A 72089-nucleotide genomic window follows, 5' to 3' on the forward strand; every position below is an offset into this window, starting at 1 on the left:
AACCGACGGCGGAGTTTTAGCGAGTTGTTATGGGGGGTAATAGCTCCCACAGCCTGCGCTGCACCGAGCAGCTGCCCACACTTCCCTCACGCGCCCTGCTCCTTTTGGGCTGGTCGCTGCTGCACGGGGTTTCCGCGCTTGCTCGGGTCATGCGCAGGGGCGTGTCCGGTCTGTGATTGAAAAGAGCTTTCCCAACCCCCCCCTCCCCCCCCCCCTACCAGCGGCAAGGGTTCGCGTTTCTACCGCTATCTTACGTACTCTTCCTTGCACTAAAATCTCCATTAAAGTCCGTCTTTGTCGTCGCTGGGCTCCGACGAAACATCCTCGGGCGCACTATGAAGCGCTCCGAACGAAGAGGACGACATATTAGGCGTTGAACAGCGGCCACCGAACGGCAGATACCAGGCGCTTCTGGTGCCATTAATAATTATTGTGTCCCGGAGGTTTTTTTTTCTCTCCGACTTTGCTCGTTTCTCAAACAAGGTAAATGGCGTTTTTACACGTTGTTGTGCGCGTTTGTTTGCCTGCGGGATAGAAAATGAAGCTGTGAGCTTTGTGATGCGCTGCCGCCGGCGAGTGAAACGCACTCAGGTCAGCCGTTAGAGGTCTGTAATTAATATGCGTTGGGGGTCGCTTGTTGTGGAAATAGTCGCCATCTTGTTCTACAGTAAATTCTCTCCGTCCAACCGAACCTGGGAGTTGTAGGTCCCGCCCTCGCGCTATGCTGATTGGTCATTGGAGAGCAGCTCCTTTCTTGATTTGTGCCAAGTGAATGTCATCGCTGGCGTCCATTGGCTGCTGCTGTTGTCGATCATCCATGTGCTGATATACATCCGTTAGCAAGATAGGTAGAGCCGGCACTTATAAGGGGGAGAGAGAGGGGGGGTTTGGAGAGAAAAATTCTGGAAAATTCCTCTGAAGGGGTTGGTGTTGGAATGGAGAGGGGTTGTGAATCATGGTTTCAGGTCGGATATTTTGATAATTCTAGTGGGAAAGAGGGGGGGAGGGAAGCTTGGGTTTTTATTGTGGCCTGGGTGGGTGCCTGTGCCGATGGGAGGTAAATTCAAATGCGCCCGGGAAAATTATTTGCTGCAGTGACGTCAGCCACCTTTTGACCCTCGATGTCTTCTACGTCATCGAACAGCTGAGCTCGCGGTGATATCGATGCAAAATAGAAACAGACGCGAGTTTATTGGTGTCAGAAACCGATGAAGTGAAATAGCAGACAAAGGACTGAGCCTCAGGCCACGTCAACAATGTACCGCACTTAGTAATATGATAACGAGTCCAACTTTTAGAATAAAGTACATGTTGATATCTAATATATTTTCACAGGACGTGGATATTGGTGAACTGAACGGTTGATTTAAGTCTGATGCCCGGTTTCCTTATTGTTTTACTACTAAGTACTTGTATTTTGCGACTCTTTTTTTTTGAACACTGTAACATTGGCCGATTTTGTTTTAGGCTAGCCCTACATTTTTTTTTTGATCGCACGTTTGTACAAGAGGTAAACAACATGTTAATGAAAAACTCGTAAATAATAACATGCACAACGCTCGCATCTAATATGAAGGTAGTCTGGGTAACTTACTATGAATTAACCACGTTTATATGGTATTGGATCGAAATAATTTGTTGAGTCACAAAGCGAGTTACTCTTTGGGAAAAAAAAGTCCGCATATTACAAATATCACGTAAAATTGGATTTTGCTTTACTGGTGGTTTACATTGACAAGAATGATAATATATTGTACAAGACATTTCAAATAATATAAACACATTGCAAACAGTATTTAAATGGAAGCCTTCCCTTGTGCCTGTTGTCCTTAATAAAAACATCTATATGATAAATGTCATGGTGCCATTACATTTTCAGATTTAAATTTCATGGAATTTTCCTCAAGTAAAATTTATTTTGATCTGATTAAAATTGGAGTGCCTTGGACTTAGTAAATGTTGATATGTTACCTTTATAAATTTGTAAATGTACTATAATAAATAATTGAATTATGTAGATATTCTGTATGTGTCATGGCCATATAGCAGGGTATGTTTTTCAAATTTGAAGTGGGGATCCAGTGATGAAAATTCTAGAGTAAGGAGTGTGAGCTGAGATGTAGATTATTTTTTATAACTGGGGAAGTAACACTAATATCCCATATAGTATGAGGATCTGTTGCCTACGTTCTTTTAAATGTAACACTGAATATTAAATGTAACACTGAATATTTATGTACCTCACAGATATGTAAGGTATAAACAGACTTTCTGACTTGGGAGAGACCATTTACAATAAAACAAATTATGTAATCCAATTGCCCTTTGGGTTTGTGTGCTGCATTTTTCCAACATCCGCAAATTATCTCTAGTATTCCAGATCTCCCTGTCAGTTCTATATTTTAAAAAATGAGAAATATCTGTAAATAAAGGTATAGAAATTTAGAATCCAATGAATGGATGATGGTATTAAATATATAGATGGATTTTACTGTGTTTTTGTCAGATCACAAATGATAGTACAGGTATATAGTTGTGCAACAACAAAAACATTCCCCTCTTTCCTTCCAACTCCCAGGGTATCCTTTGGTTCCTATTATTAGAAATGTAAAAATACAGTGGGAATTTCCCTGCCTCTCGGTCTGATCATTACCGTACTCATGATGTGTTTCATTTCAACTATTGCTTTTTTTCGGATGGGGAGGAGAAAGATTTAATTAAAATTAGTTATATAATGAGCTATGTGTAAAACAGGATCAATTAATTGGCTGGTAGCTGCTTGTGATCATATGCATGATAGAGGAGAGAAAACAATTATTTAATGTAGAAATTTCATTTTAAACCAGAGAAAAGTGATTATAATTTTATTGTATTCATAGGCTAAATCACTAACTATAATATTATGAATTTTACGTTTCAATACCAAATACTGTATCCAAAAACTTAAGTGAGTGGTAACAAGTCATTTAATACTGTACCACCTGGTATGTTACAATTTTTTTTTAATGGGTTGGGAGCTGGGTAGAGATAAAGCCATTGCATGTTGCAATTCTGTAATTATTTCTCATTCTCAAACTGGTAAAAATCTTCTTGGAAAGAAATGAGTGTGAAGACATTTTATTTTTAAATATAGATATTGGTCAAATAAACAGAAAGGAGAAAGTTCTAAAGCAGCATTATTATCCAATGCTGTATACTGAAGTTAAGACTTTATTTACAGCTTTAGAAGCCACAAGGTGGGTTAAGGATTGTACATACCAATACAGTATACTAGTTGTTAATTAGATGAACGTTTTCTGCTTTACAGTTTTTTAAGCAGAAATAACTACTTTCTTTTACTAACTTTTATGGTGAGTTGTTTTCTTATCTTAAGCATTTCATTTCATTCTCTTCTGTTGTTACGTGGGTCTATAGTGCTCCCCTTTTTATTTCTATCTTGTTTCATTGCAACCTGTACCTTGTAAAGTTCTGGCCTGATGGAGGACAGGCAATGTCTGTAACCATCCTTGTGTATGTTTTGAAAAAGTTTCAGATCAGTGCTTTATTATGTCTGTATGTGGTATATAAATTTTACAATTTTGTGTAACAGTGAAGACTGTTTTGTGCTCCATAAAATATCTAGAATTGGACAAATGTGAAAGCACTGATAGTGTATGCTGCAGTCAGTTTGAGTGTTTGTGTGTGTGTGTAGGCTTAGTGAGTTTATCCAATGAGTAGCTAAGTTACAAAGATAAGGAAAGTCTGAGGTTCGATCCCCAGTCTGTGCTGAATTACCTGATCTCAAGGTTTAGGTACATTACAGTTGACCTCAGTGCCCCAGGTTAGCAAGGGGAAAATCGGTCAGGATTCTATTTGCTGTGGATGCTGAATGAAGATCGGGCCTAGCTTAGTTGTGGAATTCCTTGTGGTTGAATAGCCTATTGACGCTCACTGTTGATGTTCACACACAAATAATGGGTTTTCAGACAACGAACAAGGGGGTGCTGGCATCATTGGACCAATCAATGCCAGCAGAGAGGGGACAAAATTGGCAAGAAAAGGAAAAAAAACTTCAATATTAAAGTATTTTTATTACAACTATTTATGAATTTTTAATTTTGGGACATGAAAAAGAATGTAGGTTTGGAAGTGATATGTGTAGGCGTACATCAATAGAACAACAGAACTTTCCTGGCATTTTCGTACTAAATATCTTACTAACTTAAATCACAACTGCAGTTGTGACTGAATACTCCACAGTTAATGTATTGTAAGCAGATTTAATTAAAGCACATGACTAAAAAGATATTGCTTTACTAGCTTCTGGCCTGAGATTTTCATTATTGACTGGCTCTCTGGCAGGCTAAAATTGAGTGCATGCATTGTGATGCTGAACCAAACACTAATATCACAACAATAAAGCTACCCAATGGCAGAAGTAGCTTTATTACTTTAATAACTCTATCTGAAATAATTTTTAAATTCTTGAATTTTGTTCTCCATACCTTCTGCCCCCCATTCTGTTTTATTTTAATTTTAACTTTGTTGCTTTTATTTAATATATCTTTTCCTTTTGTTTTTTTTCTTAACAAATGCGAGAAACTTTTAAAAAGCTGAATTTTGATTGGCTTGAAACAGACTCCATAGGTCATATTGAAAGCCAGAATAGTAAAGATTGCATCACAGATTAAAACCAGGTCAATATGATGCATTTTTATAGATTGAAACAGAAAGGGGATGTTGATGGGACATATCAGCATGTTAGAAGATTAAATGAGTGAATTAATTATTTATTTGATGCATCCTCAAGTTAAGTAGATATTTATTATCCTTATCCATACTCTCCAATTTTTTTCAACACCTCTCCTGAAGTTGTTGACTACAGCTAGGATAGTTCCACAGGCCTTGGCTTCATATGAATCTAGATCATGGTGGCCACATTTTTTTTCCCTCATGGGCTGATAGGTCCATACATTGGAGTTATAAGGGCCACCAATGTAGTATAAATCCATATCCCTATTCATTTACATATTTTAAATTGTTCATATTATTAGATCATGGTATTTTGATTTAGGACTTATCAGCAGTGAGGTGACTGTGCTAAAAACAGCCCTTTCCAAGCCTCTGAGCCCACACAATTCAAACAGGAAAAACCAGCGAATAATAAATGTAAGTGAAAATAGAACACAGGGACTTTGAGGACAGATTAGCAGGGCATGGAGGCTGCAGTTTGGACACCCTCGGTCTAGACCAAAGGTTTTCTCACGTTCCTGAGGTCATCAGATCTCTGATTTGCTGACTTGCTAGCACCTTATTTCTTTAGCTATATATTAAAAATATTTTTTGTGATGAAAGCACTGTTTTCCTTTAGGGAGCTGACACTGTTTTGGAAGTTAGGATGGGTACCCAGGATTGTCAATATTTGTAGAGGGTGTTCAGAGAAAAGTTTGAAACCATTGATCTAGACAGTAAATAGTGGCAGGTTGTTTGACCATTGGGCGTATCGCAGGAACCTGATCAGAGTTCTGTGCAAACTTTCCATCAGGGGTTGCTGGATACTAGATGAGAGCACTGGCTGGTTTTTCTTCTTTGTTTCTCCCTTCCCCAGATTGGGCACCTGTAGCACACTGCTCTGGGTAAGATCACCTGGCTCAGCATATACTGGGCATTGAACCTGGGATCATCTGGTTAATGTGGCACATTTGCACAATGGTCAGTTAATTTACCAACTGGAGGTTTCTTCTACCCTTTCAAATATTTTTTCCTGACATAGTCTTTAATACTTTTTAATGTTTTTTTAATTTCCTATTTGTATAATTTTTAAAAACAATTTATTCACTGTTCTTCTATCTCTAGTGTTTATAAGCATTCTCTACCTCCCCCCTCCCCCACTAACTACCTATCAGTAACAAATGGATTGTCAATAAAGTTCTGGTACAATTTACTTTTGATACATATTTCTGTGCAGAAGCAAATCGCTGGGGGAGGGAGAATGGAAATCTTGGGATGTCTGACATCATATTGCAAACTATTTCCTTCACGAGTCATTAGTGGTTTTTACTGGTGATTAGGAGGTGGAAGAGGATGATGGTAAGGTGTAGAAAAACACTTCAAGGCACTTCAGAGGCAGGAGGGGCTCGTGCCTCACCTCCCTACCCATGCATATGATTGAGCATCCAGTCTTTCATTTGACTGCCATTCCAGTGCCCTGGGTTTAGCACTTTGTCCCAGAGAGCTCAGAATTTAGCAGAGACCTAATTATAGATTAGCTGGATTTATCCACTTCACATGCCTTCTGAAGTCACTCTGGACAAGGACTGTATGAGAGAGCTTGAATCAGGTTACACCATTTTTGTCCAGACTGGATATATTATACACACTTGCCTTAACTGTTCAGCATAATTAGTTTATACAGTCTGTACCTAACTTCCTTGTTGCTTTTTAAATACAATCACAAGGCACTTTTGTGCTGATAGTGTGCCAATCAGTCACTGGCATACAGTTCTCCTGCCTTCGATGGCACTGCATTATATGGCGAGGGAACGCTGGAGGCATAACTGCAATGGAGACTCACATTTTTATAGGTCTCAAGAGCTGCCATCGAGCCTCCATTTAAATCTAAAGATGGAGAACCTGATTCCTCCCCATCTACCCATCAGTCATGGGGTTCCGATCTCCAATAAGAGTGGATTTGAAACTGTGGGAGGAAGAAATATTAATAGGGGTACTGGCGCACAGTTGTTTTCCTGGCTGCCCAGCTCTCATTGCATGAATGAGCTGTTAGTTTGTGCCATATGCAATACAATGAAAAACAGTTCTATCCTAAAAAGGAACTTTTCAAAACAAGTGCTGTCTGGTAACAGAGATGGCTTCCTACCAAACACATTCAGAAAGCTTGTTCATAAACAAGATGTTCAGACAAGTGATTAGTGGAACACACTGAAGTGCAAACAAGGCATTGCTTACGGTAATGTTAAATTATCCAGACACCTAAACTTCATCAGTATGTCAAGGACACCCTTGACTGTAGCCCAGGGTATGCTTGGCTAATAATCAAAGACTTTCCAATAAACCTATAAAGTAAACTGGAATTTTTTTAAGGGGATTGTCTCTTTTTCGGAGTAAATAGAAAATAATTAGAAAACTTCTAGAATTGGTAATAAACTAAAAAGCATCCCAGCATAGTTCCAAAGCATCAGTTTCACCAAACTCAGCATGAGGTCTGTGCTGCTGCCTTTTAAAAATAAAAACTTCCTCTCGGGACTTCCTTGAAGGCCAGGAGAAGCTTTTGTGCCAAGTATGAAAAAGCTCCAGCCAACGAATTAGGACAGAAACGCCCCCTACTGCCACTGCCTCCTCCCTAGTATTCCTAATACTGGTGGAAATTTCAGACATAGGAATGAGGAATTTATTGCCCCAAATTCAAAGAGGCAATTTTTTTTTTAGGAAAGACAGAAAGTAATCAATACATTTGATTGTAAGCCACTATATAAGAAAGACTTGCACTTATATAGCGCCTTTCATGACCTCCACACGTTCCAAAGCACTTTACAGCCAGTACTTTTGAAGTGTAGTCACTTTTGTAATGTAGGAAATGTGGCAGCCAATTTGTGCGCAGCAAGGTCCCACAAACAGCGATGTGATAACCACTTAATCTGTTTTTTAGGTGCTAGTTGAGAGATAAATATTGACCAGGACACTGGGGAGAGCTCCCCCGCTTTTCTTCGAAATAGTGCCATTTGATCTTTTACATCCACCTGAGAAGGCAGACGGGGCCTCTGTTTAATGCTTCATCCAAAAGAGTGCAGCACTCCCTCAGTACTGCACTGAAGTGTCAGCCTAGATTTTATGCTCAAGTCTCTTGACCCACACCCTTCTGACTCAAGCGAGAGTGCTACCCGCTGAGCCACGACTGACACCTGATGATCGCTTGGCTTCTAACAGTCACCAATTTAAGTTAACTATAACTCCCAAGTACATTGAATAGGCTAGGTTTCAATGATAATATATGCTGGAAGTGTAAAGAAGAGGTGGGACACCTTGGCCTGTATTTATTTGAGATTATGGGGTGACAGTGAAATTGTAGAGGAGTGCCTTTTTCTTCCTCCAGAGCCATACCCAACTTTGGCAATCCTGGGTGACTGGGCTTGATACAAGGATTGTGAGATAATGCTAAAGAGTTTTTATATGGGCCATTCTTTTGAAATTGGAAGTCCCTTTTTTTCAGATCTGGATGTCAATCAAGAGATGCGATACTTCCAGTTTTACAAATAATCATCCAACAGGGTAAAACTGTGTTAACTTCTATGTATGACCACATGTTTTTTTACTAGTCAGTGGAGTGCATCAATGGAGTTTGTAGCCTGGTCTCCACTGGCATTCTTTTTAATATGGCATAAATTTATCTGTAAAAACACTAAAATGAAGAGGAAAATCTTTTTAAGATGTTTGAGGAGGAATTTTTTTGTCCTCTACTTGATCACTTCCTAACCCCAATATTATGGCTTAGTTTTAAAAGGCTGAGGTGTCTGCATTCATTGTTCAAGTTAGGCAGCTTGACACTAAAAAAAAATCAAGGAAAGACACAGAAAATTATCTCTGAGGCACTTAAGTCTCCCACACTGCTTATAATTCCAGTTTAGTTATCCTTCAAATATTTCTGGTTCTGTTGAAAGAATTTCAGTTATTCATTGAATAGTGATTTTTTTTTGTTAAATTAAATTTATTATTTCAGTAAAGCAGGATGGTGGATGTGAAAAATTTATAATATGTTCACATAAACCAGCAAAAATACCCAGCAGTGTAATTGTGGATTTCCTTTCAAACTTGGTTTGTATTTGGGGAGTGTCTTGCATTGTACACCAAGGTGAAATGCTGATAGTTGTAGGTCTGAAGTGCAGCACACAACATTAAACATAGTGGTTTTTTTTGAAGAAAAAAGCTAATGTAAAGAAAATATCTCTAATGAAAATTTCTGTTCTGATACAGTTGTGTTACTGCTTCACAGATTGCAAGTAGATGATGCGAAAACCACGAAGAAAGATGAGAAATAGTTGTGGAGGTCGTCGTTCCCCATCTCCCTATGGACTTAAATGCTCACCAAGCAGAGAAACATTGACGTATGCTCAAGCACAACGGATGGTTGAGGTAGACATTGATGGCAGACTGCACAGAATTAGCATATTTGATACTTTAAAGATTATCACTGAAGATGACTTGACTGCCCAAGAAATTACAGAATGTAATAGTAACAAAGAAAACAGTGAACAACCTCTCTTTCCTTCAAAGTCTAAGAAAACAATTTGCAAAGACAAAAGGAAAGAGTCAGCCTCTAAGCATGCAGCTGGGGCATCTGTTGAATTACCTCAACCTTCTTTTAGAATTATTGACTATAACCCTCCTGATGCCCCACCCCTACCATCAGCATATTACAGATATATTGAAAAATCAGTGGAAGAACTGGATGGTGAAGTTGAGTACGATATGGATGAGGAGGATTATGCATGGCTAGAAATGATCAATGAAAAGCGTAAGAGTGACGTGCTTGGCATAGTGTCCCAAGAGACATTTGAGTGCCTCATGGACAAACTGGAAAAGGAATCTTACTTTGAAAGCCGGAATAAAGGTGATCCCCAGTCTTTAATTGATGAAGATGCAGTTTGTTGCATTTGTATGGATGGTGAGTGTCAGAATAGCAATGTGATCTTATTTTGTGATATCTGCAATCTTGCTGTACATCAGGAATGCTATGGAGTGCCATATATTCCAGAGGGACAATGGCTTTGCCGCTGCTGCCTGCAGTCTCCTTCCAGGCCCGTTGATTGCGCTTTGTGTCCAAATAATGGTGGTGCTTTTAAACAGACAGACGATGGCCGATGGGCCCATGTAGTTTGCGCTCTATGGATACCAGAGGTCTGCTTTGCTAATACTGTGTTCCTGGAGCCAATAGACAGCATAGAGAACATTCCTTCTGCTAGGTGGAAGTTAGTATGCTATATCTGCAAACAGAAAGGTGCAGGAGCATCTATCCAGTGTCACAAAGCTAATTGCTATACAGCATTCCACGTGACCTGTGCTCAGCGGGCCGGTTTGTACATGAAGATGGAACCGGTACGAGAAACTAGTGCCAATGGGACAACTTTCAGTGTTCGAAAAACTGCGTATTGTGATATCCACTCCCCACCAGGGTCAGTGAAAAAGATTCTTGCGTTGGATGATAATGAGGCTGAGGAAGATGAAGAGGACCAAGAAAAAGATGTTGGTGATGGGGAGAGTCCAAAGAAAGTGTCACCTAAAAAGACCAAAGTCAAATCTAAACAGAAAACTAAAAAAATTAGAAACTTTCTTGAAGAACGACGTGCAGCAGTGCCAGTGGTGGCTGTGCCACAGATACCTACTCACAGGTGAGTTTTTTTAAAAAGAGGTGGCTAAGAGATTTTATTTTGTACAAGCTAATATACCATGTAGTATCGGAGAAATGCTGCTGAATTTATCTACTTTTTAAGATGTTTTTAGGAACAACTTCCATTTTTTCATTTCTAGAACTGCAATATATTTTGTGTTCCAGGACATCATGTTCTCCTTCAGAGTTCTTTGCATATAGAAACTTTTTCTTGGGTATGTACAATAAACAATAGATTGGAGAAAATGCTTCATGCTTCTTCATGAGAGCTCCTATGTGACTATCAGTCCTCTAAAACATCATAATTATTGTAACCCGCAGTTCATTTTCTTTCAATCTTGTTTTGTACTGGTTTTCCTATGTCCCTTTACAAATCACCATTGTTGAAAATTTCTTTCAAAACTCATTTTAAAATAATTTTGGTTCTTATGCAGTAGGCTTTCTATTGCAACTCGAAGTTATGAAATCTACAGAAAAAACAGTTTATTTTTAAAAAAATTCAGATTGGTTTGACACAGTGCATTGGTATACCATGGTAATAGAAGAATATGGAGGTCAAACTCAAGAGTTCCCTGAACGGTAAGTTTCTGAACTTATTTGGGCCATCAATGGAGATGGAGAATGAAGGTAAGATCCTGCCGTACAGAAAGGTAGGATAAACTGAACGGCAAGTCAATCTGGATTGCAGCCTTCCACTTACTACCTGCTGACTCAAAGTGACATTGACACAGGCTTGTGCATTTACTCAGTTGAGAATGGTATGTGGTGGGTGAAGAGGAAACTGACCATTTAAAAAAAAAAGAAATGGGCCTCCTTCTGTACTGTAAATGTCTATGGTTCTATGAATACAGCTACATTCAGCTTCCACAAGTGTCTGAAATCTGATTTGAATAATCTCTCCTCCAAAACAACAGGATTCCAGATGTTTGTGGACACCATCAGGACAAGAATTTATTTTTTCTGTAGCCTCTTTATATTTAATTTTAACTGACCAAGTTGATGTCATTAAAAAAAAAATTCTGATATCGGGGCTGGTGCTATGCCTTTGGTATCAGTATCATATTGGATACTTCATTGAAGTTTCCATCTGTGAATAGTGATTCTTTAAGGGTTTGTCTTGGAACACCTGCTTTGAAGAGCCCCTCTTTTGCTGAACATTGAATCCAAAGTTTTCTGTTAAACATTGAATCCAAGGTAGTTCTGTTTTCACTGGACTATCATCCCAAAAGAAACAAAACTTAGCAGGTTTGAATTCACTGCTGCTCATTAGAGACTGCCTTTTGGCTCTGACAAGCATTGTTCACTTTAGGACTTGGATAGACTGCAGTCATTTTCAGTTTGTACAATGCTATCAGTTTAGACAGCTGCAGGTGTTACACCATTGGTGTCAACAGAGAAGTTCTTTCTGGTACCAGTTAATTTTGCAGCTGACAACAAAAACTTAATGCTCTGTACCTAAGGTAGTATAGTGGCTCTTGAAAAAAAGCAGATATATAAATCTGTCCTTATTTAGGATGATATTATTTGATAAAAGCATCAATCCAGCTCACTCTTTCAGTAGACTGTCCAGTTGATCTCCAGAAAGATGAACTTATAATAAGTTTTCTAATAAATTCAAATTGAATTTGAGCCAGATTGGGTCATATTCTCAGACAAGCAAAGAAATTACCTGTCTCCAGCCCAGTTTCCAGATATCTGATGCAACATGGCTTCACTGTCCATATGTAGAACCATTCTACCATCTTTTTAAAAATGTTGGGAGTCAGAATATTTGCAGCAAATTAACAAGACTACCTCACCCACCCGTGATATCAGTCAGATTCATTAAAGTGAGATAGTGGGCATGTAACATTTTTAAGACATGTCTTGAACTGTGAAGATCACCCAGGAGTATAATTATTTGATCTTATCCTTCCAAACTTGTGCTTTGTTTTGAGTGTATTTTAAGCTATATGATGGGAGTAATTTAAGAATATCACATGACATATATTGTAACATTTTGAAGTGTGTTGGCTGATGTTTTTATTTTCCCTATTCCCATATAGCATATTGGTAATAGTCCACGAATGTGAGTGGTAAAACTTCTCCCCTGTCCATTTCTAAGTTTTCCTTAAGTATTTTAGTTGTCATCTCTATGTATGTTGAAAATCTGTGCCTAACTGAGTCGTGTCTGCTCTGAGATGTAGATGTGTGAATTGAGGCTGTAACAAGAATATTGTTAAGTGTTGGTGGCGTTTATACAACATGAATGGGAATTCACAAATCTTGAGTACTGCTACTGTGCATATACCCTTGATCTTTTGTTGTGTATGCTGGTGGTTTTACTCACTTTCTTCACAGCTATTTTGTCTTTTTGTGACTTGTTTCTCCTGTATTCTTCTACCTTCTCATTCTCCCCGTAATTTCTATTTCCTGATTGTCTTCGATAATTGAAGATTTGGGAGCATGAAAATGGGTGGAAGTGCTGCCCTGCCATTAACCTGCACATTTTGTGCCCCACACAATTTCTGGTGGATGCGACCAGTGAAGGTGGCAGCACCTGCTTTAAATAGATAGGCACTTCATTCAAGTATCGCGTTCAGTTTGCCTTTCTGGCATGCACAATGTCATATTTTAATTTCATCAATGTGACATGGACGTCCAGGGTTGCTAAGCGGCAGGTGTACTGACGTCCATAGAAAGGACACCGTAATATTAAGGTAAGTGTAATTCAGCTATTTCTTAACCAGTTTTCTTTTTCTTGCTGGCTTGAGCCAGTATGCCAATTGTACATTTTTTTTTTTTGCCCCCAGGACCGTTACTAATATCAATAGGTTTTTAATGGAAATACTTCTCTGACATTTGAAAGAAGAGGAGGACCTACAAAGGGATGCTGGGCAGGCCTTGCTGCATGAGAGATGCACTGTGCCCACCTGCCTCTACTTGCTCACCCACATCTGCAGTCCACGGTGAACATGCCTTGAGTTGGCAAATGATTAATGTTGGTGATTATTTTGGTAAATCTGTGCTGTCACTCCTTCAAGGCCAATATATGCTTGCTGAGGTGCGATGCCCAAAACTGAATGCAGTACTTCACATGGGGTCTGACCAAGTCTCTATACAACTGATGCGTAACTTCCTCCCCTTTGTATTCCAGCCCCCTTGAGATAAAGGCCAACATTCCATTAGCCCTTTTGATTACTTTTTGTACCTGTCTACTGGCTTTTAATGATTTATGTACTTGAACTCCCAAATCTCTTTGCTCCTCTACAGTTCCTAGTTGCTCACCATTTAGAAAATACTCTGATTTATCTTTCTTGGGTCCAAAGTGGATGACCTCACACTTGCCCACATTGAATTCCATTTGCCATAGTTTGCCCATTCACTTAATCTGTCTATGTCCCTTTGCAAATTCCTGCTCCCGTCTGCACTACCTACTGTCCATCCTAACCTAGTGTCATCTGCAAACTTGGATATACAACTCTCTTCCTTCATCCAATATGGTGAAAAGTTGAGGCCCTAGAACAGATCCCTAGAGAACACCACTTGTCACAACCCACCAATCTGAGTATCTACTCTTTATCCCCACTCTGTCTTCTACCTCCCAACCAATTTCCAACCCGTCAAAAGGCTACTTCCAGTTCCTTGAAAGAAGAAAGTAGCAAAGCTTTAGTCTTGTGGTATAATTCTAGTGAATCTGCGCTATACCCCCTCCAAGGCCAATATATCCTTCCTGAATGCAAATTTATTAACAACAATACTGCATTACATACCACATATCCACTTTTAATTTGTAGCACTACCTGTGTTGTCAAATGAAGCCTCAGATGTTCCAGTAGTGTAATACAGGTAATCCATACAAAGATTAGACCTTTTTTAAAAAAAAAATGTAGTCCCTTTGCATAAGTCACCACTTACAAAACAATTGTGAGAAATAAAGCACGGATATACACAATTCAAAACCAAATCGAGCATAGTTGTAATTTATAGAATTGCTAGGAGTTGTATTCAAAAACTTTTTGAGTTGTGTGCATTGCTTTGCTCTGTTCCCTACCTACCAAAGGAAAAATGCAGTTTTAAATTCTAGTGCCAGTTGTGTGAACTGCAATGTTTCTTCGGATGGATTTGGTGTGGTGGAGGGGGTTAGGTTGCAATTTTTCAGCTGTAGTAGAATTATCCTATGAAGTTTTGCTAGCGATTTGCTTTGCTGCTTGGGTGGTAGTTTATTTGACAAAAGCAGTGAATGGGTGAGGCACTGTGTACAGACCACATCCTGCCTTATACCATTATGTGCCGGTGCTGTGAAGTGCAGATATGCTTAATTATTTAAACAAGGCTGGAAAAAGCTGTCCTAATTGTTACTGTTCTTGGAACTGAAGGAAGTGTGCAGTTTCTTTTGTTGGGTGCATGGACCCAGAGAAAACCCCCCCTTCATTGGTACCCATTTGATTTTCAGTCGAATGTGGCTTTCCTGGTATTGTCTGGATTACATCTCTTGTTCCAGTCCTAGAGCTCCCTGCAACTTAAAATGAAGTCAACCAAGGAGCAATAATTCATGAGTGCAGATACATAGATAAACTTTCAACATTCTTCTTCATTAATTACCACAGGACTAAAGCATTGCTGCTACTTTCCTCTTTCAAGACCCTTAAAACATCTGTTCAATCATTCCTTTGGTTCTCACTCTCAGCCTCCTCCTATCTCCCTTGCAAAGGGCCTGAGACATTCTTCTGTGTGAGGGGTGCTATATAAATATAAGTTGATGTATAAACCTTGCTTGATTTGGTTGTTTGGTATGAGTGCACATGCAAATACCTTATGACTTTGCAGATAGGCAGTGCCACATGGGGGTGTCTCACTCCTGCACCATATAACAATCCAGGACCTGTACCATCGACTAGTTCAATTTTTGCCAGCAAATGGTTGCATTCTTGTGTCAGCCCTTTTGTCTCAAACTGGGATAAAGTTTTCATTCCTTTTCAACAAGGATAGGTTAGAATTGCAAGAACTCTGTTGATGTATCTATTTTCAAACCCTGCTATTCAGGGTTTTGTTTTTTCCTGGAATTCAGGACATATCCACTAATCCAGGAAAATAATAACATAGACGGGTGTCCTTTATTAGGGCAAGCATGTGAGAAATGATGTAAAATAAAATTCAGTTAATCCTGTGACCCTGCCTACTTGCTTAGCCAAAGAAAAAAAGCAAAGCTGTGCTTTTTAGATTGAATGGTAAAACTATTGACCAATCGTTTGCTTCTAAACCATGTAGAGAGCAAATGAAACAGAATCAATATAAACAAATTGCCTCTGCAACTTTGATCATCATGTCTGCACTAATATTTGCCAGTAGCTTTTTAAAAAAACCTACAAAATGCAATAGCGCAAATATTGCATAAAGTGGCTGTTCCAAAAAAATATATAAAATCACATCTTGTCACTTTGCCTCAGATGCACTAAACACAGCAGCATATTACCCCCATCATGACAGGCAAGGATGCACTACTGCCAGTTGGTATTCAAGACTCACACCACCTGTGTTAGGAACTGGCATTGAAAAGCAACAAATATATAAATCCTTCAAGGTCTAGCAGTATAGGACTTCATAACCATTTTGTGTTTGGATCATGGGGATCATGTGCTAGTGTCCTGTTTTATGCAGTTTATTTGGAAATTGTGCCCAATTAAGCCGCTGTGTTCTTATTTGGGATTTTAACTCAGTTCTTCACAAGTTAATGGTATATTTGAACCTGTTGTAATGTGTAAAATTAAAGAGGTAACTCTGTGCTTAAAATGGGGAGCTGCCCTCAAAGGGACTGTGGATCAGAGAATCAGGACTATGTTGTTGGAAAACTGCACTGTTAGAATTAGTTTTGCTTGTAGACCTGGTGAACAGTAAGTTCTTAGTGCAGATTAGAGGTATTTGACTTGGCATTCTGACCAGGTAGTTCTTGGGACTCATCTGGGATGTCTTACCTAAAAGTTGCTTTTCAGTTTCATTTGGGTCAAGGTATTGAGCTATAGTTTAATTGCTGCCTCAAGTCAGAACAGAAATGTTATTTACATTATGTGAATGTTTGCAAACCTCAGGATATTATTTCTCAAACAGTTCAATTTCTGAAGTATGGACAGTAATTTGTTTTCTATAATGCAAATAACCAAGATTAGTTTGAGTTATCTGCAACTTCTGGAGTAGAGTTTTGATATTTGTTGCTCACTAAGCTTCTAGTGAGAATACTTCATTTAACTGTGAATGCAAACTACTTGTCATTGTATTGCACAAATATGTATGGCTTTAAAACCTAGATCTTGGAATTTAATTTCTAGGATTATTTGTTGAAATAAGTTTGCTTATTAAGAATTCTACTCAGGATTCTTAATTCTTCATGTTGTTTATGTGCAGTATTGTATTAGAAGTAGAAATACTGCTACCAACATAATTTAGTATAAAAAAAATCAAAGTACTGTCATTTATACTCCATTTCAGGAAATCAGACAGATTGTGTTTTTTCATTGTTTGACTCAAGCCCTGTTTGATTTGGAGGTTAAACTGACTTTAATACTTAATGTAATCTGTTTGTATTCTGTGGGAGTGAATAGTAACTTTGCAACCAAGCGGAGTAATAATTCATGATTGGAAAAATAATAACCTGTGTGAATCCTTCCTTATTCAGCCTCCACAGAAAAATAGGATACTGTTGTCATCCCCTGGAGAGGAAAATGACATAACGTTATATATACTTGTTGAAGCCTATGGCATTGCTTACAGTTATGCCAAGTAGTATTATCAGGGACTCTGACTCACTACCATTAACATTGGGGTTTAGGAGCATTGTGGAGAGGGGTTATGGACATATTGGGGCAAGTCCTGGGCTTAGGTATCACTAGGAAAGAGTTGCTTGGATCTGGAAGCATTGGAGCAGAAGAATCATAAGATCATTAGGGGTGGACTTGGGTTTGGGAAGACATTTGACAATTTGTGATTTTGTTGTGGGATTTGGGAGAAGTCCTGGTGGGCGAGAATCCAGGAGAATTAGAGATTGGGGTTCAGAGTCTGGTAGTAATGGTGGAGGAAGGGTTTCAGGGCCTGGTAGAATGAGGAGGACTGTGTCTGGCAGCCTTGAGGGAGGGGATGCTGAAAAGTGAAGCTGAATTGTTCTCTGCCCCTTCTAGGCTATCAGGTGGTCCTCACCATATTGCCGCCTGCCAGCTTCCTTCCAGACCTGTCTGAGGTCCTGTTTGGACCATCAAGCGCCCTCACCCTTCCAGCTCCTTCCCTGTTGTCAGCTGGCTCCTGCCTTTACATTTCTGCATTAGAGTACTTAGTACATTGTTGGTGTGTTAATCGACTTATAGTCTTCAATAAACATAAATTTTCATTTTTTAAAAAAAACCTCCTAAAATATCAAAAACCTAATTTCCCAAATTTTAATGCAAAAAAAGTCTAAAAAACGATTTGCTGTTTTTCTCAGAAGAAAATCATTTTGAACTGAATTTGGAGCCAAAATAAAGAGGGGGTAGAGCTTGCTCTGGTTTACATAGGCAGCAGAAAATCAGGTGAAATCCAATAAGTCGGATTGATCTTCCTGCTAGGCTTAAATCACTTGGTGGGGGGGAACAAACTGAAATTTCCATCAAATTTTCTATTGAGATAAAGAATACATTCTGGATAAATATATTTGTATTAAATAACAGAAGAAACCACAGTTGCTGTTAAGGCACAGATGTTATCTAACAGTCTGTGAGGTAAAATATTCATATTAGAAATGGAGCAGCTGTTAATATTTTAAATGTGGAACCAGCTGGAATAAAGGTTTGAGAATTCAATCTCCAGATTAGTTTTTAAGTCTTTTGTAAAATAAATCCTCACAGGAAGAGGGACGACACCCTTCTACTTCAACTCTGAGATACCTACTGAGGTATGCTAGGAAATTTTGAAAACTGCACATCCTCAGCGTGGAAAGGTGTGGCTGGTAACTTCTTTCAACCAGTCAAAAGATTTTGAGACAGACTGATACCTTAAAGTATATACATTAATGAAGGCATTAAATGATGCAAAAGACCATTCAATGCGTAAATTTGGCCATTATTGAGAAATATGCAATAGTTTTTTATTTTCTTTAAATCCTTATTTTGGACATTAGAAATTTCAGTTACTGAGAAAAAAATGGCAGACAATTTTTTTTCCAGAAAGCATTTTGAATGATCAAATTCATTTATCTTTTTCTTTTATTAGTAGGTTCTCTTGACTGGTTATTCAGGGATTGTGTTTTTCTCAAGTCCTTAGTAACTTCTCCTGTATAGTTTTCCAGCCACTTCCTCACTTCTAATTTGCATATTCCCAATCTCTGCTGCTGTTTTACTTTGAGGCAATCAGCACAGTGTAAGGGTGAAAGTGTCTAGTCACCGTAAATTTGCGATGTTATATGGAATAACACCCATATAAAACTGTATATCTTGTCACTCAACGTGAGCATCACCACAGCCAATGTGCCATACTTGGGGTACCATGTCGTACCTATATAAATTTCACTAAGCTGGTTTGCTGAAATTTCAGATCCGTAAAACAGCAACAAATTAGAAAGGAAGAACAAATTTTGTATTTATATAGTTCTCTTCACATACTTGGATCATCCCAGAGCACTTCACAATCAATGAATTACTTTTGAAGTGTAGTCACTGTTTTGTAGGCGAACATGACAGTCAATTTGTGCACAGCAAGATCCCCCCCCCCCCCCCCAGCAACAATGAGATAAATGATCAATTAATCTGTTTTAGTGGTGTTGGTTGAGGGATAAGTGTTGGCTGGGACACTGGGAGAACTTGCCTTTAAATAGTGTCTGGGGATCGTCTAAGATTAAAGAATGCACCAACAAAAGACACTGGAAAAACTTGAGGAAGAAAACAGCATGCAATCGCAAAGTTTTTTTTGTGAAAGCTGCTGTATCGCTTGGATTGTTCAGCACTTTTCTGTGGAATGTTTAGCAGCATTACATGAATGCTGCAGTAATAAGGCTGTAAAGCTTGAATACATTGTGCCCTTTTGGTTCCTTTGAAATAAGGTTTATATGCAATGCAGAGCTTGGTGGCATTACCAAAATAGTCCCCTTCCCATGAAGAGAGTTGTAGCTTTAAACAGTCTCTAGACAATGGGTCCAGGACACCTGACAGCTTTTTTGCCATAGCAAGATGGGTGCGTACTTAACAGCTTTTGTTGCAGTGTGGAAATGTGGTGAAGGTTGAACAAAGAGAGATGTAATAAAGGCTGCTGTACAGGTATTCAGACAGGCACAGAAACAGACTGGGCAAAAACGTAGCATTCCGGCTGGTGACACAGACTGAGTGGATGCAACTGCAGCGTGAAGACCCTCTGTCGGAGAGGTCATCTGCTGAAGTAGAAGTAATCCCAACCCATCAGAAGCAGAATTGAGTTACTTGATATCATGAAGTTCATGATACAATGGGATTGGTTAGAAATGCACCAAGAACTGGTCTGGGAGTAGAAGTATTCTAGCCCCAAGTAGTTGTTACTATCAGATGGAGATAGGAGCCATTTAAGCAACTGACAATCAGACAGGCCACTTTGGGGCTGACAGGATGCTGAAACTCCTGCAGAAGAGATTTCACTAACCAGGTATGGCCAGAGATATCAAGGATTGGGGCCAGACTTGCAAATAGTGAAACTTGCAGAAGCCCCCCGCACTAGATGTCCAAGCAGGTCTGCTGATTGATCTGGAATTGGGATTACACCAGCCAGCATCAACTGACAAAAGGCATAAAATTACATCAAGAACACCTAAGGTGTGCCCACAACATGACAGTGAAGCAGGCAGCACAACTATCCAAGGGTTTAGGAGCTGCAATTTGACTGGAAGGCTAGACTAAACCCATTGTGAACAGGTGTTATAGCCCTGGTTAGGAATAAAAGGATCAGTTGTAAGAATTTGAGAGATATGTGGGAGCCAGTTCCAGAGGTAGTACTCAAATGGCCCAAACTTGATCTTCCAGTATTTGTAATTAGGTCTGAAAAAGGTCCAGGTGGAGAGATAGTGTGCTGCTTAGAAACCTGCTGTGTCCCTCTGCTTTTCTTCCTAAACAGGTCAATCCAGAGCCATGAACAGTCATAAGACAGCAAGGACTAGCTGAGACCAGAGATCAACGTGGGGGTATCGGCTGAAAGACAGGGCAGTGAGACGGGGCTCCTGGAAGCTGCATTCTGGGGATGTCTGTGGATCCAGGGCAAGCAAAGAGCAGGTCCAGCATCATACAAGGACGACCTGACACGGTGGACATCGGATTGCCCCAAGAGAGACCGATTCAGAATCCGAGGTGGGACTGTGGATGTCCACTCGGTCGATGTTTCATTCACGTGGTATGGACAGTACTCAGAGCAGAGCAGTGGAGCTGGAGTGATCTATTCCATTGTTTTGATAGACCAGAAATCGTTACAACTACTCCACTTGGAAGATGGACTGTATTTTTGTGTGTATGTCTATGTGTATGCGCATGCATGCAAGCAGTGAGCAAATCTGTGCTCATGCAGCATCAAAACTTAGTGGGACATCAGATAGACATGAGGACACTAATTCTTCAGTAGGGAAGGAGATGTAAGGCTGGTATAATTCAGCCCTGATTCTGTAGTATGTTTTGAGTTGTACTTTTTTTAGTGGTATTACATTACACTTACAGTAACAAGGCTGTAAGGCTTGAACAATTTGTCTCCTGTTATTGATGGTTTGTTTGAAACATTGTTTGCAGTAGTTCCCCTCCCACCCCCATGAAGGGAGGTTCTGCTTTTCCACCCTCCAGGTTTTTAGGCAGGCATCTATCTGCTTTGTCTATCATAGAAGGAAGATAGATATGATAGTCTGGGCCCCTGTAGGATGAAGCCTCCCCCCACCTCAGTTCTACAAAGTGAGTTCAACATTTGTGTCTTCCTGGACTAATTGATATTGGTTAGGGAGAAATCACCTATGCTGTTGTCAATAAACTTTATTCAAAATCTGCATGGATTGCTGCTGTTTGCTTTGCATTATTGGACTCTCAAACATTTGTAATGTAAGAAACCCGTAATTTAAAAAATATGCCTATTCTTGTATAATTGCCTGCACAGTGTTGTAAACCTCTGGAAAATGTTTTCTTGGAGAGGGCTACTCCTGTGTTGGGGGACTGAGGCTGAATTTGGGCTTTTTGGCTAAATTATTTGATTGGGCTTTATTAACTTATTTTCTGCAAATACTTTGGTTCTTCCTGATTAGCAGCAGTTCATGTCATTACAGAAAGCCCCTGACCCCTCTCCTTTGGTTTCACCCACTGCTTCTGCTAAAGATCTGGCTGCCTAACCCCTTTACCATGCTCCCCACAGCAGTCTACCCTGAATGGAACAAAACTCTCGCTATTTGGGCCACCATGATTTGGATTTCTCCAGCGCTTCCAGATTTTGCCTGAAAGACACCCTTCTTCTGTTCTCAGAACCCTTTGCAGTCCAGCATCCCCTGACCCCCACCCTCACCCCTGCAATTCTGTGCCACCTGAGTCCTCCTTCAGCTGCAGGTTTCACATCATCCAATGTTATTTTCAGTTGTTCCACTGTAATTGCAATGACAGTTGACAAGTATCAAAAAATGAAAATAGCAACAGATTGTGAAAATCGTAGGTAAAGAAGCACTCAATTGAAAATTACTTTGGGTGGTGTGGAACAACTCAGAGGCTGGGACTTCGATAACGAGGTCCTGATCTCATTTGGGAAATCCTGCTCTGCCTTCTCCTTAGAAGATCAGCCATGTCAGAGAAGGTGGGAACTCCTTACATTGGGAGTACTTGCTTCACTGGCCCAGAAGGGACCTGGCGTAAGACTGGCCGGTACACTAATTGACATGGAGCGTACTAGAATCATAGAAAGGTTACAGCACGGAAGGAGGCCATTCAGCCCATCGAGTCCGCACCGTATCTATGCAAGAGCAATCCAGCTAGTCCCGCTCCCCTGCCCGATCTCCATTGCCCTGCAAAATTTTTCCTTTCAAGTACTTATCTAGTTCCCTTTTGAAAAGCTGTGATTGAATTTGCCTCCACCACCCCCTCAGGCAGTGCATTCCAGATCCTAACCACTCGCTGTGTTTTTTTTTAAAAAAGCTTTTCCCCATGTCACCTTTGGTTCTTTTGCCAATCACCTTAAATCTATGTCCTCTGATTCTTGACCCTTCCGTCAATGGGAACAGTATCTCTCTATCTACTCTGTCTAGACCCTTCATGATTTTGAATACCTCTATCAAATCTCCTCACAACCTTCTCTGTTCTAAGGAGAACAACCCCAGCTTCTCCAGTCTATCCATGTAACTAAAGTCCCTCATCGCTGGAATCATTCTAGTAAATGTTCTGCTTGTCTCTAAAAGTAGTTCCCACCAGGAGGATCCAAGCCAGGGAAACTGCTTAGACCCTGAGGATGGGCACTTTTTAAAAAAAAACAATAGTATTGCCACCTTACACAGAGGACCAAAAGGAGGACAAAATTAAGTTTCCAGACCCCTTCTCCAATAGCTGGTGGACATTACTGTTTCCATCAGCTTGGGGCTAGCAGGCACCCAAAATGTACTCATAATGGCACAGACACCTGCTGGCCCCATGAAAATGAGGTGCCCTTCCACTGACTCAGCAAATGTGCGGGATCCTGGCATAACTGCATGCCCTATGGATTTTCAGGTGTAGTTTTTTGATGAGGTTTGGCCCCAAAAAATTGATAACTGTTGAGTTAGATCATTGGTGATATCGATGGTCAGGGATGGCCACGTTGGTTGAGTAAGCTGCGAGAGAAGGCAGGCTTAAAAAAATATATAAAACAAAGTCTTTTTTTCTCCAGCGCTTCCAGATTTTGCTCCATCAAAATAATTTGTAGCCACTGTTCAATTGTGCTCACTCTCCTCCGGGCTGCTCCCCCATCTAAAATCACAATCTCTTCAGCTGTGTCTTCTATGTGCCGTCTCTTGCCTACTGCCAACCAAATCTGGCCTTCGCCATTGCCACAACTCTGTTGTGGCACTTGCATTGCGCTTCCAAATGATGCGTATGCTCTGCTATTTCTGGCAGTAAGAAAGAACTTGCATTTATTTAGTGTTTTGTTGCATCTTCAGAATGTCCCAGAGAAAGTTATAGCCTTTGGATTTATTTTGAAGTGTAGTCACTGTATTGTAAGCAAACAGCGCAGATAATTTATCCAACAACCAGCAGTGAGATAAATAGTGGTGTTGGTTGAGGAGGAACTCCCGCTCTGTTCCTCAAATACTGTCTTGCGGTGTTTTACATCCACCTGAACAGGTGGATCGGGCTTCATTTTAATGTCAGCACTTCTGACGATGCGACGCTCCCTTAGTACTGTACTGAAGTGACAGCCTAGATTATGTGCTGACGTCCTGGAGTGGGACTTGAATCCACCAACTTTTGACTCGGGAGGCGGGAGTGCTACCACTGAGCTAAGCTGATGGCCAGAGCCTGGCATGTGTCCTGGACTACTCTTAGATCCTGACTTTTAATGCTTGTAGCCCAATCTCCCCTCTCAGAAACCACTGCGTTTCTACAGCCCAGTCCCTTCTAATTACACATCGCAGCCCAACTGCATCATTGGTCCCGCTCTAGCCCTACCCAGTCCCTCAATGCTCTGTATTCCCATCCACCATTTTCCTCCCCACCTGCTGAATGTACTCTACCTGCTTCCCACCTATCCACAGATCTTAGCTTCCTGCCACCCTTTTTTCAAAACCCCAACCTGCTGAGTCCTTCCAGTCTTCAGATTCTCTTGAGTTCTTTTTCTCTTTCCCCCCCCCCCCCCCCACCAAGTAATCACAGACATCAGCTTCTTTGTCCTCCCCTCCCCCCCCATCCCCCACCTTCTCTTGACCTCGCATGCCATGCCCAGACCCTCCCTCCTCCAGGAGTGCTTTCGGAGCTCAGCCACCCTGGACCACCGGTCTACCCAGCATTCTAATTCCACATGATGACTGAGGTTCAACGCTTCCACTCATTCCCTCCCACTCTGCAAACTTAATCCCTTGCTTTCTCCTTGCTACAGCATTACTACCCTCTCTTACTCTAACTGTCACTTTGAATCATCGTTCCTGCAGCCTTTCCCCCTCCCCACCTCTAATCCAATACAGGTTGCCTCTAGGAACCTCTACAGGAATCCACTGTCAAATTATGAAACTATTGCGCAGGGTTTTTTGTGCACTACATGTTAAACGTAGCAGGTGGTTTGTACATCATTTTATCATAATCCAAATATGACATCCGTATTGCATTCTGCACAACTTTATGATCCACCTGACACAAAGCAAGGCCATTTATTTTAAGAAACTGAGGACCATGTGCCAGAAGAAAATTGAAAGTGATGGACATAGCTATCTCAAGATGAACTTTCTATTGAAATGATAAAGATTTAATTTGAAAGGAAAAAGGGACTGGACACATAGTGATGAGAAACGACTTTTTTAAAACAAATAATCCGAGTACAGAGTAATTATTTAAGTAACAAGCATTTTTAAATATATTTTGAAATGTATTGAATGTGGGATTTCCGGAGGTGAGGCTGGAAGATTCCTTCACAGGATCAGTGTAGCATACTGGCCATTGTGGCATTCAAAAATGTCATACACATTCTGATGTACAGGGGACTCCCAGTGTAGAAGTGATGCATCCCTGAGCTGTGAGAAGGGGGTTTGCTAGTTGCAGAATAGTGCCATCAGCAGATTGACTTGCAAGCTGACCAACTTGGTTAACCATACTTGGTTTACTTGTATGTGTGAAGCCCCCCTTCCTCCTCCCAATCTACTCTAGCTTCATCCTCATTGTCTGCCTCCTGCTCAGATATGAAGATAGAACAATTGGCCCTTCAGGAAAGAATCATTCATTGTATGGTATGTGGATGAATCACTTGTGGAGATCTGTAAACATTGATTTGTGAATATGACTTTTAACTTCTCATTATATGAATTTGTTAAACTTAAGTGGCAGCATAAACTGTTCCTTTAATAATTTTCTGGGATATAAATAAAAATCGACACTGAAACTTGTATGTGTGCTTTATATCCAATATTCTGTATATAATGCAGTGCATTATTGGAATATGTGTCTTAGTGGCCAACATGTGGGTTTTGCTTTACATTAAATGACACAAAACAACGTATTGTATTACTTGTCATAATAAGAGAATTCAGTGGTACTGGCATCTTCCCTGTTCGAGAGATGGAAAACTTTTTTAAAGCATTTTTTCTTGGGTAAATTCAGTTTTTCTTCCTCCTGATCATCTTTTTAGATCATTGAGCGTTTGCTTCAATCCTTTTGATCCACATGCATTTTGGAGATCTAGTTGACTTCTTGGATTATTATTGCATGAATATTTTGATACCCAAAACTGTTGGCTTTTTTTTAACCAATACTTTGAATACAGTGCTCGAGTTTCTTAATGTGGAGATGCCGGTGATGGACTGGGGTTGACAATTGTAAACAATTTTACAACACCAAGTTATAGTCCAGCAATTTTATTTTAAATTCACAAGCTTTCGGAGATTTTCTCCTTTCGGAGAGTTTCTTAAAGCATAGTTTGTTTATCTTGGAACATCACTTTCCATTACTCACCCATCTATACTGCAGACTGGTCTGATTTGCTAAGGGCAAATGAGCCATTCATAAATAAACTACATTTACCTCATTTCAGACAACTTTCAATTGACAGGCTGAGTATATTGTCAATAAATTGCAGCGGTTTGATGGCTACTGATTATTTACTGCCAGAAATCCCTTGATATTTACATTTCACTTTTTTTATCTCCACATTAACATTATGGCCAAATATGAAAACTACTTACAACATTTAGATTGCAGTTTGTCAAGATTACTGTATATAAGGTAATTAACCCTCCCTTGCCTCCTTCCATTTGTGTGTTGTATGCCACATGTACGCAGCACTATGGATATAAAGGAATTTACCCTGCTGAATTAGGTTGAGAGACCAGCGCTGAGTTCATCGAACTGAATGAGACTAGAACAGTTCAGAATTTTTCATTATTGAAATGTAGCCTCTTTATATGCCCCACTTTTTTCTTTTAAAATATTTTGGATAAATTTTGTACTTATTAAAGATGACAAAACTCAGGAGCCAAAACATTTTTTCTAGTTTTGTCATCCAGTATCAGCATCAAGGACTCTCCCATATCCAATATGCCACAGTCAGCTGTAGTGTAAAGTTCCCTTTACTCTGCCCTAACGATGTGTTTTAACCCTGAAGAACAGATGCATACCAATCATCCGGGTCTGATGCAGACAGTCGGCATTTTGGTGTCAGTGTATGCATTTGTGAATTGCCGGCTGTCGTTTACGACTTTCTCCCACTGCTGCTGCTGCTGCTGCTGCTCCAAGTAATGCAACTCTGCTTTGGTAACAATTCACACAATAGTTTACAAGATGAGGAATTCCTACCAATCTGTCAGAGCTATAGTAGCACCAAGTAGAACAGAGAAGCAGTGGGCAGGGGGAACTGAATGCTAGTGGGAACTGGGAGAAGGACGGGGGTGAACAGTGGGAGGAGAATGAGAAAAGTACAAGCGTAAACTGTGGGAAGGGAGGAGAGAAGAATGCCAGCTAGCATTAAGGATGGAGAAAAGTGCCAGTATGAACTAAAGGAGCAGTAGAGTGCTGCAGTGAACTGAGGGAAGATGGGAGAAGAGTGCCTCTGAGTCATTGTGACAACTACATCAACAATTTTAACAGTTTGATAATCAGATTTATCAGCAATGGTGCTAATATATATGCACAATAGCCCACAATTTCTCTGCAGGGAATAAGGGAAAATTTTGCCACGACCTTCTGCTGTATTAGTGAATAAATGTTGGGTACACCTGCACTTTAAGTTATGACAAGCTGTCTTCCACTTTTAGTGTACCTGCTTGTCAAGGCCTATATTTAGAGCTGTTTTCGGAGTTGTCAGCTTTTGAGAGTTTTTGAGGTTGGCATTCATGGAGCACACTCTACTGCAACAGAGGATGTTTTTAAACTTCTTACACCATCCAACCTAATGCTATCTAAGATCGTCAAATTAGGAGTCGTTCTGTGCAATGGGCTCACACTCATTAGGAACTCAGTAGAGATTGACGAGCACCCATCCCAGTATTTGCAGATTGTCGAGGGAGGTACCAAGGAATCACACATTTGATCTGGAAAGATTACATTTGTCAACTGCCCATCATTTAAGCTGCTTCCTGATATGGATGGTATTCCTGTGGGATGCATTACTGTATGACAATCTTGTAACAATCAATTATCTGAAGGAACTAAAAGTATTCAAAGCAACAGTATACGTATTGTATGTGAATAAAATAATAGTCTGACCCCTTTTCCTTAGAGACCTGTTGAATTTTTAATAACTTGTCCAAGGTCTTATGCAGGCACCTTTTGGTCATCATTGGTTCAGCCTTCACGTACAAATGAATAGGCGACATCCAAATGATTGAAATGCACTGATGTTCTACAGGGGTCATATTGACCATGAGCTGATTTCCCAGTGTGTATGTATAATGTATAAAATCATTCTGAAACTATCTCCGCTCCATTTCTCTCATTGTTGGCAGCAGTTTGCTCTGTCTGCATTACAGAAAAAGTTTTTAATCATATTAGTTATTCCCCTTTAATATTTAGATTATGAACTATATAGTCAGTTCTTGCAAGCTTTTATTAAAGTATATGGTTTACATTTTTATTTGGATGATAATTTTATTGTCTCCCCTTTGACACAGTACTAATTATGCCAGTTTTAATCTTTCCTGAAGTGAAATGGTTCATTATTTCACAAAACTCTTCTCTATTGGCTAGGCTGAAAAGTGCCCAGCCACACTACTGAGATAATGTTATTTGATTAATGAGAAAAACTTGATTTTTAATGTTCAAATGTTTGAGCTACCTCACTGTTTCTTTAAGTAATTTGCTATATCGAACAAAAATATACAAAGAGTGAATCATTGGATATTTTTCATCATGCTGAAGGTTTCTTTGATTATCAAAATTTCAGTTTTATAATTATAAAATCTCAATTTATAAGAGTAAAGAATGCAATCTGTGGTATTTGCAATTCTGAGAATCCCTACTTTCTTATCAGGTTAAATAAAATCTGCAATCGGTTATCTATCCAGAGGAAAACCCAGTTCATGCAAAGGCTGCATAATTATTGGATGTTGAAAAGGCAGTCACGGAATGGTGTTCCTCTACTGCGACGATTGCATTCACATTTGCAGACTCAAAGAAATGCAGAACAGGTAACTGAGTTACTGATGCATATCTTTTATGTTTATTAAGTGTTGAGAACTGTTTTTAAGAAATGCAGATAAGAAATAGTGTTTGGGAAGTAAGCATGCATTTTTAAAATTTTACTGACATGTATTTTATGGGATATTGCAAACAGCCTTCATTTGGTATGTTGCCTGTGTCATTTTTTATTTTTACACTATAAAAGTTGCTATAAGACTATTACATGGCATTACTGTGATATAGCTGACTTCAATAAGCTTCTTGAAACAGTATTAAAATTTTAAAAATCCTGAAGCACTGAAAACTAATTGATTGCACCAAAATAGAAATGTCACAGGATACTGTATTGTATTCCATTTATACAATATGCCATTTTATAATTTTTTAACAGTTTAATTTTTGCTTAGTCTTTTGGTGATTTTTATGGACTTAACCAGCACATACTTGATGAGAAGCTGTGTAGTGATACATGTGAGGCAATGCATCATCATTCTCGTCACACCCCCTGTGAGTAATCGATTTATTGGTGAAACTAATGTGCAACCAGCAGATCGAATCAGAGAATCTTCAGATTCCGGTCAGTCGGTTAACAATGACAATGACGACCAGACAAGTGGCTTTCAGACCATAGGCCCAGTGCTGCAAGACCTACAATTTAAATGTTAAGGGTCTCTCAGCGGCACCATTGCTATCCACCACAAGGTTGACATAATTTGCCTTGAAGAAACCCACATTGCAACAGATGAAACTGGTCACTTCGCTATTGATGGATTCGACTTGGTATGTCAAGCCAAGCATGGCCGAGCTACCTACATCCGTAACCACGTTTTAGATGCAACTCACGTCTTATCCATTAATCATTGTAATGTTATACAGGTTGGTGGTTTCAAGATTGCGGGCATTTATAAGCCACCAAGTGAAACCTGAGGAAACAAACTACTCCTATCTTTTGCTTACCCAGTTATCTATATTGATGACTTTTATAGCCACCATACAGACTGGGGTTACTCACGATCCAACAAGACGGTGAACGGTTACAAAGTTGGACATCTGGGAATGACCTCGCTCTGATCCATGACCCTAAACAACGTGACACATTCGGCTCAGCCAGATGGGGTCAAGGCTACTCCCCTGACATCTGCTGGGTCACAGCAATCAGCAGTCACCCACAACCATGGACTATTCTCGATGACTTTCCACATAGTGAACTCCGACCATCACTTATCCATGTCTGCCTGCGACTACTACTCATCAAAAGAACAAGGAAACCCCAATGGACCTTTAGGAAAGCTAATTGGGCTTTGTTTACAGAGATGGTTGAATGTATCATTGCTACTATCCGACAGCATAACATCCCAATCGAGGAAGCTTATAAATGCTTTTATGACACTCTCTACACAACTACAAAATCCACAATCCCTTTCGGTTCTTGAACACGCGATGCCTGGACAAAATGTGTGTTGCCCTATTGATGCTGTACGAGGAATCTGATGACCCAGACATTGCAGACCACCTGCTTGAATCACTTGATGCTGCTTGTCGATCAAGTTAGGAAGAGTCAACCTCACAGATGGATTTTACTTGGTTGAGTCAGAAAAGTTAAAGCCTCATCTATTGCCTGGATGTTGCTTAACGTCCATCAGCACAGAACTGATCATCTGTGTCAGTTAATGTCATTGCTAGACACCTACTAAAAGTGGCAAGAGCCCCCTGTAACAAAGGCTTTGAATGGAGAGTAGACAATGATTGGCACTGCTTTTGTCAATGCCCGGAAGCAGGACCCCCCACCAGCCTTCATATCCGCCGAATTCGACACCTGGTCCTGCAGCTGGCCAGAACAACATATACCCTGAGTTTTTGAAGAACCTTGGCCCACAAGCTTGTAATTGGCTATCACTTTTCTTCACTCGTCATTGCAGGCCAAATTCCAGTATTATGGTGCTGAATGTACATCATTGACCTACTTAAGCCACACAAGGACCCAAAGTTAGTAGCGAGCTACTGACCAATCTCCCTCCTGAGTGTTTGCTATATACGATGCTCAGGGGAATGGTTCTCCAACGTAGGTCTCTGGTCGTCGATGCTGCGCTGAGCACAGACCAAGCTTGGTTCTGCTGTGGCCACAGCACTTGTGACCAAGTACTCATCCTAACCACCTTCATTGACAACGGCTTTCAGAAAAACCCTTAGACTGGTAAGCAGCTTATGACGCTGTCTGGCATACTGGTCTTCTAGCGAGGATATAGAGCCCTGCCATAATGGGCCACCTGCTTGGTTGAACTACTGCTAAGGGGACAACGTTTCAGAGGATGCATGGCTGATCGAACTAGCTCGTGGAAATACCAAATCAATTACCTCCCTCAGATCAGTTCTAGTACCACTGCTTTTTAATCCATACATAAACAGTCTGCCTGTTACCAGCTTGCAGAAATTCATCTATGCTGATGACAATGCCGTTGCTACTCAAGCTAGTGACCTTTTCAGCCTAGAAATCACACTCATTAATGAAATGAAACTTATGGCGGAGTAATGCCTGAAATGGCATCTTCAACCAAGTACCACACCGACTGTGTCTTCAGTCTTTCACTTGCACAATGCTAATGCCTCTAGTTAACCCACTATCATCCTAAATGGTCAACTTCTTCAATATAATGCTCAATCTTCAATATTTTGACTTGTATTGATAGTTTCACAATATATTCTTTGGAACCTGACTTTTCCACTCTTAGCAAATATTATAATATAAATTTGAAGCTTTGTGATTGATGTTTAGCCACTTTAGCTATGCACATTCCAGCCAAGTTTCTTGAATTCACCAGTCACCTAACCAGATGCATTTCAGAGTGATAATGGTCAATCACTGGCTTTAGCAAAATACACATGGTAATATACTTAAACATGCATTGTTGTGCTAACTTCACAGAAAGAACAGAATGAAAAGAACAGTGCAGTAAAAGGACAGCTGAAGTACTGGCAGAAACTGCGCCACGATTTGGAAAGGGCTCGTCTGCTTGTCGAACTTATTCGCAAAAGAGAGAAGCTCAAAAGGGAAGAGGTAATTGTTTTATTTTTGATATTGGGATGTTAAAAGCACTGCGTACCCTATTTTGGGCATTCCAAGTGGTAGAATAACTAATATTGGGGAAAGATTTCCCCTGTGCACTAGACGTAGTAAAAATTGTTAATATGTTTGTGTAGAACATGTTTCTGATTTCACTACAGCTAACACACAGAGGAAATCTTCCCCATTATGATTCTACTGTCATTTTTTGTTTTGAAATAACGTAACTTTAAATTAAAAAAAACTACACTACCATCGTGTTATAAATGTGTGGACTGAGCAGACTGCAGCTGCATTTACCCACTTACCTGTAGCCTAATCCTGTTTTGTATGATGCAGCAACAGACATTCTCTATTAAGTCTGTCAGTGATGACCCAAGGAAGAAACTTGCTGATCTTGGGAATCAATTCTCTGAATATTTCAATATAAGATAAATTGAGGAATGAGGGTGCACCTTTAATTGAAGCTCATGTCCCTTTAATGAAACAGTGTTGTTTAGACTTGATTACACTGAACTATAGTTTGATTCTAAGTTAAGGATGCAGAATAGGCAATTTCTAGTATAGTTTGCTATTCAAGCAATTTTACTTGCTATAGTTAGTTCCCTTCTCAAAGCACAGTTTTGATTTTGCTGTAAAATATAGATCAAGCTTATTACAGCCTCACATCTCTGATATTAAACTGATGATCTCCATTTGTCCTGTTCTGACAGTCTGCAGCAGAGCTGCTTGACTTTCTGTCTCACCAGTTTTCTACCCTCATGTGATATGAAATATTTGTTGTGTTTGGTGATTAGTACATCCAGCAGGAAATTTAATGAGCTGTGTTCATTAGTCACAGATGCAACAGATTATTCCTGTGAACTCCATATTTGGTTTCCTCCAAAAGTAGTTTCTGAATTTAGTATTATATAGGAAAGTATAGGACCTGAAAAAAACTACAGCCCATCTGGACATCTCAAAAACTTATACCTCTCAATTGGCTATTCCTTCATATATTTATCCAGTTATCCCTTAAAATCCTTCCACACTATCTGCCTCCCCATTTAGTCCATTCCACATGATCACCATCCTTTGTGTAATATGTAAAATGTCCTTTTTAAGCTTGAGTTCATGTACCTTGGATCTAGAGTTTTTGGCAATCTCAAACTACAATTGGGATTATCTATTCCCCTAATAATCTTACCTTTTTTTAAAGTATTTATCAGTTTGGTTGCCCTTTTCTGCACTACCTCCAACACCTGTATAACAGCGACCAGAATTGTACATAGAATCCAAGTGTTGCCATACCAGTACCCATGCAGGCCCTTTATCACCTGAGAATTGTGATCTACCCTCTGTCTATATATCCCATAAGCTGGTTAGCTTTCTTTACTGCTGCTGCACACTGTGCTGTTGTTTCAGTGAGTTATCTACACAGTACCCCCAGATTCCTCTCCTCTATTGTGTCCTATAACTTGGAGCCATTTAGTTTATATTCCCACTGTTTATTTCTAGTCCCATTACTTTGCATTTGTCTACATTAAATGCCAGTTGCCAAATATCAGCCCATTTCACAACCCATACGGATTCCTTTGTATTTGGATTGCGTGTTCCATAATGTTTCAAACCTCTTTTCTCCACTGTCCCCAGATCCCAATCACTTATGTAGAGTATTGGCTCCTGTGGACATCTTTATGACACCTATGACTATGTGCCATGTCCATGCAGCTTCATTTGCAACCACTCTTTGCTACCTCTGGCTTAGCCAATTTTCAATCCATTGCAGAAGCTTGCCTTCGATTCCATACCTTCCTATCTTGTAGACTAATCGTTTGAAGAGCATGGTATCCAAAACCTTGCTGAAATCTATATGTATCAAATCTATACAGAATTTCTGATGTCAATAAGGTAATCCAAGAGCCGGCCTTAGTACCACACAGATTATGTTGCACACAAGAGCTTGTGAACTACAGGAATGATGGTACTCAGCCTCTTAATGAACAATTCAATTGATCTCCATTTTCCAGTGGAACCAAGATGCAGAGATTTTCCACTATTTGTAGATCCCTCTTCATGTGCATACAGGCTCTGCTCCCACATCTAAAAACACTAACTAGTATTGTTCAACACCTTCACCATCTCTTTGGTGTAGTGAATTAATATATATTTGACATTCTGCAGGTCAAGGTTCAGCAAGTTGCCTTGGAATTGCAACTTACACCATTTATTGTCTTTTTAAGACAAATTTTGGATCAACTTCAGGAAAGAGATCAAGCAAATATATTTGCGCAACCTGTAAGCCTCAAAGAGGTAAGGCTTTTTTTACAAGTGGGTAGATAGTATATATTTATCACTAGTGTCGATGGCAAATATTTTGGGTAAACTTTCACATGTAAGCAATTAATTTGTTTGTTGTAAATTTAGATTCTGCTTAATTATTTTGAATTAAGTAAACTTAGATTGTACTTAATTAACTTGAATTATGTAGACTGCCTCAGCCCCTCTTCCATTACCTCCTCCCCCCAACTGTCGAATATGAATTTAGATAAACAGTGTAGCCTAGATTTTTTTTTTGTTTTAGTAGAATTTGGGCACACATCTTTGGTATGGTTGGACTTCCACCCACTAGAAAAATGTGCCCAGACTCTAACCGATTTTTCTGGCCAAGTCATTTGCATAATTTTGACAGACTCCGCCAGGGAGTCTGTGTAAAGTGGCTGAGGGGAACAGCTGTGGTACACCTTGAAGCCCTGGTGCAACGTATCATTGCCGGCAGCTTTAGTGTTGCTGGTATAAATTCAAAAACATTTGAATTTGGCACCAAAGATTATTCAATCGGTCACTCAGCCATCAACTGCATAGGCTTTTGGGCCATGGATCAAATGATGGAAGATATTTTTGGACGACTTATTTCTGTTATTTGGATATCATGACAATACCTGTTGCTGGGAAATCTAATGGGCAAGGGTGTGGTGGAGTGCATCTTTGCCCAGGTTTCTGCTCCCACCCATCCCAGTTCCACCTAGAAATTATTTCATTTAAACTTAATTGATTTGCCTCAGTATATGATACATGATTTAAAATGTTATATTTAATCAAATGGTATTGGTACATTTGAATTCTGTGCATGGATCAGAATAATGTTTAAATTAGGTGGGTGTGGTTCCAGTCACTCCAAATAATTCAGAATCTGTAGAAGAAACCACTTTATATACTACCTATGTTCGAAGAGAGAGTCTCATCTTTGGTACATATGAAACGGTCACAAAATTTATGATTAACACAACATCATCTTGTTCTGTCAGTTTATTGGAAACTACTGTGCAAATGCAATAGCTGAAACACTATTGAGTATACAAAACATTATTTGGAAGGTAGTTCCCCATAAAACTTTACTGCTCAAATTTGAAAAGAAATCTAAATAGAACAAAAAGGATTTCATTATTAAAAGAGGTCTTGATGGTGAGACTCACTTTTTAATGTACAGTACTTTTTTTTTGGGGGGGGGGGGAAGAGGAAGTGTTCCCTTTCCCCTCTTTAAGGTGTCTGTTGGACATTTACTTATTATTGATGCTTTTCTTTTGCAAGGTTCCAGATTATTTAGAATTTATTACACATCCTATGGACTTTTCCACCATGAGGAAAAAGCTAGAAACTCACTGTTACAAAACCCTTGATGAGTTTGAAACAGATTTTAACCTGGTCATAAACAACTGTATGAAGTATAATGCTAAGGAAACTATATTCTACCGGGCAGCAGTGAGATTGAGAGACATGGGAGGTTCCATATTAAGGTGTGCTCGACGCCAAGCTGACAACAATGGGTATGACTATGAAACTGGAATGCATCTACCTGAATCACCAAATTTGGCAAACTTCTACTGCTTCTCCTGGGAGGATGGTAGGTATTGTGACAATGCAGATTGGTGGATATGGGGAGGATATTATTTGCTTTTCACTGAAAGATATATTTTAAGGGGGAGGGGGGAACAAGATTTTCAGTTGGTGGATTCAACAAACATTCAGTAAATTGCCCCAGATTTAGGCTGTGATTTTTGTCAAGATTGTTAGCATTCAAAAATGAACTTGCATTATGCTATTAAAAAAATCTTTAATAGAATGATGTAACTTCAGTCTCTGAATATTGCATAGAGCAAATGTGTAGGTTGCACATTAAATCAATCCTTACCGTGAAAAAATATTGTCATGTTTTTCTAACTGGCTCAAATAAGGAATTTAGCTTATCTATTCTATTTCTGATTATTATATAACAAGTGTTAGAAGCAGATGAGATGTTCAGATTTATTTTGTTTATGTAACTGCAATGCGTAAGTAATAAACATTTATTTAATCATGTGACTGGTATGCCAGAGGCAGAAATTTATATCTTTGGCTGCAGTAGGTATTTATTATCTACTCTGATTTTTCCTTTAAAAACACAAGCAGTACCACAGGAAATTTATTTTTAATTTTTTGAAAAATTATTTTAGCCATGTTCCTCAGCCTTTTGTTGGCACAGATTAGTTGCAACACTGTTTCATTTTTTAATATCTTTTTGCAATGATTTGGTCCTGTTATTTTTTTTAAGTTATCCTCAAAAGTAAGAGATATGCCCAAAAAGAAACATAGACATAGAGAGTGGAGAATGCATTTAATAGGCACACAAATTGTGTAAGACATACAGGAAAAGAGGTACCAATACCATGCATTATATAGTGCCTTTAACGTAATAAACATCCAAAGTGCTTTGTAGAGGCAGAGACGTTCACAAACCAATAATAGAGTAAGAATTAGGAGAGGTGGAAAGGCTTTGGGGAGTCAGGAGGTGAGTCACTCGCCGCAGAATACCCAGCCTCTGACCTGCTCTCGTAGCCACAGTATTTATATGGCTGGTCCAGTTAAGTTTCTGGTCAATGGTGACCCCCAGGATGTTGATGGTGGGGGATTCGGCGATGGTAATGCCGTTGAATGTCAAGGGGAGGTGGTTAGATTCTCTCTTGTTGGAGATGGTCATTGCCTGGCAGTTGTCTGGCGCGAATGTTATTTGCCACTTATGAGCCCAAGCCTGGATGTTGTCCAGGTCTTGCTGCATGCGGGCTCGGACTGCTTCATTATTTGAGGGGTTGCGAATGGAATTGAACACTGTGCAGTCATCAGCGAACATCCCCATTTCTGACCTTATGATGGAGGGAAGGTCATTGATGAAGCAGCTGGAGATGGTTGGGCCTAGGACACTGCCCTGATGGAAGAGAAAAAAAGATTGAAAGAATAAAAGACAGCATAAAAGAGACTAGAGCGAGTACCGGAGAGAAACCGAGAAATATATATTTTTTTAATTTTGGGCAATTCCATGGAATATCAACTTGCATTATTTTTTTTTAAAAATATTTTTTAAAAAATAATGCTGGTCTATCCCTGTGAGTGTCCAGTTGTAATATGCTAATCCCCACCCTCCGAGGTCAACTCTGACTCAGCAACCCCATGTCTCACTGCTCCCTCATGGCCTCAATCACTCTGTTCTCCCACAGTCCTGGCCTTGGGTTCTCCTTTCACAGGTTCAGTCCTGGTCTGTGCTGAGCTAGCTGATCTTCGCTAATGTGGTATTGGGGGCTTTCTAGTTGGTCTTTGTGTCTCTAAGCTAAGGAGAGGAAAATTTCGTTAGAGTCCCACTCTTGACTTGCACAGAGAAGTAATGGGACCTCATTAATCATGAACAGATTGAGTGTTGCAGTGACAGTTGGTATATTTATTGGTTTCTTTGGAGTCGAGTGGTTTCTGGTACATTAGCATACGGTATCCTAGCTCAATTGACGTACTGACAAAATTTGTTTTTTGGGGAATGGAGTTTAAAATATACTGAATGTAATGCTTATAGCATTAAAACTAAAGCAAAATTAATACAATTATTTTTCCTCTTTGGAGGTTGTGGTTTAAATGTTTTAAATAATTAATTTGCATTTTTGCAAATTAATAGTGAGTCAAATAGAAACGGGTCTGTTTGTCTTTGCTGTCAGTGCTGTGGAATGTACCCATTTACAATGCAGAGAAGATTCCATCGCACTGGGAGCAAAACAAAAACAGGGTCTGTACAGATCAGTAATATGACATCCAGAAAGAATGGCAGCTATAGATACTGTAGCATTAGTTCAGCTGCCTCTAACAGCCAAGGGGGAAAGTAGCTGATTGTTTATGCCACCTAAGGCAGTGACCATCTTTTTTGCCTTATAGTTTTGCTGAAGTAGTAACTGCAGTGCAGTTAGCATAGAGCATGTCTCTGTAGTTATTGAGTGTTTACAACTAGGTGAGATTAAGTTACACCATGGGCATAATTTTAATATGCCGGCGGGAAGAGTCCGGGTTTGGGGGGGGGGGGGGGTGATTTGCAGGCGCCAAACGCGGACGGGAAGTAGGCAGGTTGTGATGATCACAACCCTAATGAGGCCAATCAAAACCTCTTCCGGATTTCATGCCCGGCAACCAGCCTGATTGACAGGCTGGCTGCCGACAGGAGCTGCACATCCGGTGGAGGAGTCGGGGGGTGGGGGGAGGACAGGGGAGAAAGAGAGAGAGAGACCTCATCGGCAGTTAGGATAGAAATGGGGGGGGGGGGGCGGGGGAACAGAGATTAGAGTGGAGACATCAGGATCAGAGGATGGACGTCGGGATCAGAGTGGGGGGAGGTCCAGACAACATTGTTTTTTAAGATATGTTTATTTAATTTGTTTGTAATGGGAAATGTAATTGTATTTAATTTACTTAGCTTATTTTTCACTGATCCAGCCCTTCGTGTCTGGTTTTACCAGGCGTGAATCGGGAGGCGTGGGAAAGCGGCCCAGGCAACATTAAAATATTTTTAACTATCCAATACACAAAAAAATAAACTACCTTAAGTACCTCAATGAGGTACATTTGCTTCTTTAATTATCAGCCTGCCAGATTTAAGTGGGGGCGGGGCTTCCTGGTGACTGCTGTACGCATGCACACAGATTTGCCTGAGTCTCATTCAAAAATGCGCGGGTTCCAGCCGGGATGTCCGCCTGCTCCCGAAAACAGCAATTTTGATTGCCCCCCGCCCCCAACCCACCCGTTTTTCCCTTTTAAAATCGTGCCCTGTGTATTCAATATCATCAAGTGGGAAGGGTTTAAGGATTCAAGACCACAGTACTGAGATATGTGGATATATATATATGTTTATAAAATAGATTTATTTACATAACCTTTTTGTAGGTGCTGTTGGATTATTACATGGCAGATGCAGTATAATGTGGATAAATGTGAAGTTATCCACTTTGGAAGGAAAAACGGAATGGCAGAGTATTATTTAAATGGTGATAGATTGGGAAATGTTGATGTACAAAGGGACCTGGACATCCTTGTACACCAGTCATTGAAAACATACATACAGGTGCAGCAAGCAGTTAGGAAGGCAAATGGTATGTTGGCCTTCATTGCAAGAGGATTTGAGTACAGGAGCAAGGATGTCCTACTGCAATTATACGAGTCTTGGTGAGACCACACCTGGAGCATTGTATGCAGTTTTGGCCTCCTTACATAAGAAAGGATATACTTGGAGGGAGTGCAGCGAAGGTTCACCAAACTGATTCCTGAGATGGCAAGACTCTCGTATGAGGTGAGATTGGGTCGACTAGGCCTGTATTCACTAGAGTTTAGAAGAATGAGAGGGGATCTCGTTGAAACGTATAAAATTCTGACAGGGCTAGACAGACTGGATGCAGGGAGGATTTTTCCCCTGGCTGGAGGGTCCAGAACGAGGGGTCACCGTCTCAGGATATGGGATAGGACATTTAGGACTGAGATGAGGGTGGTGAACCTCTGGAATTCTCTACCACAGAAAGCTGTGGAGGCCAAGTCATTGAATATATTTAAGAAGGTGATATATAGATTTTTAGACAGAGAAGGCATCAAGGGGTATGGGGAGAGAACGGGAATATGGTATTGAGATAGAGGATCAGCCATGATCATGTTGACTGGCGGAGCAGGCTCAAGGTCGAATGGCCTACTCCTGCTCCTATTTTCTATGTTTCTATTACATAAATTTAAAGATGGTTGGTTTTATAATTTCATTTAGTCGACACACCATCTAGGTTGATACCTTTCTGATTCCATAAAGAAATCATGACAATATGCAAACAAAAAATGGACTGAATTAGTACATCAAAATATTACGTATCAAGTTGATAAATAATGACATGCTTGAAATGAATTTCACTTCTAGACAAAATAATCCATTTGAACCATAATCCACCATGTTTAACCATTAATCCAAATGGTAATTGAAATATTCAAGCTGCATTTGATTTTCTGATAATGGACACCTTGGATTAATATTTGCCCTGTGACATCATGTGCTTGTTAATCCCCAGTTCCCATCATCAGTCAAGCCTATTACATTGAATTAGATATAATTCCGTCGCATTCAATCATCACTGATGTTTTCAGTCATTTGGTGTTTATATTGCAAATTGTAATCAGGAGGCAAAGTTTGAGACTGAAATGCATTAAAGTTAATGCACAATGTTTTCCATGTAATGTTGTTAAATATTGGATGCTACTTCATTTGTGCATTCAGTGACTGAGGCCATTTTCTGTAATTTTTGTAACCATTCATTAGATTATTGTCATTTGAAATTATGGGTCAATATAGTTTTTGCATACAGTGGAATACTCCTTTAATTTATTTTAATCATGATGCAAACCAGACTAAGAAAATTAAAAGCAGAACAAACATACACTGTTGACCAGGAGGCATTCTTGGATTCATTTGATGTTTTGATTTGTTCTACAGTGGATAACATGCTGATACCAGAGAACAGAGCCCACCTGTCGCTGGAGGACCAGCTGAAAGAGTTGCTGGATAAATTGGACATAACGTGTACCATGAAGTCAAGTGGAGCGAGATCAAAGCGAGTAAGATTACTGAGGAGAGAAATCAACAGCATCAGGCATAAATTGGCACAACAGCAGCAGCTGCATAATGGCAACTACTCTGAATTATCGAAGGAGGATAATGAAAAACCTCTGGCTGAAGGCCACGAGGATAGCGTTGAGAGAGGTGTGGTATATTTTGCTGTATATCATTTTTAAAAAAATGTATCATAGAGCTCCAGATCAAGGGGGCATAATTACAAACTAATGTGAGGACCGATGTCAGACAGTGCTTTTTAATGCAGAAATTGATTAATACCTGGAATGGTCTTCTGAGTGGGGTAATGGAGACAAAAACTCCGGGGTAATTCAAGAGGCAGGCTGATGCTGTTCTTGAAGGACCATACTGTGGAAAAAATCAGCTTGATGAGCCTTCATCTTTGCAGTGCAGTCAGTTAGCATAGAGCATTTTCCTGTCATTATTCAGTTCTTTCGATTAGGTGGAATTAGTTTACACCATGTATTCAATATAATCAAGTGGGAAGGGTTTAAGAATTCAAGACCACAATACTGAGATATGTGGATATATAAATGTTTAAAAGAATTTGCAAAAATGTTTGTAAGAGATCTCTTTAAACACTGAAATAAGTGTTTTTGATTGATTCCTGGAAAATAAATAGTTCCTTACCTCCTACAAATAGATATATAAAAACCAGTTACATAAATAAATATATGCATGTACTACAGGAAATCAGCTCTTTACTGTTTCGTGTTTTTAATAGTGAAGGTCAAGAAATATATAAAACTTCAGTTCAATCTTTATATTTGCATCTTTTCTTCTCCAGCAAATAGCTGCAACAGTATCTAGTGTATTTTAAGTAGAATTTATTGGATAAATATTTTAAATTCAGGACTTTATTATTTAGAGCCTCCTTCCAAACTTGATTAATCATACAGTCCTTCCAGAAGTTGCTACTGTTCATATGAGCAGTCGTTATTTATACAGCAATCATAAACAAATGAAAAGAAAGGCAACTGCTGTAATTATTTAGAATATATTAAGTAATATAAAGACTCCACTTTTAGAATTTGTAATTGTTTAAAGTTTCACTTGTCATATAATGCAAGACACTATAACCAATCCCTCTTTTTTTTCATGAAAATGACTTCAGAAAAACTTGGAGTTTGTGCTTTATCTTTTGTTTGATGCTTATATCAAAAAAATAATGCTTTAACTGTTGTAGAAATAGTTTCCTTGGGCATTTTCATTCTCAGTAAATTTCCCATTGATATATCAGATTGTGGAGAGAATATGGGTTTACAAACAGTAGGCCCTGGCAGGCTTAATGAATGTCAGTGTTGTGTCACTTATAAACATTTCTAAATGTTGAAGGGACGGGTGCATGCCAGGAGCTGGAACCTGCCAACTTGAATCTTTTCAGCTGACAATGATTGGTCTGGGAAGCTGTATGAATTCAATACTCACACTTCTCATGTAGAACAAGCTTCCAATAGAAGCCATTGTTACAGTCTTTTTAAGTACAGAAAATGCTATTGCATATGTTTTAATCTTTTTCTTGTAATTGTTGTAATTTTTGTCTTTATATTACAAATCTAATTTCCAGTGGTAAATGCTCAATTTAGTGCACCGGCACAAAGGTTTTTCAAAAAATATTTGGAGTGATTTAATTTGTTTATTTTGGCCTTCCTTTACTAGTAAATTTAGCTGACTGCTCATTCTTGATTTGTCTTTACTGGTAATGTTTTTTCTCAGTCTATCATGTTTGTTTCATACACTATCTACCTCTCCCACTGTGATTTGTTGCTGTTTGGCTAAAATTTCATATTCACAAATCAGCTTACAGACAAAATGCATGCTGGATGTGGTACTAACTGCAATGTTGTTATGTACAACATATGTACTTAGTAGCAGATCTCTTGTGGCATTACACATGGTAAGTCAGGATATGATGTTTTATAAGCACAGGATATTATATCATGTACTACAGAATGTATTAATAAGATGGAGCCATATCTCTTTAAGGCCAACGACTCTAATGTTAATAGAGCCTCAGATCAGTTGTTGTTTGATCAGGAAAGTTTGCAAATTGGAATGTACTTGTCAGTTTCAGGCTCCAGCTTAAAAGTATGCAGCATTTTAAGATTGTTTTGCATCTGTAATATAATATGCAGAGGGTACCATTTTTATTATTTACTAGTGAATCTTCCATGGTGCTGCTCATGGTAAGACAGAGGATGTGCAATTTTAGAAGGACGCAAAAATATGCCCTGTAAATAGGATGTAGATGTGTGTCCCTTTAAAGGTAAAAGGTGTAATTGTTCTGCATTTTTGAATTGAATGCTGGTTTCATTTACTGGTCAGGGTTTTTGGTGTAAATCCTGGATTTGTTTGACAGACAGGTCAATTAATAAGTTGGCGACAGCATGGAACTGGTATAGTTTTGGAAAGTGGAACTGAAACAGAGATAAAAATGAGAAAAATGATACATCTCACGATATAATGTGAATAGATATGTCCGTATTTTATCCCTCAACCAACATCACCAAAAACAGATTATCTGGTCATTATCACATTACTGTTTGTGGGACCTTGCTGTGCTTAAATTGGATGCCTCGTTTCCTACATCACAATAGTGACTACACTTCAAAAGTACTTCATTGGCAGTAAAGCGCTTTGGGATGGGGTCGTGAAAGGCACTATATAAATGCAAGTCTTTTTTTTTTGAATTGCCTTGTTTTTTTTTAATACCTTCAGTTTCTCAAAAGCTTGGGCTTGATATTTTTTTCAGATTTGTGACTCATTAACTGAATGTACATTGCACAGTCTAAGCATCATGCAGTATACCCATTTTTCCAGCATGTATCAGTGACATTTAGCTAGCTCAAATGGATATTTTTCTTTAGCTTCCAGCAGTTTTTGCAGTTTTATTTTTCAGTTTTATTTTGAAGAAAAGCCAGAGAAAAAATTAAAAAGCTTTATTCAAATAAAGTTTCTTATTGTATTTTTTTTTAAACACAAAGGCTGTGCTGTGTGTGTGTGTGTATGTGAAAAATGAAAGACTGCAGTAATTACACACCTGTTTTAACTTTTTTGTGTTCTGTAAACATCAGAATATGTATTAAGCTGAAAGAAACCGTGTCTTTGTCATCCTAATTTGTGTTTATTTTTCAAAAAACATGTTGAATTTTGAAGCAAGCACAAAGCCTCCATTAGCTGTTTTCTTGACAGGAAATGTTACCATTCTAATTACTGACACTTGAGTCACGGAGACAGGCTGAGAAAAACAGAGAGAGGTAGACAGACAGTGGCTTACTTCATCCTTAAAAAAAAAAGCAAAAGTTGAATTTTTAAAGCTAACAAAGCTCTGAGGAAAATGGATAGGAGGGGGAGGATGAAAATAAGGTGAAGGGGCCTCTAGCCTCTCGCCACCTGCTCTTGAACGGAGGCTTAAGAGTGATGTGGATGATCATGGAGCGAGGGGGAGGGAAGGATACAGGGGTTAAATGGGTAGATCGAAGGAGAAGAGGTAGGAGTAGCGATGGAAGTGATGGGTGTAGAAAGGGGAGAGGATAGCGAGAAGCACGAGTAATGGGGAGGGAATTGGAAGGGAGCTGCCAAGGGCTGCAGGCCACATTTTCCCCAAAGGCCCCTCCAGAAAATGCAGGCTGCAGCCCCCGACAACTCTATTCCCTGCTACACCACACCTTGTCATCCACCTTCTCCTACCCGAAAGAAAGAGAGGTGGAAGAGGAAAGATGGAGAAGCAATCTTGTCTCTGAGTTGGGGAGAGAGAGAGAGAGACAGACAGAGCAAAATAGCAACATGAAGACAACAGATGTGTAAAAGAGAGACCATGGATCAGATTTTCAACTGTGGATTGGCTGCCTCTTACGGAAAACGTTGAATTTTCATTTCCGGTTTCTATAATGGGCAGTCGATCCGCAATGCCAGTTGTATGCCCAGGCGGCAAGTTAAAAATGTACCCTCGTTTTTTGACTTAATATGTGCAATGCCACGGGAGATCCACTAATGTTCTTTGAAGTTCGTAACCCCTATGAAGAATAGCCCAGAAAATGCATGATTGCCTTTTCTGCAAAGGTGATCCAGAATTCTTTTTTCTATATGGAATTTTGTAAGAGCAATTTAAGAATTTTAAGTGTTCTTAGATATATATATATGATATTCAATATTTAGAATAATCAGAGTCATTTAATACAGCATTAAAATGTTTGGAAAACACAAGTTAATTTGATGAAGCAACCCAAATGTTTGAAAGTTGAATAAACTGGAGTGGATATAAATTTGGAAAAATGGTTATAATTCTTTTTTTCCCTTCTCCCCACAGAGGATTCAAAATCTTCACTCCCACCTACATTAGAACCTACAGGACCTGCACCTTCACCCTCAGATTCTGAAACCCACACAGACCCTCCTACCCTCAAACCTGTGAGTGAGAGCAGGGCACACAGCAGACTGCACAAACGAATTAAATCTGACAGTGATGTCCTGAACAGAAAAACACTACAAAAGGAAGCCCTTGGCACTCATACTCTTCAGCGTCTCCTCAGTGACAGTGGTGTGAATGGTCTAGCTCTCCCTACCTCAGACACAGCAACTCCATCAGTCAATGAAGTGGGCAGACGCACATCTGTTCTCTTTAGGAAGGCCAAAAATGGAGTAAAGTTACAGAAGGGTTCTGGTCAGCCAGTGGAAAATGGAGACAGCCAGCACCAAACAGAACAGTTGGCACTGAACACTTCACCAGGGACTCTCTCAAAACTACAGAGTTTGCGACAGTCAAGGAAACGACCCCAAAGTCTGAGCTGCAGCTCAGACAGTGAAAGTGAGAAATCTCCATGCACGCCTGCAGAACTAGGTAATCTTTCTGCATTGCTTTTCTCCTCAGCAGTGCTGTTTGTCAGCAGCTGAATCTCCTCTTGTTTGGACAGCTTAAAAGTATAGTCCATGAATTTCTTTGTAGTCCTATGACTGCTGCACTGTGGTCAATCAACAGCTGTTATTTAGCAGGGCGAGTCAGTCCATTGGGTTTTCTTTATTTAAAATAAACTTTCTATATTTGAGGACTATATTTTGCTAAAACTTTTTTACATTTTCGGCACAGGTCTTTCAAATGGGTTTGGAAAACACACCCAGTTGTCAAATGCAGAGAGCTACTCAGATTCTGAGTGTAGTTCCAGTCTCGGAAGCAATGGGGCATTCGACAACAACAGGTAATACACTATAAAGTTACGTTGACTTCCATGCATATAATAGACCATGCGATTATAAAGATTAATTAAATGTGCATATTTGTTGGGGAATTGGGTGGATCAGTGGATTAGAAAGCTGTTTTTTCACCTCTAAGGCGCAGATGGAGTTGTGTGCATTTATTTCCCTTCTGACTATACAAAATTACCAATAATAATAACAAAACCAAATTGGCTTTGAGATACTCTAAGGATGGCTGGTGCAAGAAATGAAAATGTTACTCTAGGGCATTTGTGGGTGAGGCACATATTGGGACATTGTATAGTGACCTCGGTCCTGATCTCGCTGTCTTACTGGAACATGGTTGGTTTGATAAATAAAAATGCCACATTGAAGCAGTTGGGACATTGTAGAGGGAGTTTTATCTTGAATATAAATCACACTACATCTTGGGATACTTGATGCCAACACTACTTTCAGCAAGTGAGAAAAATCTTTAATTTTCCGGCACAATTATCTCTGATCCTGAGTACACAATTCACCTTCAAATTAAATAAAAAGAGAATGAATTATGGTGTTTTTTTCAAAACATTACCATAGATATTGCGGGCAGTCATACTAGTATATAATCTTAAAATACATGACTTATTTAGCAAAGAGTATGCATGCATCCTCTTCTGACACAGTAGGTGATCTGCTCACAGGCCTCTAGCAATCCATTCTTGAGATGGTTGTTAGGTAAATAAGAGTGGCTTCTGATTCAGTTTTTGTTTTTCCTTTTCCTCCTCCATTCCCAGTGGAGAGGTACTTGGCATCTAATTGGTGCCAGGTGAGACCAGGAACTCTTTTGTTAAGGGGTGGGCATAGGCACAAGCCATGTCCTTCCATTCCATAGCATCTTGCTTTGGTACTCCAGCATGTTGTAATGTCTCATATATAGGCTTTCCATATGCTGCAGTACCCATTTTGCTGTAGTTTGTGATGGGTGAAAATATTTAACTTGCAGTCTATGACTATAAGATGATGGAAAGCACCTACAATTTGAATATAACACTCTGCATATTAAAAATGGAAGGGAAACTAAGCCAGATTTAAACACATGTTTCATGTTGAATTATTTTTTAAAACCTAAAATTATCTTTTGTGGTGAAAACTTCTGTCAAACCACTTTTAAGTGGCTTTGTGGATTCCTACATATCAGTAAAACACATTTAAAAAAATCTCTGACTACTTTTTAGTGTAAAACCGCTTCTGAATTTTTACTCTAAATGGAGAACTGGAAGAAATACCAAATTTGGATTGCCCCTTCCCCAAGAAATTCACTAATTCTTACTACAATCCAACCTTTAGCTCAGGTTTCTATGGCGATCGCAATAGCTTTTGCCACCAGAGATTAGAATTTTTTCTTTGTCAGTTTATTTAAAATTTGTCCCCATTTTCAGTTTTTGTTTTCTTTTCTGGATTTCCTGACTGAGAGGGTAGCCAGGTGACTTGCTTCCTTGCCTCTACCTATGTTAGTCATGATGTGGAGATGCCGGTGATGGACTGGGGTTGACAATTGTAAACAATTTTACAACACCAAGTTATAGTCCAGCAATTTTATTTTAAATTCACAAGCTTTCGGAGGCTTCCTCCTTCGTCAGGCGAACGATGTGAAAATGAAATCCTCGAAATGAAATCGATTTCATGAAAGGATTTCATTTCGAGGATTTCATTTTCACATCGTTCGCCTGACGAAGGAGGAAGCCTCCGAAAGCTTGTGAATTTAAAATAAAATTGCTGGACTATAACTTGGTGTTGTAAAATTGTTTACAATTGTCTACCTATGTTGCCCTTGATTCTATTGCTAGCAAGTGTGAAACAAAGACAGTAGTTGAGTTTCTCCTTCATGTACAACAGTAGAGAAAAATCAGGACGGTGACTCCTCTCAGCTTAGTGACTTGAGGTGGTGAACTCATGGGAGTCAACACAAAGCCTTTATCACTTAGTGCAGCATATTAATATGCTGTGGTACTATCAGGCCATTCGGTGCTTTCTTAGAAGAAGTGGACAGAACACCCATTAAGTTTTGACTTGTGTACAACCGCTTTAAAATTATGAACAGCTAAAGCCTTCTTCATATAATCTTTTAGTGTATCTGGAATGCACTACCTGAAAGGGTGGTGGAAACAGATTAAATAATAACTTTCAAAAGGGAATTGGATAAATACTTGAAGGGAAAACATTTACAGGGCTATGGAGAAAGAGCAGGGGAGTGGGACTAATTGGATAGCTCTTTCAAGAGCCGGCACAGGCACGATGGCCTCCTTCTGTGCTGTATTATACTACTATGATGGTAAACAGTAAATATCAGTATTTTGACTCACTTATGAAACATGTTGCATTTTGGAATATGATGGGCTATTATAGTTGCCAGGATGCATGGAAAAAATGTAATTTTGGGTACTCTGGCAATAGTGAAAAAGTGTTCTCAGTCCACTATCTGGAACCACAGACAGCATAACAGGTATTTTCAAAATGGTAAATTGTGGTAACCTGCTTTCATTTTGCTGCTGAATGTATCATTTTTGCTTCCCAGCCAGTTGGCTACAATTGCATGCCAACTCATATTTGTGGTTTGAGTGTCTTAAAAACAAATTTTTAAAATAGGATTGCATCCATTAGCTTTATAAATGCTATCCGTGTTTAACATTGTATTTCCTCTTTTAGTGGCTTGTCTCCACCCAAACGTAGTCGAGGGAAGCCAGCTCTTGCTCGAGCACACTATCTTGACAATGGCAATGGGGATGTACCTTGTGGGGATTACAGTACATCAGGTACATTGTACAGCAGTAAGAACTTCCTACTACGCACTAATCAGCTGTAAGAATAAAATTACAAGAAATAGTGTGAAATAATGAGCCAGTGTGAAGCATGCCAGAAGGATACGAGAAACTCTATAATTTTATCAATGTGTAGTTACTCTGTTACTATGTCTTAGCAGGGTACCTTCATGAAAAACTGTTTGGGAAATATATTATTTTCTTCATAATATTTCATGCAAGTTATGCTGTGATGGATTTCAGTGTGATTTACATCACTGAATCATGTAAAAACAGAAAAAGGTTTACAAACACATGTTATCATAAAAATGGTGCCCTTTTTGGAGTTGGTAAATCTTCTGGTGTAGCTGTTTCCTGCATTCTACGTTAGGATCATTTTTTTAAAGTTAAGAAAAAGTGCAAAACACTCGACTGGTTTATTTTCTGAACACAAGGCTATTGGTCTTTATCTTTCTAGCTATAATTCCAGTTTCAACAAAGCTTATTTCCATCAGCATTAAAAGTTAGCAAAACGACAACAATGGTAGAGTGCCTGTTAATTAAAATAAAGCACATGCAGACCTTTTTTTAAATAAAAGGAAATTGAAATAAATGAGTTTTATATCAAGTACATTAGTTCAGTTCAAGGTTTCTCTGAGGAGTATTGTATTGTCCATGATGGCTGGGTATTTCTTTTTAAAATAAGTGACATTGCAGAATGTACATCGCAATATATATCGGCTTTTTTAAAGCTACTTCTATTTCTCTTTTTCTTGTGTTTTTTATAGGGAGAGGGGTCTGGACACCCTTTGAGAATGATGCTATTTTAGAGCCTCTGGAACTAGTTTGGGCCAAATGCAGAGGATACCCTTCTTATCCAGCACTAGTAAGTCAAACTACATTTATTTCCCAATTAAGTATTTGAAATGGAATACTACATCTTTGCCCCGATCAGCCAAACTAAAATGGGCAAAACTACATAATACTTTCAGCAACCTAACTGAAATAATTGTCAGATTCTAGGTTGTAGTTTATTCTTTGGATAATGTTAAATGTCACACAAGACATTGTGGCTGTTTTCAACAGAACAGAGGAGATTGCAGGGTTGTTTAATAGAGGTAGTTTAAAATTATGGAGGGATGGGACAGGATAGAAACATACTTTTCAGTGACTTGAGGGGTCTAGAATGATGGGACACAGATATAAGATTAAATGTAAGAGATTTAGGACAGGGAGCAAGGTAAAAGTCTCAGAGGGGTGTGATGCTGTCGAATGTACTACTGAAGTTAGTGATTGAAGATGGGATCATGTCAGCATTTAAGAATAGGTTACATAGGTTGTTGAAGGAAAAAGGGATACGGGAACAGGGTGGGCACATAGGAATAAGACTACCACTGGTGTGGAGGATAAATACCAACTGAGTGGTTGGGCTGAATTTTCAAATTTCAAGTTTGTGCATTTGGTCTAAGGGTATCCGATGGATTTTTTTGCTTTTTCTTTAAGAACCCATGGAAATAATTCCACTAATTTTAAACAGCTTTCACTTTGACTCAGAATAATAAAGCTCAAGATTTCATTCTTATTTTGTTTAGTATAGTTGAGTCTGTAATTGTTGTCATTTGATTGGGATGAACAATGGTTACATCTGAACAGAATTGCATACAACAAGACTAGCAATGCTAGTACAGGCTGGAACGGGTGTAAACTGGGTCATGGTAGCACTCGCTTATTGTATCTCAGATTTGCATGTATTTGTGTATTCACTTGAATGTGTTACTTGGAAGGTGTCAGACTTAGCTCAGTGGTAGCACTCTTGCCTCTGAGGCAGAAGGCCCGCTCCAGAGACTTGAGCACATCATCTGGCTGACTGGACTGTACCCTACCACCTGTCCCAGGTGAAGAAGTTCCTGAAGAGGAACCCTTTCGACCACAAGGCCGTCAGACAGCAGTCGGCATGGAACGTTCTAGGGACCCGATCGGGCAGTTCCCTGACCAGACGGTCAATGCCATTTGGCAGAATGTCTCGTCACTGGAACTGACTAACAGGATATAGCCTGGATGGTGGTGAGAAGGGCCTTTCCAGTGCGGTCATTCCTGCACGCACGGCATCTCAGCACCACCGCGAGCTGCCCTTGAGGTTGCATTGGGGACGAGACCGTTGTCCACCTCCTGATGGACTACCCCTTTGCGCAGAGGGTGTGGAGGGAGATGCATTGGTATCTGTCCCAGTTCATACCCAATAGCTCGGCAACACAGGATGCTGTGCTGCATGGGCTGTTCCCCGGGGGACACACCGAGACAGATATTAACTGCGGCTGGAAGACCATAAATTCGGTGAAGGAGGCCCTTTAGTCCGCCCGAAACCTGCTGGTCTTCCAGCTGAAGGAGCTGTCCATGACCAAGTGTTGCTGACTGGCACACTCCAAGATCCAGGAGTGCGTGCTGCGGGACGCACTGAAGTGAGGTGCGGCCTACACAAAGGAGAAAGGCCACTGTGTAAGGCCATCCCACCTTGTATTGTTCACCATGTATTATAAGGTATGTACTGTGTTTTGAATTGTAATAATGGGATCATAGTGTGTATGATATATATGGTATTGTTTTGAATTGTAATTGATATTTACATTGAACTGTGTGTACCCTTAAAATATTCTTTATTTCATAAAATTTGAAATTTATAAAAAATCATCTGGCTGACACTTCAGTAAGTACCTGGGAAGTGCTGCACTGTTGGAGCTGCTGTCTTTTGAATGAGATGTTGAACCGTGGCCCTGTCTGACCTCTCGGGTGGACGTAAAAGATCCCATGGTACTTTTCGAAGAAGAGCAGGAGAGTTCTCCCGCTGTCCTGGCCAATGCTTATTCCTTGATCAATACCATCATAATTGGTCATTTATCTCACTGCTGTTTGTGGGATCTTGCTGTGCACAAATTTGCACACTGTTGTAATGTTTCCTTACATTACAACAGTGACTACACCTCAGAAGTACTTCATTGTCTGTGAATCAGAATGTCCTATACGGATAGGCGCTATACAAATATAATTATCTTTATTTTCTTTAATATCTTACTTTGTAGATCATAGACCCTAACATGCCTCGAGATGGCTTATATCACAATGGTGTCCCGATACCTGTACCTCCGTTGGATGTAGTAAAACTAGGAGAACAGATGCACGCTGAAGCTGGAGAGAAACTTTACCTAGTATTGTTTTTTGACAACAAAAGAACCTGGTGAGTGGAAAAAATATACTTCCTGGATGAAGGTCTTGTGTGTAGGTATATTTGTTTTAGCTCCATCCTGTTTGCTGAGTTCGAAAATTGTACTTGGACATTTTGTGTATAATTCACATGTCCTTCTACCTGAACAGTTGATTTTTGCGTTTGAAATGTCTTCATGTGCATTTATGTTCAGAGACTTGTTAGTCCGAGGTTTGAGTTTCGCTGCATTCCCCGGGTTCTTGAGGGAAGAGACTCAACCAAGTAGCGGACTCCCAGAATACATTCGTGGCACACTGTACATTCCACTGGTGACTACACGACTGTGCGTGTCACTCTGATAAGCTGACACTTTCTCTTCAGCCTAATACAGCATTGGACAGGTAGGGTATGGCTGACAAACAGGTCCTGCTTTGATCTGTGGATGACCAATTTTCCTGGTAATAAAAAAAAAATTCTGATGCTTTAGGGATGCTTTCTGATTGGAAAAATAAAATATTTTGCCCTATATTCTGACTGGGAAAAAATCTTAAGAAACCCTATTAAGCAGGTAAGCCCATACTTCTCTTAAGGCCCGGTTGTATTAAATTTAAAATTCTGTATCCTGTTTCCCTCCTTCCTCCCATGTTGTGCTTTGCTCACCAGACTTCTAGCTCTGTGCCACCCCCCCTACTTTGGAATGAGTCTAGGATACACATCACAATCGCAGTCTAGATCCCAGACTAATGAAAAGCAATGCCATGGGAGATCAACTACTTTAAAAAGAAATTGGCGTGCAGACTAACCAAAAATCCTTCTTTTCCACATCACCTCATTTGGTCAGAAATAACTTGCGTGGTTATTGTGAGTGCTCCTTAGGGGGTATGAAAAGAAAATAGTCATGCCTCTAATTGGAAACTATTCTTAAAGGAGCAAGGATTGCTTATGCTTTTTCTCCTTGATTTCTTTTGAAGAATGGAAATAACTACATCTGAAGTTGAGTAATTGTAATATATATTGGATAAAAAATGTCCATTTGCTCACAGTGTTGTGACTTGTCTTTAGCTCCAGTACATTATACACAGTGTGCTATCTAGTGTAAACTGAGTTAAGTTCTCAGCCCACAATAACAGACAGTCCTGATATGTACAGCAGCTTCACAAATTAAGTATGGCTTTTGTACAAGTGAGAGGCCCTGTACGATTAGTTTCTGCTTTACATGATGTGTTTTTCTTTTCACCAATAATACTTTGTTCTAATTTTTCAAACGTTGATCATGTAGTTTCAAGCCATGATGCTGCATTGGTAGTCAGGCATCACAGAACTGAAATAACTCTTTTGATCTATAATTTCTGTCCGGTACGTTTGCAAGACTTGTAACCTCCTAATGTATTCATCAACAGGCAGTGGCTTCCCCGTTCAAAATTACTTCCTCTTGGTATTGATGACACAGTGGACAAACTGAAAATGATGGAAGGACGCAAGTCAAGCATTCGAAAATCTGTTCAAATTGCTTATGACCGAGCAATGATCCATTTGAGCAGAGTACGTGGAGAACATGGCTTTCTCACCTCAAACTACATGTGACTGTTATAAAACATAACCAAAGTTGCGGAAGGAGATTGTATGATGTGACATCAGGCATCAAAGACCTTAATTTCTGCTCATTGTATAAACTAAATTTCCTTTCTTTATTTTTTCATACTTTTAAGCAGATCGACACAAAGCCTCTGTCACTGCCAATTCTTATATGGCCTTTCTTTGACTTGTTCTTGCCATGTTTACTTCATTTAAACATAGATCATGCTTTAAATTTACAAATACAAATCCTGTTCATAGTGTTTATAATGCCTTTTGTGTGGACGCCAAGGGGAAGAAAAACCATGTATATAATTGTATTATATTGTTATACACTAAATTATTCAAGGCTGCAGATCAGAATCTTTAGCTTCTCTGTGATGGTAATGGGTTTTGTACGCACACACTGTAATTTATTTGAGAAACAATACCATTTGACGTTTGAAAGTATTTGTTCTGTTAAAATGCAGTGGACTTGTGACCTGTGTATACTGTGTAGTACAAGTTTAAAACATTTTTTATTACATTTTATGATTTTGGTTTTTAATGTATTCAGGCTATTATATCAATGATGTTGACATACCTAGGGACCTAAAATTAGCTGCGTGTCCACTGTGAAACACAGGATGTTCATGTTGTATTTATTGTAGAAAGTAAGATTATTTGCTTTCTAGTACTGTTTATAAGAAGCTGTAATGGTTGAGAAAAAATGAGAATTGACACTTGCAAAACTGTACTTTTACCTCTGATCTATTACAATCCAACTGTCTGAGGCTATATTTTCTCCTGAGAATTAAATGTGATGAACTAGAAATTAACAGTTTCTAATTTTAATTGCTGAGCTCCTTTTGTCAGCTTTCAAAATAGACCAGTCTCAATAACTTTGTCAGTTTCCTCCTGTCCAAATGTAGTTGCTCTTATCAATTTCACTGTGATTACAGTCATTGAAGGGAAACTCCTGTGACAAAATCTAATGATAACAAAAAACACGCTGCCAATTCCTTCAAACGAGAGCCGGACTTATTTCTGGCGGGGGCAGAGATCACCTCATACAAGAGGTAGGTACTGGATGACATTAATCAGGGCCTGATTGATCTCCTTGGACTAGTTTCAATCGCTTAAGGGGGCGGGGGTCAGAGAGGAATTTTCCAGATTTTTTCCCCCCTAATTGGCCTGGGTTTTTATTTGGTTTTTAGCCTCTCCCAGGAGATTACATGGCTTCCAGGTGTGGTGGGGAGTGTACGTATTGTGTGGGACAGGCTTGATGGACCAATAGGTCAGTTTCTGTCCGTCAGTTTTCATATGTTTAAAATTAAGATGACTACAGAACTGTTATGTATTCTGGACCAAATACTTAAACATTTGATATTAATAATGGTCTGTTTTATTACTTTATTCATTGAACAAAATCAGTGGGATATGAACGGCAAGCTAAAATCTACACATGCTTCAGATTACATCCAACTTTTATTTTTTCAAGAAACCAGTTAGGGAGCGGTCTGCAACTTTGGCTATTATAATTTGGGCCAGCCAAAGATTACTGTCTATTTGTGTTGGAGCATAAATTCACAGTTCTGGTAAAAGAGAAAATTCTTCCTAACATTAAAATTCAAAGCACAAATCTAGGAATAAATGCCAAATATTATATTGCTTGTGATGTGTGTCAGTCATGTACAGTGTTTATAGGGTTTCTGTGTTTTAAGCAGGGTAATTGGAGACTACACTATGAACAGAAGTAATAACATCTAAATTACAAAAAAAGTCTCGTCATAACATTTCATATATGAAAATATAAAATTATTGTTTATTGTTTAATAATATGTTTGAGGTAATTGACTTTAGTTTGATGGTGCATTCTCTTAACTTCATATTCTCTGCAACACCAGTGTAACACTCAGTTCCCAAGTGCTGCAGACAAGAAAAGGGGGTGGAGATCTATTACATCAGATCTTTACTCCTTTACATTACTCTGGAATTTCTGGGGCATCCCCAGAGAGATGGACCTGGGCTTGCGCCTTGTAACAGGTGCAGGAGAAGAGCAGCCATGGAAAAGAGGAGGGGAGGCGTTGTTCCAGGGCCTCCTTCCTCACTTTGCACTCTGTGCTAATGGAAGGGTGCCCAAAGTAACTGATGTAAGGCATTGCATCTGGTTCCGAGGGGGCCTGGGAAAGTACGTCCTACCTTCTTTTGCAGTATCCCCAATGACCTTCCAGTGTGGCCTTCGTGCTTCTGTTCTCCAACAGGAGTCAGAAGGTCCAAGGCCGTCGGGCAGTCCCATAGCTATAACCTTCTAAGGCCTGCAGTTGTGCTTGTGTTCCCACCTGTTTCTAGTGACGAGGCCCTGCCAGCGGGTGGGTCTGCAGGTAGGGGGTTGACCCCAGACCATGTAAATGACCCGGCCCACCAAATTCACATGTTCTGAGGCCTAGGCAGGTGCAGCACACTTCAGCCACGGTACACCTATCCTGCACCTGGGTAAAGGTCGAAATCGGGGTCCATGTGTGCACTAGAAGTGCAAAATGACATCTAGGTCATTTATCATAGGGTTGGGAACACACTCGAAACCCAAGTATCTCCAAAAAAGTTTAATGCAAAGTGTGCTCTCCCCAATAGCAATGAAGCAGTAGTTTAAATGTCACATAATGCAAAGTAACTATTTTTGCACGTGAAGAGAAATTTAATTGGTCTGGAGGAGCAGAATAAATGGCTTTTAACAAGATACTCTCAATATGTGTATAACATGTATGCACTAAGGGTTTGTGATATCCGTATTAAAAAAATGCTATTTCATAAGTGATTTAATGATTTACAGTTTAGTGCAGAATTTAATTTGATATCCATATGTCGAACTTGACTAATTCAGTGTCCAGAACAATCTCAGTTCTCCATCTTTAGCTCTGGGCTGACCCCTTTCCATGCAGTTAAGTTGTGGCTGAACTTTCTCTCTAAGCAATCTTTGAACTGATTATTTTTGAATACTGATCACTAGATTCTGGTCTTTCACTGATTTTTACATTGGACTGTCCAGCAAGCTGATGTTTAAGAAAATTCTATCAAGTAAATTTTATGCTGGACTACCAGCGATGTTATGACTTGAGTAGCAGTGGGCTCTGGACCTCACTGTTACTTTGCAAACCTATTTCTCCAGAGACAATGCTTCTCTGGACAGCAACAAAGAACTCGGCAAACAAATACAGTCAGAAGGTGCTGCCTCTTACCACCAGCAATGTTGCCCACATGGAGCCCCAGTCCCTGTTGACCTGTATGGGAAGTGATGACTACACCACTGGACTCTAAGCAGCAACTTTCTCATACCTCCACTGTAGGATGCAACCACTGTCTGTTGCTACAGTAATCCCAGTGACTCGTTGAGAAAGCTCGCACTCCCAAGATGATAATCCTCAGGGCATAGCGACCAGCAGCCAAGCTTGCAGCAGACAACAGCCCACAACCATGTTCTAACACATGCTGATACTGTCTCACATCACCCTGACCCCCCCCACCTTCACCCTAATCTTCGAGGAACTGCCACTATAGACTACCCTCAAGAGTCAGCATAAAGCAGCCAAGGTAGCCAAAGGCCCTAACTACAGGCTGATCATACCTGAATACTTAGACCTAGTGGCAGCAATTGGAAAGCTTAATGAAAACTTTCAAATGACTGTTCAGAAAATGAATGCAGAGATCATGGAAAGTATCACTGGATAAATGAGCAGTGTGTGCAAACAAAAGGCTGAAATCACACACTACAAGCCCAGATAGCTTACATGGATGGAACAATAACTGCTAAAATGGATGATGTAGACAAGTAGGGTTGCTGCAATATCTCTCTTTGTGGTTCGGTGTCAAAATTTGTTTGCCAACGCTCTTGTTAAGCACCTTGGGCTGTTTTACTATGTTAAGTGTTATATGAAGGTGTTAAATGCCAGTTGTAGTGTCCCAGCCCCTCTCTAGCAAGCGTTCAGCATCAGGCCCAATATTAAATGAAACTGACCCAGGAAGGTTAGGTTAGGCCAAGCCTAGACTGATACAGTCAGGCAGGTGTTATCCTGCCTCACTTGCCTCCATCAGGTGCATGCATGGACCTATGAAGCAGGCAATGGAAAGGTCACAAAGCTTCCTTCAGTAAAGCAGACTTCTCTGTTGAGCTCAAGACTGGCTGCTGCCCCATCAATCCAAATAAATGAATCTTTAAGTCAATTGTTATATTTATAGAACTGACTGCAGATTTAACAGCAGATTGAGTACTTTTAGCACATGTGCTTTACAGTTTTTCTTCAATTGATTTTTATCAATTTTTTTCTCTTCCACAAACTACATAAATGAATTCATTTTCCTTAATGGATTTGTCCATTGCTGCTATCAGTGAATATCGAGAAGAACTGGGTTCCAGACAGTTTAGTGATTTCCAATGTTATTTTGGCAGAAACATAACGAGCTGATCATATCTGCAAAGGATGCTGAATGTGCAAGTGTGGGATTAAAAATTGAGTATTAGATTCGAGGGTGGGGGGTGATGGAAAATCTTATTTAGAAACTCATTATAAACTAAGGTTATTTGATCATAAGATAGACTATGTAGAGATGATTAGATGAGTTTAATTTGATGGTACCATCACTTGACATTGGGTAATTTGAATTCATTTTGAAAACTGAAATTTCCAAGCCCAATCTTTTAAAAACAAAGTAATTTTCCATATATACAGTATATAACTTTGTTTAACACAGTTGCTGGGAATTTCCTACGGAGTTCTCCTAATCAGCTGCTGTAACACCTTACCATCTACTCTCCTTTTCTGCAGTTTCACCATATCAACTGGGGCACAGGAGGAGGAAGATGAGGATGAAGAGATGGGGACATCTTTCTTCCTTGTTACATATGACAATGACGACGTTGAGGAAGAGGAGTATGAAAGCCGGGACATCTTCCCGGCGCAGCTGCTTCATCCTGCCCTGTCTTCCTCTGCCCCAACTTCCGCCAACTCACCACCTGTGGTACTTGCTTCCTCACTCCCAGGCACCAGGTTAGATTCTTTCACCTGGGGGGGTGTTAGATAGTGAGGATGTGGCACGGGTGATTCATACAGCATGGGGAACTGGAGGAGTGGGTGAGGAAGTGCCATCTTCTCTGCGGAGGCTGAGGAGAAGGCTGCCAATGACTTTGGAGTTGTAGGACCCAGAACTCCTGAGTACTCACTTGAAAAGAACAATGTTTGAGGAACATCATACCTACGTGCAGGCTCTGAGGACAATTCAGAGGATGTACTGCAATTAACAAGTGTGGCTCTCGAGTCTACAGCTTTCCTTTGCGGCAACATCTCAGAAGCTTTATCTTCCTTGCAGGCACCAATGGAGCAAGTGACAGCTTCACTGCAATCTTCAGCAGATCCCTATAAAAAGCAGCCACCACCTCATCAATGGTGATTCCACCTCCATGGAAGCACAGACTGCAACGCTTTAGGCAAGAGGGGACAAATTGGAGTGCAGGATGAATTGCAGCTTCCAGACTCTGGTGACTGCTGCGTCAGGGTCCTCAGGATCTGATAGCTGCCAGTAGTCAAGCTATTGTGCTTATTAGTGGGGTAATAGATCCAGGTCCTACTGGAATGATGGCAACTGGAGTCCAACTTCCTGATGAGGGACATCAGCACATGCTAAGTCTCTGACCTCCCCCTCAGAGAACCACGCTAGTGGAATGTGAGAAGTGAGACAAGGCATCCCAGGTGCACGGTCCAGAAATGCAGCCAGCAGCTACTCCCTGACAGGACCCAGTTACCATGAGATGACGACCACCTCAGTCCCATGACCCTTCTGCATTGTACAAGAAACCAACTGCCTTCCACGATCCCAGCTGGGATCACTTGGTACTTAGAAGGAGCACTAGAATAGGTGATAGAAAGTCACATGTCAGCACCCTAGGGAGGCATGGTGTTGGGAAAGAGTAGGGCGATTGGCTATTTACACTTTGCAATTATTGTATTAAAACAGATTGTGTAATGACATGGCACTTTGTTATTCATGGAGATTATACTCATGTAGGAAAGGGTGCATTAATTTGGTGTGGACTTATTACTTTAATGTTAATTACTGGCACAGTCATGTTGGGGCAAAGAGATCTGATGTGTTGTCATGTGGTAGGATGGGTAAGATTGAGAACATGTCTCTATTTGCAAGTGGGGGAGAGGTAGGTCTAGCTGTGGCGTCCAAGGTAGATTGTGTTACATTGAGAAGACTTGAGAGTATCTGTCCCCTGATGCATTTTGCAGCTGTCAATGAGGACTCTGCTGAGTGAATGTCATTGTGATGGTCTGTTCCCTGTAGTTCAGGATCCACTGGAGCCAATACCTCATCGTCAGCCATGTCAAGCCACAGCCCTTCCCAATTGGCAAAGTTGTGAAGGAAACAGGCTATATCTATTCTCAATCTCCAGTATACTGTAGAGCCCAACCCAACCTATCTTGGCAGCGAAACCGTGCTTGCAACACCCCGATGGTCCTCTCTATTGTTGGCCTGTTAACTGCACATGTGCTCTTCTGCTTCTGTTCAGGGCACTTGGATTGGGTTCATCAGCTATGGTAACAGGGGTTATATGCCTTGTCACCCAGCAACCATCCATTGATATGGTTTTCTTTCCTGAAGGGGTCAGGGAAGTTTCCTGCATATTGGGTGTTGGCATGGAAGATCCTCTGAGTACTGTCATAAACCATCTGTACATTCAGAGAGTGGAATCCCTTCCTGTTCATGTAGGTGATGAGCTGTTCAATGGGTACCTTCAATGCAATGTTGGTGTCATCAATTGCAACTTGGACCTGGGGGAAAGTAGCAACCTCATAGAACTATATGGTCCTTTTTCTCTGCTGCTTCGCTGTATTCCCAAAGTTGATGAACTGGATTCTTCTGCTGTAAAGGACATCAGTGACTGGTGAATGCATCCTCTTACTGCTCCCTGGCTTATGTTGCACAGATTGGGATTAGCTAGAAAGCAAATGCTACCAATACAAAGTATTGTTGTTCAGTCTCAATGTTGTTCTGAAGCAGCAATTAGCGATTTTCTAATGGTGTAGACCTTCTCAAGATGGCTGACCTACCTCAGGAACGAATACACAACTGGGTCTCTTTTATTCTTGGACCCTTTCTCTGAACTAGAAGTATTGAGATTTATCTGCTATGTTTTGTATATAGATAACTGTTGATTTGCTTCGTATAAGGAATGGGAACACAAATCTCTCTAATGTATATTGTAAACAGTTAACACATTAACATCCCCCCTCCCCTCTCCCCCCCCCCCCCTCTCCCCCTGCCACAATACCGCCCCAGTTTAATTATCAAGGTACATTTTGTCATGGGTCAATTTATGACACCATGTAAATTCTGTTGGGTAAAAAGGAACTTCGCCAGTAAGATAACTGAGGAGGGATAACCTCATCCAGTGTAAGAAGAGGAAAACACAATACCATGACATAAATCTTGAAACAGGTATTTTTTCTCTCAATTGAACAAGCACCTTATGTAGCATTCACTTTCTCTTGAAGAATGATGGATGGTAGACCTAACGGTGAATTATATTCACTGAATGTCCAATAGCATAAAGATAGAAAAAATGTTTTAAAAATGTTTCTGAAGTCCTTAAATCAATGTGTTACATACAGCCTTCAGTTTCCATAGTTACTCAAATTCAACATTAATGTAGTGATCTGGATTATTTTTTACACATTATGATTTACGTGTCTAACATTTTTCAGATGCTGGAGTACTGCAAATCCATCTGATGGATTCTCTCCTGCATAAACCTGAACCTCAACTTCAACACACTGATCAGACAAAATTGTTCTATCTGATGCACAAAAAGCCAGGGAACCATATACTTCAGTCAACCTCATTGCTAGTTTTAAAAAAAATTGTTGATACAATGCAGCAGAGAAATATAAGTCAGAGAGAAAAGACAACTTTGATATTTTCCCTGCTGAAATACAATTATATTAATATCGCACTCAATGAGGAAAGATTTTATTTGATAAGGTGTTTACTTCCCATCCCCCTAAAAAGCTCATCAGCACAGCTCATTTTATTTCTCCTCACATTCATCCTCTCAACTGACTGATGAACAAAACAATATCTCACAATCCACTGCACATAAAAAGCATGTCATACTGGTAGAGACACTTTTATGCTCTCACTGCTGCTAATAATTAAACCAAAACTATACACCTTGGGACAGTACAAAAGTAGCATTAAAGGCATGGATGTACATCACATTGTTCAAAAGGGATACTTCAGGGAAACCTCATAAAAAGTGCAGGTATGAGGGTGACCCTTGTTCCTTACATAAATGAGTTACAAGTTACTGTTGTCTGTTGTTTTAGTTTTCCAGTTTATTTGAATTTGTTATTTTAGTTTATTAGCTGTTTTCCATATCAGGATATTTGTAGCTATTACAGTTTTCCTTTTATGGTGTTTGGAAATAATATGGGATGATATGGAAGTGACAAATGATGAATAGTTTCTCCCTGTCTTCAGTGTTCCCAATTTTTGTTTATTATGTATTTCTTACAAAAATATAATTATTTAACTTCACTGACTATGTACTGTAGGTTTTGTATCAACAGAGAAAGGTATTTCTCATCTAATAGATTATAAGATCAATAGATATTTATGGCATTTATAATTAATCTTGTACTAATATATTTTGGTCAAAATAATAGAAACTAATACATGGAGAACCAGTCTTAAAAGACTCAGTAAGGAAATGTCACTTTGGTTCCAACCACAAAATCTCTTAAAGAGAAAGGTGTAGCCCTGATTTTTCCAGGTTTAGGTATTCTTTTGCTCATGACTTGTGAAGTATACCTTCATTCAAAGAATGAAGAATTATTGCACCTCTAGTTCTAAAGAAAGACTTGTAGATATATAGTATGATATCTCTCAGAACATGTCAAAGCACTTTACACATAATTGCCCCAAAATTTGATGAGGAATTAGGGTGAAAGTCATGGAAATCGCCTGCGGGTGGAGCTGTAATTTGGGGCAGAACTAGGATCTACAGATTTCAGCCTTGTTTAAACTTCAGCCCAAATTCCAGTGAGGGGGGGAATCGTCAAGTTTTCTGATCACTCGCCCCTTATGTCTTGGCATATTTGGGGGAGATCCCAGGTTATCCTGGGAATTACGCCAACTACACCCGCATTAGACACAATGCAATCCTTGCCCGCTGAGAGCTGGCATGTATTATGCTGTGGGCCTAGTAAAGGCCACAAGACTGCAATAGAGAAAGGTAATTCATCCCTGAGGGGACTGGTTGCCTTTCTAAAAATGATCATTTGCTTCCTTAGGAACATTAAAAAATGTCTGCTTTTTCTCTCTGGCCCTTGTAAAAGCCATGGGATATTTAATACCCACCAGAACAGTCAGACAGGACTTTGATTTAACATTTCATCCAAAAAAAGACACTTCTGACAATGCGACACTGCATCTGTATATACTGGAGTACTAATGGAGTAGTGGACTAGTGGTACTGATTGTTACCAGAAGATGGCTGTGTTGTCCTGTGGCTTGAACAGTATGATGCAGTGGAATAATTCAAGCTACATTATATTGTATTTTTCATTAAAGAAATACATATTCAGTATTGCTTAGTTTAGGAGGATACACAGTGGGTTGCCATTAGATATGATCTTCTTACAATAAGTGAACTCAACTAAGTATGAGTGATGGAGGCTTAAATATGTAACTTATATGTAACTTAATCCTTTGGGAATCTGCTGTATTTTTAAAATTAATTTGGGTACAAAATAGTATTTCAAAATACTTTTTCTTGAGAAACAAGAAACTGTGCATTAAATGAAATCATAGACTCCATTTCATGAACCATAAATTATACAATGATCCTGGTATGATGGCACAAATATTGAAAATATTTATGTTTTTAAATGCTTTATATATATTGTAAGCAATTTCATTGGAGAATGTTGCTTTATAACTTATTTCCAATGTTTTCAAGAGGCAAGAACTATGGCATGAATTGTACTTATTTTTATTCTGTTTCTCCTTTTCCATTCACGAAGCTTCACAAACCAAATAACTGCAACAAGGCAAATTGGTGGAAAAAATTAAGAGACCTGTGGCTGAAATTCACATATCATTCCTTTTATAATATTCTATAAGACTACCAGTCCAGGCACTATCTTTAAAGCTTTTTCTTTCACTAACAATCAATCACAATCATATCTGCTCCACCATGCGAGAGGAGTCAGCTCTGGAAGAAGAGTGTCAGACTTTGATTGGACAATTTTATACCAGTATCTACTTTCGGTTCTTTTGTTATTCTTTAAAACCAGTAGTCACAGAGGATTTCTGGTAACTGCTGCTAAATCCTACTTTTGTGCGATGTGGATTCTGCAAACGTGCACATGAATTGCACAGACAACAAGGCTAAATTGGCCCAGTTTTGAAAATAAAGTAAGGAAGGCAAAAAAAATCAAATATATCTTTATACAAGGTTGAATGGTTGAAATACTAACATGGAAGACTGTTCTATTCCAGTGAGTTTTATTCCTGAAAATTCTGAACATTGGTTTTTAGGTCTGGATCTTTCTCAGTTTGCAATAGCTCACGCCTCAGTATCATGTGGTCAAGGGTCAAGCACTTTTCAAAATACACTTTGAGAAAATCACACTGGTTCATGAAACTCCAACTATGCCTATACTTGAATTTCAGTACATCCCCAGTTTGGAAATAAATCAGACATTATCACATCCACTCTCTTGCCGTGGAATAGGACAAATGGCCCTTTCTAGTAGGTAAAATGACTCAACAAAATTGTGAGGCACCTCCAGACACAAACACAAGAAAGGCATTGTAATATTTGCATTGATTATGTACTGCAAGTAATCTACTACCTAAAGCTACATTGTATGGGAAGTGTTTTGAGACATGATAAGGCATCATATTAATGCAATCCTTTTTTTAAATTTTGTGCTAAGTTTACCCCATTTGCTTTGTACATTATTTCTTTAAAAAAATGTGCAACACTTCATACTTGTCAGTGTTAATATAGACTATTTTGATGAATTTTAACTTATAAATGCATTACATTGAAATAATTCAAATTTATCACATCACCAAATGGAAATGAGTCAATTGATCTACAAAAACAACAAGAACTTGCATTTATATTTAGCCTTTAATGTAGAAAAAACATCCCAAGGTGCTCCATAGAGGCATGGGGAAAAATTAGTCAAAGTAGGAGATATTAGGAGGGGTGACCAAAAGCTTGGTCAAAAAAGGTGAGGCCATGAAGGGATTTAAACAGAAGGAATTAGAATTTTAATTGGGAGGCATTGGTCTGGGTGCCAATGTAGATCAGTGAGAACAGGGGTGATGGGTGAGAAGGACTTGATGCTGGATAGGATATGAGCAGCAAAGTTTTGGATGAGGCCAGAGTTGGAGGAACACAGAGTTCCCGGAGGGTGGGAGGAAATTACAGAGAGAGGGAGGATATGGGCAGCAGAGTTTTGGATGAGCTGAAGTTTATGGAGGGTGCGGGATGGGAGGCTAGCCAGGAGAGCACTGGAACAGTCATGTCTGGAGGTGACAAAGGCATGGATGAGGGTTTCAGCAGCAGATGGGCAGAAGCGGGCGATGTTAAGGAGATGGAAGTAGGCAGTCATGGTGATGGAGATAATATGAGGTTGGAAAATCAGCTCTTGGCCGAATAGGACCCTGAAGTTGCAAACAATCTGGTTCAACCTGAGACTGTGGCTGAGGAGGGAGATGGAATTGGTGATATGCAGTTTGCAGCGGGGCCAAAAACAATGGCTTTGGTCTTACCAATGTTTAGCTGGAGGAAATAGCAGCTCATTCCAAGGCTGGATGATAGGCAAGCAGACTTACAACACAGAGGGAGTCAAGGGATCAAGAGAGATTGTGGAGAGGTAGAGCTGGGTGTCATCAGCATTTTTGTGGAAGCTAACCCCATGTCTGTGGATGATGTTGCCAAATGTTAGCATGTAGATGAGGAAGAGGAGGAGGCCAAGGATAGATCCTTCGATGACTTTGGAGGTAAAGGTGCAGGGACAGGAAGAGAAGACATTGCTGGAGATTCTCTGACTACGAATAGATAGATAAGAGTGAAACTAAGTGAGGGCAGTCCCACTGAGCTGGACAATAGAGGAGAGGCATTGGAGGATGAGGATGGTGTGATTGACTGTGTCAAAGGCTGTAAAGAGGTCAGGAGAATGAGGAGGAATAGTGCACCATGGTCACAGTCACAGAGGATGTCATTTGTAACTTTGGAAAGGGCTCTATTTTGGTGCTATGCCAGGAGCCGAATTTTGATAGGGGAGATTCAAACATAGTGTTGTGGGAAAGATGGGCTCTGATCTGGGAGGTGACAATATATTCAAGGACTTTGGAGAGGATCCGTAATGCCAGTTGTACGCCCAGGCAGCAAGTTCGAAATCTACCCCACTATTTTTACATTGAAACAGCATTGTTTATAACAGAGGCCTAATTTTTTAAAAAAGTCAAAGTTTCTGAGGTTACGAGAAATGCTGAGGATTTCAGAAAATATACTCGTGATTTAAAATATGTGTCTACATTTATATTACACAATAAAAATTATTTGTTTGGGAGCAAGTATGTGCAGGGCTCCCAAAAGATCTTCAGCTGGATAGAAAAATATGATTGCTTATCATCTGCATGAGGGAACCCCCACCTTTTGAGTTTTACTCTGCTTTGTGTTATTTGCTGTTAGTTAAAATTATTCATCAGCAAGATATATTACAGTAATATTAATAAAGCCTGCTCTAATAAATTTGCCAGTAATGTCTTACAAATCACACGTACAATCTTTTGTGTCCACAGCCATTTGATGTGATTCGAGCAAATAAATGAGTTCTGTGCCTTTTGGAGTGGGTTCTATATTGTAAATCCTGCAGTTCATACACAATTAGTTTCTGAAAATATTCTTTGATATAGCCACAGATGGCTCTTCTACAGCCTGCCTTAGAATTGCTCCGAAAACATATCTCCATCTCTGGGAAGAGCAAGATTAATGAGGATGGCAGTGAGACTGATAAAGATGTCAATGAGATGGCGAAGGGGACAACATTATAGTCCCCAGGGACAATGGATCCATGGCCTTGATGTTGAGTTTTGTGAGGATGACACACTGGTTTGCATCATATAGGCTAACGAGTCTACTGAACAAATACATTAGACATAGTGGCAAATTTTGACTCTTCATTACTGCACAATTTTTCGCTTTCCCATCTATTGCCATGAATCATGCAGAATCAATACATTGTTAACTATATCCTCTAGGCCATGCTTTCATTAATATTCTCCTGGCTTGGCTTTTGACAGTTAAAACATATCAATTATTTTCTCTAAAAAGTGTAACTGTACAAACACTTACAACTCAGAACATTGGAGTAATACAATATGATGTAAATAGTTTTGTTGCATATTTTGACCAAGGAGCAGTCATTAATAGGGCAAGTGAACTGTTATGCCAAAAATGACAAACATTGTAGGGCAGTTGCAGGAGAACCTGTAAATTATGCAGGCACATGCAGGGCTTCCGCATTTGTATAAGTGAGTGTAACAAAGTATTTTTTTACTTAGTGTGTGGGCAGCTCGATTCCTGGTGCAGTAAGGATAAGCTTACCTATATAACCTAAGTTAGGCTTCAATTGCTGACGTGATACTATCAATTGGTCATGTTTCAGTGATGTTCATTTTAATGTTTACACCATTCATCGTGGAGATTATTAAATTTAAAATGTTAATATTAAATATAGACAAGCCATCATCTTGTAAATTAAAATGTTGGCCCTCCAACATAGGAAAGGCCAGGTCCTAGTTCATTGGTGTAGAAGTGTCACTGTGGTTGGAATAGCTCTCCTCTTCACTGGCTGGTTGCTTGGCCAGACTGCAGTTGCTCCCGCACTAAAAGATTTGTATTGATGTAGAGTTTTTCGTGTTCCTCAGGAGCACCACAAAGTGTTTCACATACAATTAGTTTCTTTTCATTCATTCTCTTGACATGAGTGTCGCTGGCAATGCCGGCATCTATTGTCCATCCTTAGTTAGCCTTGAGAAGTTGGTGGTAGGCCTTCTTCTTGAACTGTTGCAGTCTGTGTGGTAAAGATGCTTCCTCAAGGCTGTTAGGTAGGGAGTTCCAGGATTTTGACCTGGGGATGATGAAGAAGCGGCGATATAGGTTCAAGTCAGGATGGTGTGTGGCTTCGAGGGGAACTTGAGCGGAGGTGATGGTGTTCCCATGCACCTGCTGCCCTTGTCTTTTTAGGTGGTGGAGGTTGTGGGTTTGTGAGGTGCTGCCGAATTAGCCGTGGCGAGTTGGACCAGTGCATCATGTAAATAGTACTCACTACAGCCATGGTACGCCAGTGGTGGAGGGGGTGAATGTTTAGACTACTGGATGAAGTTCTGATTAAGCGGATTGCTTTGTCCTGGATGGTGTTGAGATTCTTGAGTGTTGTTGCAGCTGCACTCAGTGATGACAATGAAATTAAATGTCAAGGGAGTCCATGTTGTGAAACGTGGCCATTTTTCACATTGTCATATCCCACAACAGGAATGAAGTGAAGTTAATTTGTCATTGATAGGAATGTTGGCTAGGATGCAAGAGAGCTCCCTGCTCTTTACTGAATATAGCCATGAAAATTTTGACGTCGACTTGAAGAACTGGAACAAACAGACAGGAATCCAGTTTAATGTGTCATCTGAAGGACAACACTTCCTGCAATGCAGCACTCCTTTAGTAATGGAATAAAGTGTCAGCCTAGTTTATGTGCTCAAATTCTGGAATGGGGATTGAACCCACTCCCTTCTGACTCAGACCTGCTCCAGACTTGTAATTTAATGCCTGTAGCCTTCTGACAAGGGTTATTCTCCTTGATCTCAATTTTGTCTTCTTGCTCCAGTGTCTCTCAACCCAGGCCTTGTTGTGAAACTTGTGTCGATGTCTCTACATTTTTCGTTGCCCCTTCTCCTTTTATGCTTTCCATATTTGCCTTTCTATCCTGCTGCCAGTCGATCTACCACTGTGTGCTGCATATGTGGACCCTATTCTCACTGTTCCTTCCCAAACTTGTGGCATCTTTGTTGTCACTAGTGAGATGCGCACACCACTGACTATGTTCAGATTCACTATTACAAGGTTGTGCAAGGAGACCAGTTAGAATGGGAAGCATTGACCAGAAACCAGCTTTTTCATTGCTTTTGGAACTTTTTCTGCAAAATAACTGTACTCTAGGTCAGTGCAGAAACTAGCAGGATTTGTCATGGGATGGGATGCCCTTGCTCTAATCATTAGTGATTCATCATATTCCATCAGCAAGTTTTAAACACTCATTTTATGTTGAAAATTATGTCAGGCATTAAAAAAAGACAAACTCTAGTATCAGGAATAAACCCTGGTCCAAAAATAACCAACCAGAGTTCCTTGAGTTAATTGGATCTGCCCCCTTGTCATCAGCAAATTTATATTTTTAGTTCATTGGTGGTAATTGTTTACAACTGTGCCAAACCTGCATTGGAATGTGTGCAGTTCTATTAATACTGATGAAAACATCCTTACTAGTTAGATTACAATTTCAAAACTTCACCTGACATCAAATGTGCAGTAAAATCTAACCTTAAAATATAATGCATTTGCGAAAGAAAGAAATGTGCATATATTATATATGCTCACTCGGTAAGTGAAGAAACAGTTTTCTAATGTGTCTGCTTTTGTCAAAATTACCTTAATGTTTTGTTTAATTAGTACAATCATTTAAAGATTCTTTTCACTATGCATTGTAAAAATGTATATATCCCAAAAATAGCTGCGTCTGAGTCTGCTTTTATTTTTGATGATTAGTTTTTCAGATTGTAATGATTCAAACAAAAATTAACTGACACTTGAAACAATTGTTTCTCTTGTGGATTGGTCACCTATGACCACATTGTCCTTGGAACTGGTGAATGTAATAAGGTAACAGTGGAATCAGCTGCTATCTGGCTCTTCTAAAATGTGACTGCATTGTAAGTAAAAAAAAAAATTCTGAACAAAATTGCAAGAATAGGCAATATATAATTGAATTTCCATGAAGTATAATATTAGCTGGACCTCAGCCTGATGAAAGATTGAACTTCTGTCTCATTCACACATTCCTACTTAATTTAGAACATGAAAAATCTTTGAAATAGCTCATGAAATCAGGGCAAAAATGACATTATTTTATTCCATGCAGTAAGGTTTAATGCAGACAAGTCAATTTGGGCATCATTCTGAGTGAGAGAGAGAAGTATCCAGTTTGCATTTATTTTTGAATGACTTCTAATCATTAATAATGATCAAAAGTAGAATGGAAATGTTACCCTAATGTCATTGTGCCTTGTTTTGTGCTGAGAGGGATTTTGTTCTACATTTATATGCAATATCAGAATGAGTTGTCTGAAAATTTTGGCTATGTTTCTTCACCCAATGTACAGGAAGAGCAGATCAGCTGTTTTTTTGGTTTGGTTACATCTCCTGTTAATGAGTTCCAGATGTATAGAATCACTGGGCTGGGCTCTTTTTAGATTGGATTTAAAAGAGCAGATGACCATTTTTAAATGGAAATTAAAATCAAAACTAGTTTCTTACCAATACTGATTTTCTTATCGTGTCTATTTAAAGTGAAATTTATTTAAAATGACTAAAATTAACTTTGACAAAATATGTGGAAACTCCCGTTATATTTATTCTCCTACAAGCTCTGTGCATCAAATTTGACACACCCACAAATTGTATCTTTTTTCCTTGAACTATTTTCATACAAATTTTTTAAAAACATTTTATAATTTGGGGTAATATCCCTGAACCCAAAGCAGCATTAATACAATAATTTTTAAATTTCATACAAGAGGACGAGTTAAAGCTGTGACTTTTGGCACATCACCAAAATGTGGTGAGTATTTTTAAATCACAAAGTTATTGCATTTAGTAACTATGAAGCATTACAGCTTTCAACCTAATTTCTTTTTTGACTTATGCCATTTAACTTCTATACACACCTTTAGGAGATTTGAGCTACTGAACAAAAATGAGTTTTTTAAAAATTCGTTCATGGGATGTGGGCGTCACTGGCGAGGCCAGCATTTATTGCCCATCCCTAATTGCCCTTGAGAAGGTGGTGGTGAGCCACCTTCTTGAACCGCTGCAGTCCGTGTGTTGAAGGTTCTCCCACAATGCTGTTAGGAAGGGAGTTCCAGGATTTTGACCCAGCGACGATGAAGGAATGGCGATATATTTCCAAGTCAGGATGGTGTGTGACTTGGAGGGGAACGTTCAGGTGGTGTTGTTCCCATGTACCTGCTGTCCTTGTCCTTGTAGGTGGTAGAGGTCGCGGGTTTGGGAGGTGATGTCGAAGAAGCCTTGGCAAGTTGCTGCAGTGCATCCTGTGGATGGTACACACTGCAGCCACTGTGTGCCGGTGGTGAAGGTAGTGAATGTTTAGGGTGGTGGATGGGGTGCCAATCAAGCGGGCTGCTTTGTCCAGGATGGTGTCGAGCTTCTTGAGTGTTGTTGGAGCTGCACTCATCCAGGTAAGTGGAGAGTATTCTATCACACTCCTGACTTGTGCCTTTTAGATGGTGGAAAGGCTTTGGGGAGGCAGGAGGTAAGTCACTCACCGCAGAATACTCAGCCTCGTGCCTGCTCTTGTATCCACAGTATTTATATGGCTGGTCCAGTTAAGTTTCTGGTCAATGGTGACCCCCAGGATGTTGATGGTGGGGGATCCGGTGATGGTAATGCTGTTGAATGTCAGGGGGAGGTGGTTAGACTCTCTCTTGTTGGAGATGGTCATTGCCTGGTACTTGTCTGGCACGAATGTTACTTGCCACTCATCAGCCCGAGCCTGCATGCAGGCATGGACTGCTTCATTATCTCAGGAGTTGCGAATGGAACTGAACACTGTGCAATCATCAGCGAACATCCCCATTTCTGACCTTATGATGGAGGGAAGGTCATTGATGAAGTAGCTGAAGATGGTTGGGCCTAGGACACTGCCCTGAGGAACCCCCTCAGCAATGTCCTGGGGCTGAGATGATTGGCCTCCAACAAACACTACCATCTTCTTTTGTGCTAAGTATGACTCCAGCCACTGGAGAGTTTTCCCCCTGATTCCCATTGACTTCAATTTTACTGGGGTTCCTTGGTGCCACACTCGGTCAAATGCTGCCTTGATGTCAAGGGCAGTCACTCTCACCTCACCCCTGGAATTCAGCTCTTTTGTCCATGTTTGGACCAAGGCTGTAATGAGGTCTGGAGCCGAGTGGTCCTGGCGGAACCCAAACTGAGCATCGGTGAGCAGGTTATTGGTGAGTAAGTGCTGCTTGATAGCACTGTCGCCGACACCTTCCATCACTTTGCTGATGATTTGAGAGTAGGCTGATGGGGCGGTAATTGGCGGGATTGGATTTGTCCTGCTTTTCGTGGACATGACATACCTGGGCAATTTTCCACATTGTCGGGTAGATGCCAGTGTTGTAGCTGTACTGGAACAGGTTGGCTAGAGGCGCGGCTAGTTCTGGAGCACAAGTGTTCAGCACCACAGCCGGGATGTTGTCGGGGCCCATAGCCTTTGCTGTGTCCAGTGCACTCAGCCATTTCTTGATATCACGTGGAGTGAATTGAATTGGCTGAAGACTGGCTTCTGTGAT

General features: G+C 39.8%; 1 protein-coding gene across 1 annotated transcript; it reads left to right on the forward strand.

The window, feature by feature from the left end:
- The first annotated feature begins 219 nt into the window (after nt 1-219).
- Nucleotides 220-54192, forward strand: brpf3b (bromodomain and PHD finger containing, 3b). The gene is made up of 13 exons (XM_068007448.1): nt 220-483; nt 8987-10382; nt 28496-28652; nt 31568-31699; nt 33869-33997; nt 35276-35588; nt 40494-40760; nt 44941-45471; nt 45718-45826; nt 48513-48619; nt 49393-49490; nt 51682-51836; nt 53204-54192. The coding sequence occupies exons 2-13, from the start codon at nt 8998-9000 to the stop codon at nt 53385-53387; spliced, it is 3567 nt and encodes a 1188-aa protein (XP_067863549.1). The 5' UTR covers nt 220-483; nt 8987-8997; the 3' UTR covers nt 53388-54192.
- The last annotated feature ends 17897 nt before the right edge of the window (nt 54193-72089 follow it).

Source organism: Heptranchias perlo, chromosome 27 (assembly GCF_035084215.1).
Source record: "Heptranchias perlo isolate sHepPer1 chromosome 27, sHepPer1.hap1, whole genome shotgun sequence".
In the NCBI taxonomy this organism is placed as follows: Eukaryota; Metazoa; Chordata; class Chondrichthyes; order Hexanchiformes; family Hexanchidae; genus Heptranchias; species Heptranchias perlo.

Bases quoted from the DNA above. Each gene is read 5' to 3' on its own strand.
- brpf3b (XM_068007448.1), top strand. From the start codon at position 8,998: ATGATGCGAAAACCACGAAGAAAGATGAGAAATAGTTGTGGAGGTCGT. The intron at 28,653-31,567 runs GTAACTGAGTTA...CTAACTTCACAG, and splicing joins CTCAAAGAAATGCAGAACAG to AAAGAACAGAATGAAAAGAA. The intron at 51,837-53,203 runs GTGAGTGGAAAA...ATTCATCAACAG, and splicing joins TTTGACAACAAAAGAACCTG to GCAGTGGCTTCCCCGTTCAA.